Source organism: Diplotaxodon limnothrissa, linkage group LG17 (assembly GCF_057381915.1).
Source record: "Diplotaxodon limnothrissa isolate DT_005_m linkage group LG17, D_limnothrissa_male_GT1.1, whole genome shotgun sequence".
NCBI classification, from domain to species: Eukaryota; Metazoa; Chordata; class Actinopteri; order Cichliformes; family Cichlidae; genus Diplotaxodon; species Diplotaxodon limnothrissa.
In genome coordinates this window covers 38,978,483-39,050,571 of record NC_140612.1, presented here as the reverse complement: position 1 = coordinate 39,050,571, position 72,089 = coordinate 38,978,483, and the positions used below count along the sequence as shown (strand labels likewise).

Here is a 72,089-nt window from a genome sequence, read left to right as displayed (position 1 = left end):
CTTTTCAACTTTTGATTTGTACTGGCTAACCGGTGCATTTTTTCTTTTCTTTCCTGTTTGTTTTTTTTGTTTGTTTGTTTTTTGCTTCTGGTTTTCTTCTTTTTTTTTCTGTGCTTGAATGTTATTGTTTTTGAATCTTATGTCCTTTGTCTGGTGTGATTTTATGTAACGTCGAACTTAAAATCTTATAAATAAACAAAAAAAAAAATCAAATTAAAATTATTCATGTCTACAGACAAGTACATACAGTCACATGAAAAAGCTTTCACTTATAGGTTAACACGGTGATCGAGGAGAAGCAACTTACGCTGTCCGTCAATCTAGGAAGGGTTATACGGCCATTTCTAAACAATATGAAGTCCATAATTCGACATTGAGAAAGGTCATTCATAAGTAGAACTCATTCAAGAAAGCTGCCAATCTTCCCAGAAGCTGATGTCACAGCATGTCCACCCAAGTTTAGGTTGTCAGGTTCTGAGAAAAAAAACCCCCAAGAGTTACATCTCAGACTCTACAGGCCTCATTTAGGATGTTAAATATTAAAGTTGGTGACAGCACAATTAGAAAATGACTGAATAAGTACGGCTTGTTTGGAAGGGTTGCCAGTAGAAGATAAACATTGCACCAGAGCTTAAGCTTGCAAAGTTGCATCAGAAACTTTGCAGGCTTCAGTTGCATTTTTCTAAGACTTCTGGAACAATGTCCTTTGGACAGATGAGACAGAAGTGGTGATGTTTGGCTGTAAAGCCCAGCATCATGATTGGTGAGAACCAAACACAGCAGTTCCGCACAAAACCCTCATACCAACTGTTAGTTCAATAAGGAGAGTTTACTTGGAAAAACTGAACATATTTATTGAGAAATTAACATATTTGGCGATTAGACTCTGATGACCCATCACGGCAGAACACAATCCCAGTGGTGATAGGATTTAGTACAGGACCCCCCGGAGTCTGGAGGCTGGAGGTGGTGACGATGAAGACTGAGGCTTGAATGGAGCTCTGGCTGAGGTGTCTGGCTCAAAGAAGGTGGGCGACAAGATGATTGGACTAGAGTAATGATGTTAGTATTGAGATTGACAGTGTGGGAAAGTGGTAGACAAAGAGAAAAGCAGCCGAACACCCAGGAAAGCAAGCAGATGAGTCATTACAGATCTTCCTCATCGAACTCACGCTTAAGCTGCATCACGGCGGATGATTTGGGCTTGTTTTGCAGCCACAGGACCTGGGCACCTTCCATTTATTGAGTCAACCATGAACTTCTCTGTACACCAAAGTAGTTTAGAGTCAAATGTTAGGCCATCTGTCTGACAGATAAAGTCTGGCTCATAGAACAGGACAATGATCCCAAACACAGCAAATCTACAACAGAATGGCTGAAAAAGCAAAGAATCTATGTGTTTTGATGACCCAGTCAAAGTCTAGACTTCGATGTGACTCAAATGCTCTGGCAGGATCTTCAGAGAGCTGTGTAAAAAAATGCCTTCCAACCTTATAGAATCATAGCAACATTACAAAGCCGTACAGAAAATGGTTACTTCAAGTTGTTGTTGCTGTTACAAGCTATTGAATCACGGGGTGTACCCGTGGAAAAGAGTGAAAACACTCTTTTCCACGGGACATTTTCCAGAACAATTTCACTTGCTGAGAAAACAGCACTGTCACCATGGAAGGTCTATCAGAACAGTTAATCATAATTACTCGAAACCCTTTTAAAAATGTCAACACGACACAGATTCAGTGAATCCAATTACAGGCTGACGCCTTGCTGCTCAGTAGTGGCTAAAGGCACCTGTGTCAGCACTCAGTTATCAGTCTAACAGGCCACACCCTTGAGCATGCTTAAATCGAAGCATGATTGAGACAAAAAAATTCTGTAGAGTTGTCATGATCAAGAAAATTAGCTGTAGAGACTAAAACCATTTGTACCACGTTGTAAACATGTTTATTTCTTATAAAGTTGGGTGTATTAACAGAGGAGTCTACGGTGACTGATTCTCCCCTGAAGCAAGCCTCAAGAAACCATTAGAGAAACTACAGTTTACTGCACGTCCACGGTGGCTTTGTTTTACAGCCCTGGAGGTTGCGCATTTGGCCAAGGTCAAGAGACAGATTGATGGCAGACTAAACTGTAGGTGGTTTTCCTTGACAGTATTTTTTGTCTGCAGCTTCATACAGTATGTGTTGTGCTGTATTTTTACCGTGTAGCCATGATAATCAGCTTTGGTTAGATAAGATTCATAATCAGATGAGAGGAAGAATTTAAATGAGTTAAGATACTAGTCTTCACTGAGATTAGGGTCAAATTCTGCTCAACATGTGCATGTAAATACATAAATTTGGAGCGTATATGCCCACGTTATTGAACTTGCAGTCAGCTTGCATAAGACAGCAGTAAGAAAAAAAACTGCTGCTGTTGCTTTACCTAGTTGCTCCGATTCCTCGGGATAAATGAGTGATTAGCAGCAGCTGCAGTTTCTGTCAGTAAATTAGCTCAACGGCGTTTGACTTCATAAAAGTGCGAACTCAAACAAGTGAGAACATAAGAACGAAATTAATTACCCAGAGTGTTTGCACACTTTTGTGTTGAGGATAATATCTGGCTGCAACACTTGACTACAGTCCACGGATTAGAAAATCAGATCAGATAAATAAAGCAAAACTAATCAGCCAAGAGGGGAGTTTTAAAGGAAACTTGTTAGTGAAGTTTCTTCAGTATTTGTGCCACTTCTGTGTGAACGCTGATTTCCTGCTTTTCCTGCTTTTCATATTCTCATTCAACATGAGAAAGTCTTCAGCAGAAAAAGCCGATTCTTCACAGCAAACCAAAAACTAAAAATGATTTGTCTGTAATGCTTTGAGCCAGGTTTGTGTTTTCATGTCAGTGTTGTGTAATGGCACTCTCCCTCTGTATTGTATGTACAAAAATAACTAAGCACACTTTGACTTTTCCATTCTGGACACTAGGTGTGCGCAGACGTGAGAGCACAGCTGACCGACCACAAAACATTCGGCGTCCAGTAGAAACAGTCATCTCATCATATGCACGAGTAATGCTGTTAAACAGAAGCACTCGCTATATTTGCTGTGTATATTACAGTATCAATCCCCTGACACCCACACAAAGCAGATATTTTCAAGCAAAGTTTAAAATCGAATTGTATATGCTTTAAACACCTTGGGGGGAAATATACTCTACATAGGCAATATTGGTTTATTCCTTCTAATCTGTTTACTTAAAGTATCCTAGTTCTCTTTCTGTGTTTTAAGAAGTCTTGCATACAGTAATGAGAAGTTATTATTATAAATGGGGTGTAGCTGCAGGCTCAGAAGACACGGTTTTCTTCTCTAATAAAAGATCAAACTGCAATTTTGGTGTCTTTGCAGAGAAATTTGCATCACGTTTGTTGTTTTAAAAAGCCATTATGTTCTCCCAGAACAAGAAAATGCCTCTACGCCAAGTACAACATAAACACATAATCTCACTTTGTGCGTGAGTGCCAGAGCTCAGTAGGAGCAATATTCTCTTATACCCGGTGGAATTAAACACACACACACAAGGTCACTCAAAACAACATTTTGAGACCTGCATCAAAATGCCGGCCATGTTTCGATCAAGTCACACAGGTTTGATTTAAAATAAGACATCTAATAGGTGTTGTCTATTTTAGACCAAATAATCCACTAAAAAGAAATTATTACAAAATTAAGCCTTTAATGACCTTTAACCCTCTATTGCGTGACTTTTATTGTTGATACAGTTTGAAAAATCAAGTCAACACGGAAGTGACAAAAATAGTTCAAGTAATGACTTTAAGGTCTGCTTCAAAAGCAAGTTGGTTCTCCCAGAATGACGTTTCATTTAAATATTTAAAGCCAGGTGTGTTTACAGCAAAAACTGTACAATTTGATGTTACCCGTTTCGCTTTTGTTAAGACTGTTAATCCTCAGCTAATTAGTGTCACTGATCTAGTCTGTGTCTGCACATTATTAATGCAATTATCAGATAAAATATGACATGGTGTTGATTAATAATACTATTAATTGTATAATGAACAAATAGTTTTTTATCATCACTAGTACATGCTACAGTACTGGCTGGTATGTTCATGCTGTTGGGTAAAAGAGGGTGGTTGATATTTGTTGTTTATACTGCATATTAAATAGGTGTAATTTTAGCCTGTTGCTAGGTGGTAGCTAGGCATGTAGAAGCAACATGATGAAATCAAAGCAGCAGCTATAGATAAAAACCTTCAAGAGCCCTAAGACGTACCTGTGTGCCCATTTTTCCTGTAGGAGGAGTTTGTGGATGATCACAGTAAAGATGTTACTTAGCATCAATTAACAAGCTTCTGTTTCTGACTTGTGCAAACTTTCACTCTTCTGTCCAAGTATGTTCTCTTTTGGCTCCAATAAGCACAATATTGATGATCACCATAATAAACTCAAGGCTTCAAACTAAAGGTTGATGTCATGTTGGCTAAATCTCCTACATGCAAATGTATGGTGCAGCTATTGAGACAGTTACTGTAAACAAGCTATCCTGTAAGAGAAGATAAAATAGCAAAACAGTGTTCTTCGTCAATAAAGACGATAAGATCAACAAGAAGGATGTCTTAACATTCAAATATTTCAATCAATCACTTATTTTTTCTTTCCTATACTTTCAGGAGCTCTACAACATCTGCCTGAGAGTAGACATCCATATTTAGAGTGATGGCTACCTCGGACGCCCATGCGATCACTACTTTGTTGAACTTGGTTGATGATAAAATTATGTTTTTATGTTCAATGAACATGAATTTTCCTTACCCCAAGTACGTTTATGTAATTGACCCTGACAGTACCGCAATTTGTACAATAGGAAAAGAAAAGAAAACTCCCCATTATTGATTCACCAGCACAGGTAGCAAAACCGCAATCTCAAAATCTGTCACTAACATTCTGATTGGCTGGGAATGAAATACAGGGTGATGAACAGAGTTGGAATCAGAGGAACAAGCTGAATAAACTGGAAACAGGACAAACAATCTACCCAAACACAGAGTGGAAAAAAGGTGCGAGTGAAGAGATAGGAGCATATGGGTGTCTGAGCGAGGAGGACAAAGAACACTCCTAAGACCTTAATTCAACAAGAAAATATGGATAAGGCATATTGATTCATACGCGTCTTTTACCTGCAATCAGATACTGTACAAATTGTCTTTTGTCGATTTGTAATTATACAGGTGAATGAGTTCCTGGCAAAGCCCTGCTACTGATAAAATGTGCCTTTTTGCTGATGCCTGGGTTAGCCATGCAGAGAGAAACAGCAGGGGAGGCCTAAATCTAAATAACTGATGGAGTGGAGGGGCTTTCTTTCCATCTCACAAGTATTAATATCGTCTTCAGAACACATTTCAGCAGAGTTCATCAGGGCACTGTTACACTTGCTGCAAACAAATTTTCATCTCAGTCAACATGACCTGGGGCTTTGGACTGAGGAAGTGTGGGAATATAAAATAGATTTGTTGTGATAAAGGCATGGATTTCTGCATTTAGCAGAGAATGAATGTATTCATGGTTAGATTAAAAGAGCCGGCGAGAAACGGCAACAATACTAAATCATGAAAATGTCTTTGTGTTGTATGTTCATGTAAACCGAGGAACAGACTGATGAATTCTACGAGTGAAAAGGGAAAAATTGTCTTCCTCTCCCACTGTGGCTTCAGTGAAATCCCAGCACTGCCCCACTGTGGGCCTCTGTTCCCTGAATACATTTATGCTACAAGGCTATAATGACTGCATCGGCAGATGACGATGGAGGAGAGAAAGAAAAATGGCAAAGGCGATAGTTCCCGCCTTATCTGCTCTGCTTGCTGCCACCTCCATCTCAGGTGAATTGCATGAGATTTACCTATTGTCATGGCAACGATGAACTATTCCCGATTCAGTGTTCAAACACTGGAAGGCAGGTGGCATGCCACAAGTTTCTCTAGGAGCAACAAAAAAGTTCTGACTTGTTCCTCTCCAGATTTTTCTCTTTACATTGAAGAACATGACGAAAAATGTATCATTAGCAACAAATTGAAGGTCAACTAGTAACATTTCAAATTCAGTTATTAGTTTCTGAAATAACTACTCATGAAACAAAACAGAAATATGGGAGTTTGAAGCTCACAATTTATTTCCATACACTAAAATAAAATGGAAACGGGAGGCAAACTTTTTAGTTGTTTCTTTTTGAACAATGCTCCTAAAACAGCAGTCCCAAACCTTTTTTTCGCCATGGACCGGTTTATGTCTGACAATATTTTTACAGACCGGCCTTTAAGGTGTCGCAGAGAAATGCAACAAAATAAAACCAGTAATGGTAGCAAAAAAAAAAAAAAAAGATTTATTCATAACACACGGGAAAAGACCCAGGGAAAAAAAATAACGCTAAAAACCCTGAAAACCATCAATTTCACATCGGCGCCTCAACTCTCGCGGCCCGTTACCAAACGACTCACGGACCGGTACCGGTCTGTGGCCCACTGGTTGGGACCACTGTCCTAAATGACTTTCCTTGACATGGATTTGGTCTTGAGTTGACTAGTTATGGTGGGTTGGGGTTGGATCGAGAAGTCTTTTGTTCTGAGGCTTCAAGCCAAACGTCATCACTGTTGCATTTCAGATGCAAACAAATGGATTTGAATGTTGTAGAGTCTTTACCTTACAGTGTAAAGCGCCTTGAAGCAACTGTTGTTGTGATTTGGTACTACAAAGAGGGGCAGACTGTGAAATCGCCCACTCAAGTTTGACAACTTGTGATTGTGGTTTGAGAAGACAAATAATCCTCCATTATGAAACACGCTATGACCAAAGTTTGTATTTTTTTACTTTGGAAATTACCCAAAATAAACAGGCAACTGAGTGTGCATCCTAAATTAAAGTCACGTCAACTTTGAGTTGAGCAATCGAAGAAACTACCAATTATAATAAGGTGTTCAATACTTGAGTGGGTTACTTATGTAACCAAAACCAAGAAAGCCCATCAGTAACAGATTAGCTCATTGCTTTATGTGGACAGGGCTTATAGCTCAGTTAAATACGGGAAAACCCAAAACACCAGTCATGGTTTCTCTTCCCAACGCTGTCTCAAAAAACCCTAAAAGAAAACAAAAGAAAAAAAACCCCCACAGCCTATAAAAATACTAGGGGTGCAACGATACACAAAATTCACGGTTCGGTTCGGTTCGATACTTTGGTGTCACGGTTCGATATTTTTTCGATACAAAAAAAAAATGTTCATGCCTTTTTAATTTGTCATTTATTAAAATTATAAATATATATTTTAACACAAAAGTACAGTTTTTAAATTTAACCCTAACCCTTGTGCGTGTTGTTTTTTAGCTCGTCATATTGCAGCCACAGAAATTCTTTTGTCCATGAAACCATAAAGCTGCACTTTCTTTTTGCCTTATAGTCTGATTTGTCATAACTTCTCCGTTTTGTGGTAAGCTTTTCTTTGGCTGTCACTTCTTCACCCTGACCTGTCTTATTTGGCTCAGCAGAACTAAAATATATATCTGTCTGTGAAGGTTCTCAATCATCCAGGTCATCGTAGTGAAATATATATCCTGCCGCACTCACATAAGCTCAGCGATTCTCTGCGCGATCAACCTCTCACATGTTTAAGCTGCGGGAGATTTCACTTGTCATGTTTGCATAGTAAGCTAACAATTAATAAGACGATGTCAGAGGAATTGGTGCACAAATTATCATCACTCACAGATCAGTGCTGTCGCTCTCTATACACAGTTTGCGCGATTGCAAAGTGAAAGCAAAAAAACAAGCGCAAATTCAAACACGATTTCAATATGTCACATATTGACAGTGGCTCACCCAATGACATAATTACCCAGCTACATTTCTGAAAGAATGCAAAAGCATTGACATATATTTTTCCTTCCTACAATAGCCCGACAGGCAGGGCAGAGATAGCCCCGGGACGTCGGGCTAGCGATATTGCGAGCCCTGTATCTGATTGAGGAATCACTCATCTTTGGAAAAGAGAGTTTATTACAGAGAAATGTCTCTTTCCAAAATAAAAGCTATACTATCCGCTTCTTCTGGGCTATATTCTCAGCAGCATATTAAACATATCAGGTCTCCATAAGGAGAATCCTGTGCTAACAGCTGTCTAAATGACTCGGCTAAAGTTTGTAGCATGCATGCTTGTTGTTTTTGTCTTTGCACTAGGATGATGTCGGTGTAAATGTGCAGTCATATTCGTTGTGTTCCCACTAGTGCTTTCAGGTTAATCTCGTTGAAATAACCTTAACGCCGCAACACGGCAAATCTCCGTTAACGAGCTACCCTATACAGAGGGGCTAGACGGCCAACACGTTAACGAGCTAACTGCGCTAACACACTAGCTCCCACCCATGTAATTGAGCATTGCATGGCACATCCAACATACTGTTTTACTTTAGTCCATGACTCGCTTACCTTCAGGGTCATACGTCACATGAAAACCAAAATAATTCCAAACGCCAGATCTGAATGAGGGTGGGGAGGTCCACTTCTGTCTCGCTAGCTTGCCCTGCGCTCTTCCTTCTGACCATGCTGTCTGTGTTGAGTGCTCAGTGAATCTGCGTTCGACTACTCCGCTTAGGCTGCACTCTCGAGCCTAGGCGGAGTAGTCAAATGCAGATTCACTGAGCGCTCAACACAGACAGCATCGTCAGAAGGAAAGTTGATAAAATAAATTACAAATTTTGTATTGTTTTTTTTCTCCCCTTTGGTTTTCTTTCTTTCTCTCCCCCTCTTTCTTTCATTCTTTCCCCCTGTCCTATCCCACAGTCATGTCTGTCCCGTTTGCAACTGAAAATAAAATAAATTCATAATTATAATAAAGGTCAATCAAATGGACCAATATGATGATCCACTTAAAATAAATCCTCTTGGCATCTTTCTTGGCCTCAAGACAACAATTCTGATGGCTATAGAAAAAAAAAAAAAAAAAATTGAAAAAAAAAAAAATTGAAAAAAATTGTATTGTTCGATACATATGCGTACCGAACCGAAAGCACTGTATCGAACGGTTCAATATCGATACGAATATCGTTGCACCCCTAAAAAATACATATAGATTGAATCTTTATTATGTTTCAGGGACTTTTTTTCATTGGGGTTGACGGTGGGTATTCAATACGCATGACTCTACCTAGACTGCTCAACTTCTGAATCCCATCTGTCATTTTGACATCTGGCCCCTCAGATTATCCATCTACGTTTCCCTGAAGCCTCATCAGAAACTGTGTCAGTGGAAGGATGGCTGTCAAGAAACTAATCTTAAGGAAGGAAAACAGGGAGAAAAAGTTGAGGTATGCCAAATCACACAAGAACTGGACTGGAAATCAGTGCTACCAGATCTTGTGAAGGGATCAAATTATTGTAAATACATACAGAGGAGGCCATGAGAGCGATACAATATTAAGTGTCTACAGAAATCTGTAAAAAAAACAAAAAAACAAAAACCTAATTATTTGGTTCACAGTGATTTTGCCCGCTTTCCCAAATCTCAAAATGCACCAAATTGGAAGCAATCCAGCATACATCCCAACCAAGACTCTATACCTGCAAATTTAGACTTCAAATATTGTGATTGCATCATACAGTGCAGTTGCATCCATTACATTTGACTGTCACATATCCCAAAGAGAAAGTCAGCTAAAAAATAAAAAATAAGTGGAGTTGCCATCACTTCTTCTATCAGCCTTTGTCACTTTGTTCATGTCTCACTTGGCATACTGGTTTCTTCCTAGAATAGCAGTGAGCAGAATGGGTGAAGGTTTAAAGAGAGCAGCATCAGCTCCTAAAAGCCTTGTGCTAAGAGACGCCTGGCTCTCCCCCCTCATTGCCCCACTCCAGAGGTTTGACAGAAGCATGAGCACATTTTAAGAAGTCTGGATTTCCGGATGGGCAGCTTCATTCGTCTCTGTGTGAGAGGGAGACAGAGATATCGTCTACCTACCCCGCAGCCAGAAGAAAAACCCGGGGGGTTGCAAATCAAGACACTTTACATGCAAATTACTTCATGCTTTCAGGAGCACTTTGTAGTAAAATGAAAGAAAATATCAGAATTAAAAAATACATTTGAAATCTGGACTGCTTGATGATTTTGTGCACTGTTTACGGTTCCAAGTTTTGTGCTTCTAGCTGGTGAGACAAAGCCAGTGGTAAGACTGCAAGTTGGAACGGTGCAGTCTCACGTTCTCGAACTCCTGTGGGACCCACCCCCAGCTTCACCAGAGCACACACATCTTTAGATATTAAAAGATTATGCCGGTCAGAGGTTACAAAGGAACCACAAGTAACTGAGACATGAACCACAATCTGAGCGAGGATATATCTCATATTAGGTTCCCTCCACGTCCCTTTATCTCAGTCCTGTGGGAGAACATGTTTGTAAGCGTCAGTCAGGGTTCAGCAAGTCTATTTTCGTGGTGTGTTTTTGTTTTAGCAGCTCACACAGGCTGCGCACACAGCTTCTTTGCAGCGCTCACTGCTTTGCTGCAGTTCCCAGCGAACAGCAACAGAGAGAGACAGAAAATTAAAGTTTGGATTGTGTGGGCGTGATTCATTAAAGAATTGTGAGGCTTGAAAATCAGAGTTAGATCGTCCCAAAATGTAAGGAAATATAGAGAGGAGTGTTGAGACTTTTGTTTTTCACAGACTTTTGTTCTAAATTTGGCAATTTGGAAGTCTGAGTGAAATTTGTTTGCTTATTTCGTTTTAAAGAAACTGTTCACTATTTGAATCCCTGAGGACAGAATGTGTTAGAGTCTGGCGAGGTTGGCCAACAGGCAGTAGGATTGAGATAAGAGCAATAGATTTTTATTGGGCACGAACAAAAATACAACTTGTTCCTGCTTTGTTTTCTATCCTTTACCTTTATCCAACAGCCTAACCCTCAGCAAATGTTCCCAAGGGCAACTACTGTATATTGACTTGTTGGAACAGGTTTAAGGTCCTGCAGTCTAAGCAACAGCAAAGTTAGCAAATGGCTAGTGTGGCAGAAAGGACCTGAAGCACACAGTGTTTCAGACACATGAATGACTTTATTTACAATATATTTCCTGCCTCATTCCCAACAGCACACAGCTCTCCCGTCAGGTCCCAGCATCCTACTGAAGTAGGAAAGACATGACCAGGTGATGGTGAACAGCTGTGTGGGGGAGCCTTCCCTCGCACCACAACTTGAACCCATTGCTACACTACTCCCCCCACAACTGAGTCAAACCACAACTCGCCAGATGCCCCCCATTGCCCGACTTAGGCTGGGTAGCCATCCAGAATAGATCAGAATAGAGAGTAAACGGGAGGCCCGATAGCAAAGAGTCGATTGCCCATCAGATGGCCACTGTACTCTACCTGGCCTCCCAGTCCGACAGCTTTCTGCTGATTTATACAACTGGGCTGTCGACCTCCCTTACCTGCTGGTACAAAACTTCTCCCAGCCCTCTGGTCCATCCATCAATATTTACAATTTACAGGTTACTACAAAATTTACAAATTAACTTAGGAATTTACAGTAAAGAATGTGCAAATAGCAGAAGAGATTATAAAGATTATAAAGGAATTATAGGATTATAGGAAATGTGTGGTGGTGCGTGTCGTGATGTGATATGTGTGAGAGTCCAGTCTTATAGTGACATGTGTGGGAGAGTCTAGTCCTACACCTGGTTCAGGGCCCGAATAGCCTGGGGGAAGAAGCTCCTCCTCATTCTCTCTGTTTTGGCCTTAAGGGAGCGGAAGCGCTTCCCAGACCTCAACAGTGAGAAGAGTCCATTGTTGGGATGGGAGAGGTCCATCATAATCTTCCTAGCTTTGGACTTGCACCGCTTGGTGTAGATGGACAGCAGGTCAGGGAGCTCTGATTGAATGATGCGTTCGGCTGAGCGCACCACCCTTTGCAGATCTCGTCTGTCCTGCTTGGTGCTGTTCCCAAACCAGGTGCAGATGTTTGCCGTCAGGACGCTCTCGATGGTGCAGGAGTAGAAGTTCTTGAGCACCTTCAGTGGCAGATGGAAGTCTCTAAGTCTTCTGAGGAAGAAGAGACGCTGACGGGCTTTCTTAACCAGGGTGTTGATGTGGCAGGACCATGACAGGTCCTGAGTGATGTGGACACCCAGGTATCGGAAACTGTCCACTCTCTCCACTGGCGTGCCACTGATGATGAGGGGCTTGTAATTCCTCGCCTGCTTTGTAGTGAAGTCCACGATCAGCTCCTTAGTCTTGCTGATGTTTAGGAGGAGGTTATTCTCCTGGCACCAGGTCTCCAGGTTCCTAATCTCCTCCAGGTAGGCCGTCTCGATGTTGTCGGAGATCAGGCCCACAACAGCAGTGTCGTCAGCAAACTTGACAATGGAGGTGGTGTCTGATGTGGCTACACAGTCATAAGTGTACAGTGAGTACAGCAGGGGGCTTAAAACACAGCCCTGAGGCACTCCAGTGCTGAGTGAGATGGAGACTTGTTTTCCCACCCTCATTGTTGGGGTCTGTCTGTGAGGAAGTTGAGGATCCACTGACACAGTGATGAGCTGAGTCCTAGATCCGTCAACTTGGTGAAAAGCTTAGAGGGAATTATTGTGTTGAATGCTGAACTGTAGTCCACGAACAGCATCCTAACATAATTCCCTCTGCCAGTGTCCAGGTGACTCAGGGATGTGTGGAGCAGGTGAGATATGGCATCGTCTGTGGAACGATTAGTCCAGTAAGCAAACTGAAGTGAGTCGATGGTGGGAGGAAGTGAAGAAGTGATGTGATCTCTCATCAGTCTTTCAAAACACTTCATCACAATTGAAGTCAGTGCTACTGGACGGTAGTCATTGTGGCAAGCGGGCTGTTGTTTCTTTGGAACAGGGACAATAATGGACTGTTTGAAGCACGTGGGAACCACAGCTTGGGCCAGGGAGAGGTTGAAGATCTCCGTGAACACCGGTTCTAGCTGGTCAGCGCAGGCTCTCAGGACCCGGCCAGGGATTGCATCTGGTCCTGCTGCCTTCCTGGTGTTCACCCTCCTTCTTCCTGCTCCTTTTCATGCACGGTTGCAGTGTTATATCAAGGGAAAGCATGGTTTGTGTGTATGAAAGGATCAAACTGTTGAAACTGTTAAACCAAGTGTGAAATAAATGAAATGAGGACCATCTCTCACAGATTCAACCAATGGGTCGGGAGACCCAAAAATTCCAGACATTAACCATATTCATATAACAATGTATAAAAAAAACAAACATTTCTCTCAAATAGTCTTACTTTACGGAGGCCACCAGTTACTTAGCCTCAAGTAGCCTGAAAGATATATTATTACTTTAACTTTACAGTCAGTGAAATCTTTGAGGAAACATGCAGCTTGTTGTTGAACCGAGGACACATCAACAGCAAAAATGCAAACAGGAGTTAGAATTTTCAGGGATCCATGCTTTCAGACTAATAACTATATTAGGATGAATAAACAACACAAGAAAACCTATCAAATATACTAACTGGAATGGATCCATTAAAGTATAATTGGACATGTGGAATCTTGCAGAGTCATGCACTGCTCTGATTATCTGCTGCTGTGCAAATGAATTTTTGGCACAGAAAACAGCATTTGCATTTTTTAATTTGCTACAGATTCATCAATCCACGGTGCCCAGAGACATAACTGTGGTTAAGAGTCTTCACTCTGGAGGAACACAGAAGCCTTGGGCCATGCAGTTCAATTCGCAAGAGATGCTGCTGCACGAAATGAGTGGCTTTAAACAAGAAAATAAAAAAGTATTCAATTTGCTGATGCTTTATATGTCGGCGAATACTTCTGCTTTATAATGAAAGGAGGTGAACAGACTTAATCTGATAAAACAGACCAAAAGAAATAATTAAATGCAAAACTGAATGAAAAGAAATATCCGAGAAATGGCAGCTGCACTGACTTGCAGAGGAAATAACCGACTGTAATAAGGCCAAACAAAACACTGACATTGTGTAAATACCCGAAACTTCATAAAGGAGAGCAAACCTTGATTTGTCAAAGTTTACTTCTGAAGATATTTTCCAATTTGTGGCAGCACAGTTGCCAAAAATCTGCAGTACAAACCATGATTCAGAAATATCATCAGTGATTAATAAAAAACCCTCCTCATACTAAAATTACACAATATGCAAACTAATCTCAAGTTTATTTAATTAAAATGTGGGCCATCTGTGATTAAAACAGTCCAACAGACGAGTCGGAGTCAGTAGTTTTAGAGTCTTCCCTGGTTCATAACTGATCAGTGTCAAACTAAATGAAACACAGAGCAAAAACTTTTCTGGTTGTGCACTAAAGTAAATAAACAGCAGCTGTGATTGCACCCTCGCTGCGGCGATGGGTAAGGGCTCCGAGTGTGGCTCATCCTGCTCTGTGCAGTTCACATGGCAACAAGACCCTCCAACCTCGAGAGGTCGGCCACGTGGGGATTTCTGGGAAGCTGGGCTGTCAGATCCAGCAGCCACTCAGGCGTAGTGTATGAAGTAGCAGGGGCGAAGAGAAACACGCACACACCCACACAGGCACACACGTGCTCGTTTAAATTCCCTAAAATCCATCAGCTTTACTCTCCTCCCAGCATCACTGTTACACCACCCTGTGCTTCGCTGCAGAGCTCGCTGCCTCCTCCTCATCTTCCTTCACCCAGGTTAAACTGATACTCTCAGGGGGCCGGATGGGTGGCCAGGGCCCAAACTGGCAGGAGGGAGCCGCGTTTCCACCGAATGCAATTAGTCTCTATCAAAATTTCCCCTTTTAGCTGTGATTAAAAACGAGCTGGACCAAGAAGAGAGGAAGAGTATTCCAGCAGCAGGATTCCGGGTGAGCAGAGTACTGTGATGGGGGATAATTTGTCTCGCTAACGAGGATGTAATATTGATCAGAATGCAGACTGAGATCATGCAGGCCCTCAGTAACAGGCCTTAGTATTGATGTCAAATAGTCAACCAAGTCAGAAGACTCGAATAGCATCTGATTTAGAAGAGATTTTGTTTAAGTATTACGGAGCCAAAGGTCACCACTGACAAAAAATGTGATTTTATTGAAGCAATATTAATGACTGATTGTAAATAAGCAACTATTAAGTAAATCTATAAAGGATGTGACTTATGAACAGATTTGGTAATGGCATTGCAATCACATTGTAAAGTCTTCTCTATATACATCCATTGATGTGGAATTATGGAGTATTATTTATTATCCAAATGATCCCAAACACACCAACAAGTCCACCTTTAGAAAAAACAAGATGAAGACTTCAGAGTGGCCAAGACAAAGTCCTGACCTGAACCCAACTGAGATGCTGTAGCATGACCTTAAAAATGCTTGAAAACTCTGCCATGGCTGAATTCCAACAATTATGCAAAGATGAGTGGGACAAAATTATTCCACATCGCTGCGTAAAACACTCATTGCTAGTTATTGCAAATGCTTTGTTTTTAGCTGCCAACGTTGGAACAACCAGTTATTTTTCCACATAGGGCCATGAAGGTTTGGAGGGTTTTTTCCCCCCTTAATAACAAACACTTTCATTTAGAAACTGCAGTTTGTGTTTGCTTGTGTTATCTTTGTCTAATATTTACATTTGTTTGATGATCTGAAACAGATCTGAGTGTGACAAAGACACAATAAAGTATCAAATAAGGGAAAGAGCAAACACTTTTACACCAGTGTGTGTGTGTGTGTGTGTGTGTGTGTGTGTGTGTGTGTGTTTAGTATGGTGTTACTAGTCGCAATGGTAAATGGAAAGGTTATTCTAAGAAATTCTAATCATTTTGCTGTCCACTCATTTTTTCACCTGGCCTTATTAAAAATGTTAGCATCTCTAAAACTAAATTCAATAATTATAGTAATAAAAGCTTTTTTACGGCAACAGCCAAACTGAGACTCTAATGAATGCAAAGTCAATTACAGTTCAGTTTTCAATTAATTTAATTTGTTTTAGTATCGCACTTTTTTCTTTTTTAAATAGAGCCCTTTTCTAATCCCATTTTAGGAGGTGAATCACAGAAGGCAAGAATTTAATAACCAGCAGAATAAAGTATGTTCAGAGTGTGCCTGTGGGCTTAAACTGATGAGCTTTCAAAACATATCAGCATATGAGGAAGTTATGGTGTGAGATGGGAAACAAAACTATTTGAACCCAATTTAGGCTTCAAAGAAATAAAAGGTGCTGCTGTATGAAGCAGATAGTCCAATCAAAAATCCAATCTAAACAAGATGGAAAAAACAGACTCAAGAAAAAAAGGACTTGACAGGTGAAGGATCACCGGCCAACTGATAAAGACAGAAAGAAAGAGAGAGGACCATATTCAGCAGTGCAGGGCAGTCAGCGACAAAGGCAAGTGCACAAGATGAGGACACGAGGCACACATTAACACAAAGGGTAAAAAGAATAATTTAATGAAACAGGAAATAAATATCCCAAAGTCTTAACAAGGAGACATTCACAACTTTGTGAAACTGTGGCTGTAGCTCAGCAGTTTGTGTCTCAGCCTAAATACGCAAAGAATTTGGAGATTTGGAGAAATCTGTCCACACAAGAGACAAAATTAAAAGCCAATATTTAATGGCCATGATCTTCAGTCTCTGAGGAAGCACTGGATTAAATATAGACAGCATTCACTTCATGGGCTCACTTAAAAAACAGGTGCACAGAAAGTATTATTTTATATTTTTTACAATGTACATTTTAAGTTTTGTAGGAAGTGGACTCAAACACTAAATATGGAAGCAAAAACAAAATCCAGTCTAGACAAGGGTTACACAAAGACAATCAGCTGGGAAAGAGACAAAGGACAAGGACAAGCCCCCCCCCCCCCCCCCAACACACACACACACACACACACACACACACAAAAAACCCAGCCTCTCCAAAATTGCTTTTGCTATCATTTGTGTCATCACTCAGCCCACCAAAGCCTAACTGAGATGTTAAAATAAAACAGGAAGTGGTGAATACAGCAAAGGTAAACTAAGGGTGCAGCACACAGTTGCCAAGGCTGGAAACTATAATGAAATGAACTCAATATGAAAGTTTTCTATGAATATGTATTTAATACTCGCCTCGGTCACTGCGCCCCAGGGCAGCTGTGGCTACAATGTAGCTGCCATCACCAGTGTGTGAATGTGTGTGTGACTGGATGTAGTGTAAAGCGCTTTGGGGTCCATAGGGACTAAGTAAAGCGCTATACAAATACAGTCTATTTACCATTTAATTTAAGGGGGATTCTGTTGTTACACTACATTATTTACAAAAATCATATAGAGACTACAGATATTTTAACAATCACACAATCTCTGAATCTTGAAGTTTTATGCAACTTACAATTCAAGGCTTTAGAAAAATGTAATATTACTTTATTAAAAAAAACTTTCATTTTTTCCTCTCAACCGTTAGTTAGCTTGTGTTGGGTGTGGCATCAAGGTTAGCTTGACACAATTATAACTCATTAAATTCCACATGTTAAATATAGCAAAACTGGCCAATTAGCAAATGTACTGCTGTGTCAGTTAACCAGCTAGCTAGATAGCATGTGAAGTTTTGGTAAGCTAAATAAAAGGACGGCAAAATGATTGTAAGTATCCAATTGTTTAAATTAGCCATTTAAAAAAAAAACCAACTGTTATTTGTAGCGACCAAACCACTTGGCAGAGTATATTTGTTAACTGATAAAGAATTTGCTTTTTCAGGAGAGTCAACAACGGACAGAAGGAGAATTCTGTGAATTTTGACAACAGTGCTTTCATGAAATTAAAACAAAACGTGTTATAATGAAAAATATAGCTTTGAATAAAACTTTACCTAATAACATGTTGTAAGACCAGTGAAACAACATTTCAGAAAATCATGTTGAGTTCAATCAAGTCCAACAGTATTTGGAAAATATCGCTACATTATAACCTCTCACCTACTTGTGCTCTACTTTATTGCTTTCGCTATCATTTTTGGCACATGTTATTTTGTGCTTATTTCCTAGTAGTCCTTTTCTTCATGCTGAATACTATCACTCTTGCCGCTGCAGCAGCCCAGTCCCCCCACAGGGATCAATACATTTTTATAGGATCTCATGTTGTGTTTGGATATTTGATTCAAAACCAAACACAGAGCAGAACCAGAGAGTAGAAGCTGGGGTTTCCATCACTTTGAATTCAGCAGCCTCTCCTGTGATAAAGACCGTTGATCCTTCTGAGCCGAACCTTCCCCGTCAACTCACACCGAAGTTGTGCCATCAGTGCTTGGCTTTGATCACTTCGTCGGCAGATATATGCCTCGCTTGCAAAAGGCAAATGTGGGAAGGCTGAGAGACAGAAGGATCCGAAACCAGCATTTTCAGCAATTAGTAGAGTGTTCTGCATCATTAGCCTGGGTGAGTCTTAATAAAAGGGGATGTTATGAGTGGGCCAGGAGAGGTTATTTAAATGCAAAAGAGCACTCCACCTCATAAATCTGAGTTTGGAATAAATGTTTGATTCATAATCTTCTAGTAATGACTTTTCCATCGAAATAGGTGTCCTCGTCAGATTTCATCGAAATCGTGTTCACATAACGCTGCAAGGTCTTTAAGAAGAGTGACTTTAGACTTTAAGTAATTTTTTTAGAACCTGTCAAATGTAGATGGATATTCTGGTAATTTCAGCTTTTTCTCTGTGTTTTAACCTTCTGACCAATGTCCAACTCCTAGAGACGGGGCATCCGTCTAAATATTGATAGTACCTATATCAGTCCTTGAACTGGTATCAGATTAATAGTAGCACGATAGCATCGATACTTTGTTTCCATCCTCTGTACGCGAGTTCAGTATGTGGCTTACACTCAAAATAATGATGCTTCACTTTTTATAAACATGAAGCAATAATTTTAAAATACAACTGAAATATATAATATATAAGTTTCATTTAGGTAGTCTTAAGTCAGTGTTGCCCAGGCTCAGCCATATTTATGTTTTTAGCCACAAAACATCCATTTCACGCTGTACACTGGTCATAGTTCTTTAAAAATAAATCACCCTCATGTGCATCAAGTTATCTCGAGTCATTCTTGACCCAGGACTTCTATCTTTGGCACGGAGAAATGTGATTTTATGGCTTAATCTGCCTCACATACAGCAAGTTTCACTTAAATTGACATTAGACTGACGAGGCCATACTACCATATATGATGAGGTTTAAATATCCCCAGACCATGCAGGCTGTGCTTTCCTGGAGTCACAATGTACCATTAACCCCCCTGAAGAATTTTAAAATGAGATGCTACACCTTTGTGGTTTCACAAGCACACGACCAGGAACACATGTGCACATTTCCCATCAGTTCTTCTTTTGCATCTTTCTACAGCTGGGATTCAAGCATCTGGGCTGCCAGCCTGCTAAGTCACCACAGCTACATAGTCACAATTAACACAGCGGAAATTCTCACATCGTCACGTCAGAGAACGTCAGTGTTACCCAGCTGAGGACGCCTGCTGATGGAGTGCCTCTAATTACAAAGGAACCTTCCCTCACATGATGCACAAGATATGATGATCAATACCAAGATGAAAGATAAGCGAACACCTCTGCCATACTGAAAAATCTAATGAAAGAATGGTAGCTTCTAAGACTGGAAAGTCCTAAATTATGTATGTCACATATAGTCCTGCAAACTCCATAATCCCCATTTTTAGATGGAACTGTAGAGGTGTTCATTTGCAGTAAAAAAAGAAAAAAAAAGGAAGATTTATAGCTACTCTTACTGTGACAATAGTGTTATAACATTTTACGAGGATTTGCAGGTGCTGTAAACCCCAGCAAAGTTTGGTGGTGCAGAAAGACAGCGCGGTGAAATGTACCACCGCTGACTGATTTGAATTGATGCAGAAAGCTAAAATGACATCCCACAGTGATGTTTTCGGAGCTTTAAAACAGTGCACAATTTTCAGTGCAGGCGGTATAAAGTTACTGATGTCATTAGCTCCCACATTCATATTCTGAATGCCTCACAGCCGGGCAATTACAGCGAAGCTTGACAAGAAGAAAGAGGAGAGGAGAAACACTAACTGCTGCTCATGGATTTATTTGCCAAAAAATAATAATAATAAAAAAAAAAAAAAAATATATATATATATATATATATATATATATATATATTCAAAGTGAAAATAAATAAATAAAAACCACCCATCTGATCTCTATCTACTCCGCAGTATGAGGCTCTGTCTGAAGCGCCAGCCTGGTGCGGCTCTATCCAGTGCAGGTGATATGGAGATCAAATGGCCTGCCAGCCAGCCAAGGCGACCTGTGGCAGCCAGCGCCACCCCCAGCCGCCTCTTGAAAGGAGACACAATCCCGATAAATGTATTCCTGTCAACATTGCTGCGATGCCTTTTTAATACAGCCCCTGGAGGATTCAGGGGAAGAACAGCCTGAGTCAAACTCCATTTCTCTGGGCTATAAGAGAGATGTGACAAGAGCCACATACAGGTCAGGGACAGTCAGTGACTGTATGGCAGCACTGTGGAGAACGGATAAAGGCTGGTAGAGCTTTTTGTTTTTCTGTGTGTGTGTGTGTGTGTGTGTGTGTGTGTGTTCTTTTTTAACCCCGGCTGTGTAAACCCAAACCGAGGCGAACTGAGGCGAGCTGCAGAATTCATCGGTTATTACAGCTTTTGAAAACAAGAATAAACTGGGCCAGCAGGGTGCATGAATGTGGAAAGAGCAATTTAGGGTGCAACCACACTTGGATCACAGTTGGGTAAATTCAGCGTGAGCAGGAGTAACTTTGTTGCATTCTGACGTGGTGTGCAAATGTCACACGCATATCGGCAATCCAGGTTCAGCCCAGGGACTCATTGCAAGCGCAGCAGCGTGACAGCTGTGCTGACCTTTCAGCTGGTTAAAGATTCAAACTATTTTATTTTGCTCACTGCAGTTCTAATGGAGTAACCGCGTCTTCCTCCTACTGTTTTATAGAGTTCTCTCCTGCGGCTGCTTTGGAAAACCATACATTCACAGCTGATATGCACCACAGGCCGCAATTCAAAGTGTCGACCGTCGTTGACTCACATTTAAAAAACATACAGTCTTGGTACACGGCTAGGTGGTGTGGTGAGAAAATAGGGGAAAACTATGACACAAACAGAATATACACTTATAAAACACACCATAACTGCTTAAACATGATGCAAACAACAAGCTGAATAATGCAAGTGATTCAAGAAAATGAGAAGGCACATGATTTACTCTAAAAATGTAGCAACAACAGCTTTATTCTTACATTTGACTTATGCAGTCGTATAATAATTAATGTTATCGCCAGTCCTTGGCACAAAATTCAATATACACAATGCATCTGGATTATAGACCATATTAAATGTGAACTAAGCTAAAGGTTAAAGATTTAATTTATTTTCACAAAATAAATTGGGTAGAATTCCACATTTGAACCTTAAATTGTGTTATTTGCACGTTTTTTGCTGTTTTACACATTCGCAAAAACGTTAATTTGAAGTCAGTCGTGTTGGTTTTGGACCGTACAGTTTGATGCCACAGTGTTGACGTCATGACGGACCACAAGCTTGCGTACTCCTAATGCTGGTCCCAAGCCTTTATAAATGGGGAGGGTTGAGTCATGAAGGGCATTTACCATAGAATTCTTGCTAAATTGAACATGAGGATCATTAATAAAATTTTCATCTCAGAACAAACATGGCCCGGGTAAACGATGACCACCACGGATGCTACAGGTTGCAAGTGGAAGCTGTGTTGCTTATTGGGTGAAGACAGAGGAAGGAGAGAGGGAGATGGCATGTTGGAAAGCAGTGAGCGAGAAGGAAAGATACATGTTCAGAGTTAGGAATAGTGGATATTTGGACGTACTGAAGGAGGACATGCAGACAGTTGGTGTTACACAAGAGGATGAAAAAGATGTGGCTCAGGAGTGGAACAAGAAGAATTATGAACCCTTGGTGGGTTAGAAGTTACCACACTGGAAGCAGGAGGTGGAGGGCAACGGTAAGCTAATGCCACAAAGCTTTGTTAATAAACTACATCCATGAACTGACCAAAAATAAAGCCCAGCTCAGTGACTCAGAGTGAGGCATAGTAGATGTCAATCAGCTGCCATGGTTATAGCGGACAAGCCCCAAATCCAGTGTCAAGCCTTCCTGTCATGTTCGGGTCAAATCTGGCTGATTTACAACTTAAAGCACTCATAAATATTGTGTTTTACATCTGATTGCCTCAAGGCCTTATGATATCATCCACACTATGCACCTGAACATATTCAATTCAATTCAATTTCTTTATTGTCCCACAAGGGGAAATTAGTTTAGCAGCAGGAGGATAAGAACAAACAGAACAATACTATAAAACAATAATAACAATAATAATGATAGAAAATTCAAGGACAGTTATTTGCCATTAAGGAGACAAGACGCAGTAGGGATAAAAGAGACCTGGAGTCTTTTAGTCCTCCTCGGAGGTACTCTAAAACGGCGGCCGGAAGGCAACAACTCAAACTCACTGTGAAGTGGATGGTTCACACAATTAATAATAGAATGAGCCTTTCTAAGCACATTTTTATTGTAAATGGCCAAAAGTCCATCTTGCCAGCGCCCTGAAATTTTGCTAGCAGTTTTTACCAGAAGTCCCAACCGATTCTTATTCTTCACCGTCAGGTTACCAAACCAGGCAGCGATACAAAAAGACATCACAGATTCGATAAAACTTCTATAAAACTAAGACAACATCTCAGATGAGACGTTAAAAGATCTCATTTTCCTTAAAAAGAACAGTCTTTGTTGAACTTTTTTAGTAGTGGCATCAGCATGAGATTCAAAACACAGTTTATGGTCAAGTACCACACCTAGATATTTATAACTCTCAACGATCCCAATATCGGCAGTTTTAATGATAGTGGGTGATGAGCTATAAGAGGACTTCCTAAAATCAATAATCATGTCTTTAGTTTTTGACACGTTAAGTGAAAGGAAGGACTCATCACACCAATTCACAAAATCATCTACAACCTGTCCATGGCCTGACTCGTCCCCCACTAGAAGACTGACGATCACTGTGTCATCAGCAAACGTCAGGATGTGTCTGTTTGTGAAATTGCTGCGACACTCATTTGTGTACAGAATGAACAGAAGGGGAGAGAGGCAGCAACCCTGGGGTGATCCAGTACAGGAGGAGAGCACATCAGAAAAGACATGATTTACCCTCACACATTGTGACCTATTAGTCAGAAAGTCTGTCACCCAGCCGACCAGACTAGTGTCAAGCTTGAAATGATTGTAAAGCCTGTCAGCAAGTAAGAGGGGTTGAATTGTATTAAATGCAGATGAAAAGTCAGCAAATAATAATCTTGCATGGGTGTGGGGGGCCTCAAGATGCTTATACAAGAGATGCAGGAGTGTGACAGCAGCATCCTCCACACCTCTCCCTGCTCTATAGGCAAACTGGAAGGGGTCAAGATGGTGTTCAACATGCATTAAAATCTCCTTCTTAATTATCTTCTCAAATGTCTTCATCACTAAAGAAGTCAGAGCCACAGGCCTAAAATCATTCAGTGCCTTAGGAGAACTGCCCTTAGCAACAGGAACAATGACAGCATGTTTCCAAATTTTAGGTACAGTCTGTAGCTCTAAAGAACGTGAGAAGATATAGTGAAAAATCCCACTCAGCTGATCAGCACAAGTTCTCAGTACCTGTCCACAGATGTTGTCAGGTCCAGGACTCTTGCTTTTGGTATGTCCAGGACTCTGGACAGTGATGATCACCTCTGTCATTGAATTTTGAGTGTTTTAATCAACCTTGTTACATCTGTGGTGTTCCTGCCCCCCACTGAATGAAAAACCCCCTGAATGGCCCACAGAACGACCACTGAACTGATCTGGTGGTGAAAAATGTTTGTTGTGCTAATTTAGGAGCTGGGGGGGGGGGGGGGGTTGTTCGTTTCTTAAATTTCTTTTTTTTGCACCAGGCTGCTTTTGGTTGTTATAAAGTTTGATATTTTAAACATAGGAGCTGTTGATTGAGCCATATGTGGAGAGAACCTCAAGTAGCCACAAGAGGAGCTTCCATGTTGGCTCCATCTTTCAGCCTGTGACAAACTAGTTAGGCTTGAACTTACCACTTGTCCTTTAAACATATTTACAATTTATCACATGTTATTTCACAATTGGCCATAATACTTTAGTTTAGACATTGCTGGTGTAACTTTGCTCTACATACTATCCTGGGTTTGTTTGTGGTCGCATCCTGTTACAGTTTACATCCATGCATATGCTTTTAAAGACAACACTACTGAACCATGAGGTGATTTGAGTTAACAGGTAAATTTCTGCTAAATTATATTAACTTATGTTGCTTTGGTCATTCTTACCTTTGGTTGTCACTTTGTTCAAGTCCTATATCCAAAACAGGTGTGTGGGAGGGGCCGACCCAGCACTTCCTGTTTATATAGAGTCATGAGGTCATTGACGGCATCACTGGGTACAACCAAAGAAGGGTTTTTCCTTTTGTATAGCATATTTTATTTTCTTTAAAGTATCCTTTTGAGTTGTACTGTACTTTTCAAACCATTTAACTGTAACGAGTCTGTCAGTTGGATGAATTCCTGTCTCTTTGTTTACATCGCAGTTTTTGGGCTAACCTATTTCTTAATTGTAGAGACTAATGAGGTTCAGGTGTGTGTAAAACTTTTTAAAAGGTGAGTTTTTGACAACCAGGGTTGTTTTAAGAAATATAGTAATAAAGTACACTTAGAAGAAATGTGACCAGTCTGCTGATGCTGTCGACTTATCACTTTCTTTACCACTTGCTCTACACTCCCTCAAACAGCCCAAAAGTTTACTGCTTGATGTGAACTTAAATAAAACCACAAGAGCTTCTTATAACAATAAAACTGTCAGTTGCTTTAAGCTTCGTGTAAAAAAGTAGCCTGTGGGGATTTTCTGCTTTTTAGCAGTATTTTTGAGCTTTATTCATTCTTACTTATTATCTTATCTCAGCTGGAGTAATATATAACCACTGAAATGTGTACTTTATGGAATTAGTCAATTCCATTTTATTATACTCACCATTTCACTGGTTGTAGCATAGTCTTCATTACAGCTTAAGTATAGCAATATTTTTCTCTATGCTTACAAAAGATGAAAATGTATCCTGTTGCGTGGTGTTCAAAGTTCACCACGACCCCTCTTTATAGAGATAAAAAATGAAATCAATGTTTGGTCCTTTGCTACCACAGTCCACACCTTTTGATGCTCTCTGATACTTTTAGAACGTTAATTGTTTTAATTGAAAAACACCTCCATCGTTCAACAGCCCCTCTGAAGGTCCTTCACTTAGTGGCCGATAATCAAACGTTCTCAGTGTCGTGCCCTGATATTACAGTAGCGCAGCTTTCATGATGAGCCGCGCATCGATTTTACGTCCGGGAGGAAACAATAAGGAATTGATTAGAAAAGCCTCTTGGACCTTTTTTAAGTTCAGATAATCGCGCAGGCTGCGTAACGGGGTCACGAGCTGGTTTGCAGGCTCTGGCTGGTTGCTGCATGTGAAGCATTTGTGAGGTTAGGTAACAGTGCAGATACTGACAGGGCAAAAGGTCATTCTTAACTTTTGGGGCAAGTACAGGTCAGATGCTCTCTCAGTTTCTCCTCTTCTCTGTCCCGGTCTGACTATGTTACACAACCTCAACATTTATCGACATCTGAAAGGTTATGTTTGAGAGCTGAATATTGAGCCTTCCAAACGGAGAAAAAAAGCAAGACAACGATGGAGGGAGAAACGTTGCACTTATGCTCAGTTCAGCCGCTCAGAAAATATACAGTAGTCAATGTGTGTATCAAAGTGTTAGCTAGACCTAAATGCTCTAATAATGATAATAATAATAATAATAATAATAAGTTTATTTGTATAACTCTTTTCAAAAAAAGAGTTACAGAGTGTTTCACAGTTTGAATAAAAGCCACAAATTACAGAAAACGATACATTTTCCAAACCTACAGACATAAATAGACACAAAAATGTGGTTTTAAAATAATTTGATTCAGGTGACCCCATAGGTTGAGGAAGGCTGCTCCAAAGTTTAGGCACCACAAAAGCACAGTGGCCCCTGGTTTGAAAGTCAGTTAGGAGGATCTGCTGAGAAGATCAGAAAAGTCCGTCACAGTTATGAGGTCTCAGAAGCTCCGATATACAAGCAGAGGGCCTGTCACTGGTCAAACATGACACCAAGCTACTTAGCAGATGATTTGATTGATGCTTTACTGTGGAGAGAGATGTGTCTCAAAAGTATTACAAATGCGTATAGTCAAACCTAAATAAACACTGATTAAGCACAAATTTTTTTAAGTCCAGCTTCATGAATAGGATATTTTTCAAAAACTGTTTGGTGCATAAAAATGTATAAAAATACAGGAGCGAAAAAAAATGTAACTTTAGCTTCCTGCTTGAAAATGAAATGCCCAAAATAAATGGAGTATTTCTCGCAATTACAAACTCTGTGTGTACAGTCTTGGTATCAAAATAAAGCTAACACTTTTCAGATTTCATCAGAGGTGTAAGCAGCACTGCAGATGTTACTATGTCAAAGTTACTGTGACTCAAACATAGAAAAATTTGGGTTTTTTTGTTTCCCTCGCCTAATTTTTAAAAGTATTTTATAGCATAGAACAGCTTTGGTTCACATTTAACTCCAGAAAAATCACGTAACTGCTCTTTTAACTGTTTGGTGGCTGTAAAATGGTTTATATGAAATTTTAGCTGAGATTCAGAGGTTTCTGTGGATACTACCCATGTCAGGATTTATATTTCTGACCCGTGTTATAACCGATTAAACGCGATGTCCTCCCATCTTTCGGTGCGTGGGTGTTTAAGAGGTTAAGGGACGGGGAGTCATCTAGGGGAACCTGTTAGGGATGAGGGGAAGGACAAGAGAAAAGCAATCCTTAGAGAAACTGTCAGAACAAAACACTCAAACCTTAGTTTTACTAGACTTGAGATGCAGGGAAATTTAATACATGAAATTAGTAGTAGCAGAGAAGCATTCACCGAGGCAGGAGAGGTTAGTAGGGTTAACAGAGACGTAGAGCTGTGAATCATCTGCATAGAACTGGTAGGCGATTCCTTGAAATCCACTCAGTACGTGAGTCTGTCTTTAAAAAGGTCTTTTTCAATTAATTATTAATTTCAGGGCAATTAAAGGTTTAGAGGCCAGGTCGTTAATTCAACAAACCATTGGTGAATTTGAGTATCAGTTTTATTTCTGTTAATTAATGAATTCATTTATTTTCTAGTCATACTCTGAGTGATTATTTTCCATTGGTATTCCTTCAATAAACACTTCTTTTCTCCCCATTGGTCACTACTGCTGTGTTGGGTCAGACCCTTATTATAGCCTGCGATGATTACACCACATCAGGCTGACGATACGTCTGAAAAGGCTTTAAAACGCTTATTAGGCAGTCAAACACACAAGCATAAATGCACTTATGCAAACACACACACACATCTGCAGTGTCTGCCTGACCTGCTCTCTGGAGTCTTTGCTCTGTCTGAAATCAAAGTGGGCTGTTGGTGCAGCATCAGAGTCAGTAGAGATTAAAGTGGAATGCCAGGTTTGGTTCGCTGCCAGGGGGCTACTTTGGAGCAGCTAAGCAGTAGCAGTTTGTTGTTAGAGGCCTCTTCTTCATGGTGAATCACTGACAGTCTGTATCACTGGCTGCACCCAAAGATTTCTGGAAAGAACTTTGATTATTCTGTGTGGACAGCCTTCAGCAGACATATGCGGCAGCCAGAGGACCAATGGGAGTTACAAAAAGCTAAACATTTCCTTCATGTCACTTGATAATGTCATTTTTGTGGCAAAAAGGAACCACTAACCTTACTTGTTACTGTTTATACTCATCTATCAGGTTGGTCAAAGGCCTCTTAACTCCAAAGTTAGAGCACATGCTCACACTGGAGGACAGCTAAAGTAAGAACATCATCCTATGTCAGTTTTGCTTCTGAGATTTTCTTTATTTATTCAGCCTTACAAACATGAACACACACCCCGCACCTCAACTCACCAAACAAACACCCACCAGGGAAAAATAAATGTCTTTTTGTGGGGGCTTTTTAGCCCTTACTGACACAGGACAGCGGAGAGAAGATGGTAAAGCTGGGTGAGAGAGCAGAGGGAAGACATGCAGTAAATAGTCTTGGGGCAGATTTGAAATCAGGTCTCTGCAACAGCCTCGCAGCATATGAGCTGCCTGCTTAGCCCAGTGAGTTATACCGGCACCCAAAAATCCATTTCTAATGACACTCGTAGGCCATATACCACATCAGCTGTGTAGCTGCAGCACATGGACATATGTGCAGTTCTGCTGTGGCTTTTAACCATCAGTCACACTAACAACACGCGCTCCACCCATGAAATTCAGGCTTCTGTACAAGTTGGATGACTCCATCTGTTGTTCTCTCACTCAGCAATTCATACACTAGTCTGTTAGTACAATTAACCACGCAGCAGGCCGTATTATTAGTGGAAAACACATTAGAGAAGACCAGCTCCGTGACTGGAATCAGCTGAGGCACAGCCTAGTGCACAGCTAGTGGCCACAGAGGCTTCTCACATCAGGTTCCTCGTACGTTAAAGCATTTACATTGCTTTGGATGCTGATGCAGTTTTGAGACCTTCACTGCTTGTCACTGGTTTTTGACAGTAGTCTGGAGCCAGGAAATGAATGTGACCAGTATGTAAAAGATGTCTGTTTGCACAACGAGTTTGAGGGATGCTTAGCTTGTATTGATTGTTATTTACCGTATTTTCCGGACTATGATGCACACCGGATTAGAAGGCGCACTGTCGATGAACGGGTCTGTTTTCATACATACATACACTTTTGACTATTGACATAAGACCCTGAGTCATGGACAGGTGGAACCTGCAGAGACCACAGAATTACAGTCCTCGGTCTCCTTTTTAAAAGCAGGTTTGCTGTCCTTGAAATCTTCCACAAAATTTAAAGAGAGACATTTACTGAATTCATTTGTTCCCTGCATACTGATGCTGTTGTTATATATTTTATTATAGTTCAGGTACAGTTACAGTTTCCTTATAGCATATCTGGTCACAAAACAAGATGAGAGAAACTCTTTTTTTACTCTTCCAATTACCTGAATAGTTTTTCTATTCCTGGTGTTGCATGTTGTCAATGAGAGGGCTGCTTATGCATTCAGTCTGTGGTTGTGAGCCGAGCAGCTCCACTCACCTGCACCCCAGACTATATATTTGCAAGGCGACCCCGGTAAGAAGACAAGCTAAAGAAGCAGCTCGTTTAAGACAAAAGATGAAGTGAGAGGCTGAGCAAAGGTCCAGTTTATGAAAGAAGGTGATTATATTGAACTGTGACACATGCAAAGTTAGCATCATAGGCCCACTGATCACCACTGCTTTATTTACTACAGGGATTCTTTAATCATGGAGGTAGAATATCAGTAATTTCACATCCACTGTTTTTCTTCCAACTATCAAATTCAGGGTCAAGGGGAGCTGGAGCCTATCCTTAATAAAGACAAAAGCAACCATTCACATTCCCACCTGTGGCAGACAACCCACTATGACCAAGCACCTGGCAACAGCGAGAAGGAAAAACTCCTGTTGAACAGGAAGAAACCTCCAATGGAAGCAGGCTCAGGGAGGAGCAGCCATCTGCTGCGAACAGTTGGGGGGTGAGAGGAGGGCGACAGGACGAAAGACACATCTGTGGGTTGTGGGAGGAAGTCGGAAACCCAGCGAGAGCACAGGGAGACACGCGAGCTCCACACGTGGATCTTCTTGCTGTGAGGCAACGATGCTAACCGCTACACCACTGTGCCACAATGTTATGAATATAATTAACAATTTGACAAAAACAGTCAGCAAACACAGCATCAGGCCATCAGCCACGATGTTTTAGAGAGAGCAAAAAACGATTCTAGCTTTAGTGTGGGCGTGTGAATGACAATATAGCTGCACATTTCCCTCAGTTGCTTTTTTATCTTTTATTGCGCTGCTTCAGATTTGACAGCCTTTTTGTTTTGTTTGTTTGTTTGTTTGTTTGTTTGCTTGTTTGTTTGTTTGTTTGTTTGTTTGTTTGTTTGAGTTCTGCAGTGTCGCTGTCTGTGAGAAATCCTTGATAGCGTACAGCAACAGGCCTGCCACAAGTTATATTTCAGATAACATAATCAGTCTCATTGGGCTCTTTAGGTTTCAAAGCAGGAATAATGACGTACAGAAATTGCTTAATTAGGCGTATGATTGAGTATAAAACTGTAAATAAATTTTTATTTCTCCCCCTTAACACCGGAAGATAATTGGTTACCATTTTGTACAAATGAGTGTTCATTTAGGTAATGAGTTCTATGTCTAGGGAAGCTTTTACATTTGTCGTCGCTGAATAAAGCCCTCTCCTACTCTCACATTCAAGGCATTTTTCTGTTTCTCTGCCTGCCCCCAACAGGTTAACGCTGTGACTATAAACTATAAACATGAACTCATTTTATTTCAAGTCAAGGCAACAAAATCGTCTTTTTATTCCACCGAAAATCTTAAAGAAATTGGACTTATTCTCTGGAGTTCAACTATCTGAGCTGTAATCAACATCCCTTCAAACCAAACATCCCACATCTCATTTCAACAAACGATGCGCTAACAAATAATACACAGGGTGCAAATGCATTTACATATAAATTAAAGCCTAGACCCTGCGTTATGCTGCGTTATGAGTCAATAATTTAGACTAATGACTGCAATAATAGCAGTGTTACTGTAAAACAATGTAAGTGGATGTCATTTGCATCTAGCATGTGTTCCTGACATCCCTGACAGACACCAGCATTAGTCTTTTGCTTTTTGTTTTTAACAGCTCGCAGAATCACGTTCAACAGACGAGATGAGAGCTCATCTCATTTTTCGAGCTTATTATTGATCCCATATTTGAAAGTGTTATGTGGGGGGCTTGATTTTCCTTTATTTTTATCCCGTCGGTGTTAGAAATGTTAGAAATGTGGTCGAGCTGCTTCTGATGTTCACACATCCCCCAAAATAAAATTGAAATAAGCTTGATTAGCCCAGAGTCACAGCTTTAAAAGTGTTTATTGCTTATACTGGTACACTTACTATTTATAGGGACTGATGGTAATAACTTTGCATTTCTAAATCACCCAACATTTATATGCAAATAATAGGTAATAGGTTATAAGCTTTAGATAAAACCCAAACCCTTAAATCCATCAGATGGAGTGCTGAGTTTTTAGCTAAACCTAGCAAGCCTTTTAAACCAGTTACCAACAGCCTAATAAATGCCTGTTATCAGGCTGTTGTAATAGGTCGATTGTACTAACAGGGACTAGAAAGAGAAACTATCCTTCTCTTCATTGGCTCTTTAAATTACAAAGTGCTGAATGATCAGGCTCCATCATACCGTAGAGATGTCGCAGCATCATACCGTCCCAGCACAGCACTGCTGTCTCAGTCTGCTTGCTTGTGGTTCCTAAAATTTCCAAAAGTAGAATCGGAGGCAAAGCCTTCAGCTATCAAACTCCTCTTCTGTGGAACCAGCTCCCAGTTTGGATTTGAGAGACAGTCACCATCTCTGCTCTTCAGACTTTTTGTTTAGATGAAGCTCATAGTTATTGTTTAATCAAGTAACCCTGAATCATCCCTTAATTATGATGCTGAGGCTGCTGTGGCACTGAGCATTGTTCTTTTCATTCTTCGTGTTTATTAACTTTGGTCTTCACTCTCTCTTAATCCTATGTATTTTTCTCTCTGTGTGCTTCTTTTTTTTGTCTTTTCTTCCTTTTTCCTCTTCACCCTCCCTGAGCCTGGTTCTGCCGAGAAGGGAGTTTTTCCTCCCCACTGTCACCAAGTGCTTTCAGATGATTGTTGGGGTTTTCTCTTCGATATTGTAAAGTATTTACTTTATAATATAAAGCGCTTTGAGGCAACTCTAGGAATTGGTTCTATATAATTCTAAATATACACATTTATTTATTTATTTTTCTTTTAAGCACGCTTCATCTGTTCACTCCAGGGGAGCCGTTCCTTTTTTCTTTTTTTTTTTGGCCTTTAACTTGAGTTTTCGGTTCCCACTTGGGTTTTAAATAGCTTCTGTCAGCTGCATATAAAATTTGACAAGGTATAATTTTCTCACTGTTAAAATAATAAACTGTGCTTGTTTGTTTAAGCATTAGCTATTCCCTTGTTGTTTTTTTTACGATCATCTTGATTAAATGCATGTGTCAAAGTGTAATTTTCTGCTCAGTTTAAAGCTATACTTCTGAGTTTACAGCTCAAATTTGTGATGTTTATTTTGTTTAGTTCTTTTAAAGCTTTTACAATGAATATACTTACATTAAGAATCATTCAGATTTTATTTATAAGGCCGTTACACATGCGTTCAGCAATATGGTGTGCATATAGCTGGCATCGTTACAACACAGGGAAAATAAGTGACTGATACCAGAGTGGCCAAAGTATGTTTTGTCAGCTAAACAGGAGATACATTAGTGGTGTGAAATTCACAGTCTGTGTCACTCTTTTTTCCTTTTTGCTGCTCCTCTAATGAAACTGTAAGCTGAACTCTTGGGATCGCATGCCAAGTCAATTGATTGCAATTTTACTTCCCCAGCAGGCTAGTGTAGGTTTCTCCCACTGTGGGCAGGCTTGTGCATGATTAGGTTCGCTGTGATGTGGGGAAAAAAAGAAAAAAAGCCACAGATTCTGCTGGAGTCATATCAGAGGTGGCCTGCAGATGCCACACTGCAAATCTGAATGCACCTCTACTGCATCTGCTCTGCCCTCACAGCGCTTCAGTTCCCTCCTAATCTACGAAAAGGTTAATGTGTTTTCCGAAAGCAGCTGCGCGCTGCAATATTTTTCAAACTTTCTACACTGAGTTAAACCGGCTGACAGCAAATCAGATCCTGATCCCTACGAACCATATGCTGCAGCATATGTTTCGTCGGCTTCATGATAACGCCAATACATTGTGCTTTGTTTTGATGCTGTCATCTTATCAGCCAGCCTTTTATATTCCCAGCACATGAGTTATCCTTGACAAGTGTTTCTCTTACCGGTAACTTGTTTAGCAAATTCAGTCCTCTTACTGGACAAATAAACATCATGAACTTTGAGACGGTTTCTTTTCCAGGAATGCATTTTTCCAGTTTCAGATGTGGTCATGTGACTATCATGTGAGAAAATGTGAGATCTGTGAGGTCTGAGAAAGACACAACACCTGTAAAACACGGTGTAGGTCCTGTCATGGTTTAGGCTGCTTTTCAGCCACTGCTGCTGAAGATTTTGTCAAAATTAAAAAGTACAGCACACAAATGTACTGTAAGATTTTTAATCAACCATGCAGTGCCATCAGGAAAGCATCTGATTGTCAGCAGATTCCTCCATCAGCACGACAGTGATCTTAAATGCCAATGCAGTATAGCATACATGGATCGAAAAATACGTTATCGAAGACTGTCAGTCAGTGGGTTAGTCTCCCCAGAGTCCGGACTACATTATTGAAACTGTGTTGGGATAATCTCGACATAGAAGGGAGCCGACATCTAATGAAGCCTGGAGACTACTTAAAAAAATGTCCAGGCCGTACTGAAGAACAAATGTTGTCATACCAAAAACGGACTTACTACACTTATACAAAGTGTGTTTTTACCTTATATGCTGTCTTTCCATGTATGTTTACCTACCTACCTGCTCCTATTTCCCATATTCTTAGCAAAATATAAAGAAATGAAAAGAATTTGGCAGAGTATTTTAAATGTATACAAAAAAGTAGTGATTCATTCACCAATAGGACTATTTATTGTATAAAGTTCATATAAAGTACATATGCCTAAATTTGTTGCTATTTTTTATGTTTTTATTATTAAATTAATATTGTAGGGTCTTTTTCTTACAATATAAAGCACATTAAGTGCTTGTGCTTTGGCACTATATAAATAATATAATACAAAAAATACACAAATTGTAGTTGTTATATAGTTATTTTGAAATAAGAAGTTGCTGTTAGCTAGTATCGATTTGCTATCTAATGTTGCCAGTTGTCAGTTGTTAGGATGCAAAAACAATATGTTTTTGTGTTGGATAGAATTTAAATCTGTAAAAGTTTTTACTTTTTATCATTTTTCTTGAACTTCTTGAAATCGTGCATTAACACAAAGTTCAAGTGACGTCTTCGTGTGGCACAAATACATTTAAAGGCAATATCAGGACACAGATTGATGCAAATACAGACCTATCTGTATTCATATAGCCTAAAATATTTCAACATGGGCAAAAAGGTCTTTTTGACTCTGTGAAAAAGTCCTTGGTTTCTTCTATAAAGTGTGGTTATGAGGGCGGCAGATCGATCCAAATATGGATAGTATCAATACCAATGCAGGTATCAATATACTTGACAATACACCATCAGATCAATGGGGTATTGTTGTGACCCTGCCGGGCAGGTTAGAGGTCAGAGTCCTGGTGAATACGATAGCTTGAGAACAAGAGGACGTAGGATTCTGAAGATTCATAGGTGCATCTACTAGGAGGCTAAGAGGAGGCCCCAAGTATTTATTTATTACTATTTTGTCATGTCAGTCACTGCGACTAAATAACTTTCAGCCTTGATAAAGTTTAAAATGAGGATTTCATAAATCTCACTCCCCACAGGTGTTATGAACACATTATTTAGCTGTTTAACTGTGTGGTGTACTGGGCTGTAGATATGCTCGTTTCTCCACTAACGTTGGGCAGTTAGACGCTCTTTGGGTTGACTCAGGTGGTCACGGCAAGAACTGCAATTTTTTTTAGTTCTTTATGGGGTATTTTTTCTAGCTTAAATTTATTTTAACATCAAAAGAAACTTCAAAAGAAACAAAGCTTGACGGAGCATTTCATCACATGATAAACCATTTTCCAACAAATTCCTTACGAGACATCCTTTAATCCACTTACTATCAACCCACTCCTCTCAGGTTGCCGTACTACCTACTGTATCAGATGGATTTCTCTTTTTTCTTTTTTTGGGGAAGAAAGATGCTACTTCAGGAAATCATTTGTTTCCTCTTTGCAATCCAGCCCTCCATGGGACCTTCACATGCCCAGCAAAGGCAATCGTTAAGAGCCTCTTTTTTCTGCTGCCATTAAGGTCTAATATATCACTTGTGCAGTCAATTGTACTTGACAGGCAGCTTCTTGAACTTGAACTGGGTCATCTGGTGACAGATAACATAGCCTGTTTGTTCAATTTCCTCCTTTGCAACAGCATCGCACTGAAGTGAGTTATTATAAATCACTGTGGATGCGTTCATCATGTATCTTGTCAGTGCTGGGGAGAGTGTCGCTGTGTGTGTGTGTGTGTGTGTGTGTGTGTGTGTGTGTGTGTGTGTGTGTGTGTGTGTGTGTGTGTGTGTGTTTGAAAAAGAGAGAGTGATAGCACGTGGAAAGGAGAAATGAGAGAGGACAAATAGGACAGGTAGCAACTTGAGGATGTGTTCAGTTTATGTCAGTTTGGGTTTGCACACGTTGGTGTTTATGTGAATATTTCAAGAACTCATCCCTGTGTAGCTGTAACCTGTGCATGTGAGGGGGCTCATGGCTGAATGTATATCTTGTGTTTTTTAGTGCATTCAGGCCTCTAGGTGTTCTTTTATCTGCAGCAGGTTTGGAATAGCTGGACTGGCTTTGGTGTATGAGCTTTAATGTGACACAGAGGCAATAAAGACGTGACCTGCCCTCCCTCCCCCTTTCACCCCCACTCGAAAAGAGAGAGGTAATCGTCTGATGTGCACAGCCGGTGCAGGGGGAGGATGGCAGAGTACTTGGCAACGCTGTCCTCACTGTTCAGCTACACCGCGGGGGACACTGTTCTCCAAGTAAAATCAAAGCAACAATGTGCACGACTTTAATCCAGAACTAATAATCACTGGCGTTTTCTTGTCAATAACTATGGCTCTTCTCTACGAAGGGTTGTAGCACACCACACATTTTTACTGTGGAATTTAACAGAGGTGGCAAGAATACAGACATTCATTACCTAAATAGAAGAACAGATACGTGTGTGAAAAAATGTGCTGGTAAAAGCCAAAGCACTGAAGTACATTTTTACCTTAGTAAAAGTGAAAAAAGTAGAAACTCGGAATAAGAAGTAAAAGTAACCTTTTAGATGATACTTCCTTCTGTTTCTGTGCAAAGCTAACTGAACCTTGTGCTATATTAATGTAAACTGATAATTAACATACATAAATATATTCTTTTTATTTTATTTGTTTGTTAATTATTTAATTATTTTATCATTACATATATAACATCATCATAATAGTAAATATTATTATTATTGGAACACAAATGTCATGTCAAATCCAGTCCATTTGAAATTACCGGCCACATCACATCCTTTGCTGCTCTTCAGTAGAACTTTATTTACTGTCATTGTCCAGTTGCCTGCACAGTGAAATTAGCTAGCAAGAACACAAAGGTGCAAGAAGGTGACAAGTTTCAAAACAACAATATAAGAAACACTACATACACAATGTATAAGTTACAAGAAACATTAGGGGGGGGGGGATGTATAAAAGGGCATCATAATATAATAAGTATGGGTAGAAGGGCTTTGGTCGTAAGTATATATGGTGGTAATGGTAATATAACAATTTAAAGACATAATTTTAATTGTTTGCTTTTAAATTTGTACTGTAAATTCACTTTTAGCATCAGTGGAATTTCATGTTCATGATGAAGAGAAGCAGACAATTGTATCCTGGATGTTTCATCCATCGTCTGATTATTTATTAGAATAAAGGTGAATGTTACGGTCAACTTTAACCACAGCATATCGTTTGTGCCTGTCCACTTTGGTTTTCCAGCCCTGATTCCTTCTGTTTCATAATCATGGGATGGACAGATTGATTCTTTTGGAATGACAGCATGTATCACATGATTCTGCACAGACTTCAATGATTCTTGGCCCTCATTAACTTGAAGCAGTAATTAACATATATGCAGTCAATTATTTATGCAGGTTATTAAAGCTTGGATACATATGCTTGGTATAAAGGGAATATTTACCAATCAACTTGATTCCATCAAATTCAATGTTCCACATTGTACATATGTTGCACAATTACATGGAAAACTTACAGGTTATCAAATTATTACATTTTGCATGTGGTTACCTGAGTTTTGAAATGTTTCAAAACGATGATGCACAATTACAGGCTAATGGTGAACCAACATTAGGAGCATTTGTCAGGTAAGCTGTCAATTACTGCCTTGGACACAAGACAGATGCCAACTGTCCATGTGCTTCGTGGTAAAACTGAAACGGTCACACTGGAGAGTTTCCTTCGAGGCCAAAGAGAAGGATGAATGATGGCATCGAGGTGGAAGTTCTGAAACGTTCTGAAAAAGCCACACAATACTTCGATTATTTTATGCCATGTACTGATTGTGAAGTGGGTTAAGAATAAGGAACTTTACACACAGCTGCGTTCATTGACTGGGACATGCCGATATGTTGACTATTAATAATAACTACATGTATTAAATAATAATAGTATATCGTCGATTAACACTTGAAGTGAATATGTGTTCTTATTCCTCCAAGGTACCGTTCAGATTTCCATTCAGTGTGTTTACCAAACTTTGGCATCAGAGCAAAGTTGATCAAAGGTTTTTCCTTTTTTTTAGCCTTTTTCTTTGAATTATTAACTCCACCATCACAGAAAGTGTTTTCAGAGAAACAACAAGCAATAAATGGTGCTAGATATTTTTTTAAATCAGGAGGCCAACTAACACATCACATCAGCATTTCAAAAGAGATGGCAAACCAAGCCACAACATGATCTCTAAAAAAAACATAAACTAGGGAGACAAAAACAAACCGGCTGTTCAGGAAATCAAAGCGGCCTTCATTTCTTTTCAGCTTCTCAGGTTCCTGCTACAAAGCTACCTGTACATCACAGTGATTGCACCGGTCCAATGACGAACCAGACAGAAATGAGTCTTGACACTTTAAGTTGCGACTTGATCGGATTACGGCAGTTGGTACCATTAACGGATGGGCTGAGTGTCTGTCTTTCTACACTCAAGGCCTGTCCAGATTTAGTTGCCAGTGTCCATCATACAGAGACATATCGATAGGATCGCTGATGCCTCACTGAAATCTGCAGTATAAAGAATTACTCTCATCCTGTTTTTTGCGTTCAGCCTTTGGGTTTTTTCATTTTTAACACTTTTGGTTCGCTTCAGCTGGATTTTGGCAGATTTACCACTCAGTTGTAGGTCTATAAAATGCTTAAAAATTGAATTTATGAACACTGATCACCATTAGGCTTGAATTATTAAGAAACAGTTCAAAGTAAAATAACATATTCGGGGTTCCACGGCATTCGGACTCGTATTAAAGTAAGATAAGGTAACTTCTTTATCTTTTTATTGCTGGGCGGTTTGACAGTAGTGGGTAAGACTAAAATATGCATTTACTCTGTTACTGCCAGCTGTCCCTTCACTTCAGTGGTTCAGCTGCCCTGTGACAGTGCTGCCCCCAGTGCCCTGTTCCAGTTGTGAGGAAATCTGTTGCCTGAAGCTTGTCAAGGGCATAACTGCTCCCTGACATGCAGCTCCACAAACCTCTTTTTAACTTAGGTTGTTAAACATGTCAGAGGTAGAAATAGTAGGTGCAGCTTCAACAAAAAGTTCTTTTTAAATGCAGTGGAAGCAAAATTAACTACGACCACAGGGAAGAAATGCCTTCCATCAGGTAAAAGTTTATTACAAACCCACAGCACTAATTATGAGGACATGAAAAAGTCACCTTATTTATCTGATTGCTATGTTGGCTCTTCACTAAAGTCCATTTGCATGCTTTAAATTGGATCCCTTAATGAAGAGAGGTTCTTTCTGTGTTTCAGCGCCCGTTAAACCATGCTGATTGATGTCTGGTTTGGCGAGCTGCTGTAAATACCACAGAGGTGCTGCCACAGTGAAAAGTATCCATCCATCCATTTCTTAATAGCTTATCCATCCAGGATCAAGCCTCATAGTGGATTATGTTTTTCCTCATTTTATGTCTTATGTGTATACTGTTACAATACTGCATGGCCAAAAGCTCAGATTCTTACTGTTCTAAATGTTCAAATACATAGCTCTGTCTGCCAGCACTGAAGCCCCACCCACTTGCTGGTCAAACCTTCCATTTGCCAGTGGCAGCCAATAAGGGTAAAGTTGGCTTAAATGAAAGGCAGAGGGAGCTAAGTGTATGAACTCAAGGGCTACAGTCATACTTGTGGAACATACTGTACAGTACATGGACAACAGCACTCAGCCACACCTCTGAATCTCCATGCAGTCTTATTTGTGCAAGAATTGATTGTTCTCACTGTATTTTAGCGCAAAGTGCTGAGCTGTGGCACATCATGGGTAAAAGTCACAACCGCTGTGCCAACTCAATAACTGCAGACGTCTAAACCTCCTCTGGCATCAACATCAGCACCAAAACTGTGCACTGGGAACTTCATGGCTTTGGTTTCCATGGCCGAGCAGCTGCTGAAGGTGGCCCAGTACTTTTGTCCACAGAGTGTATAAGGACTATTTTTGAGGTGTGAATCACATCTCAGACACACCACAGCTCTAGCTGTCAGCACAGCAGCCCCCACCAAGCTGTTTTTCTACAGTAATAAGGATGTTTCTCAAAAACAGGGGAAAAAAGCTTTGTTTTGGTTGTATAAGACTTTACATTTACTTTCCTAAAGAAGAATTTTTGTTTCAGAATGTGGATGAAGGGTGGTATTATTGTTAACATTATAATGTAAAGATACTATAGAAGAGTTCAAGAATGGAAATATCTATGTGAAGAGCTTAATATATTAGGATGCTGTCATTTTTTCTGGAAGTTGTTCGTGTATCATATATTTTCAAGCCGTATTATTATAACCGGCTTCAGCCTTGTGAGCAAGAGTTTCTAGTGATAAATGACAAGCAACATTAGGTGTGCCCTCAATCTCTCTGTTCTATGTTTTAATAATGTAGTAGCTAATCTGGCTTTGAACCAGGATATTCATTCAAGCTTCAGATCTTCAAATATATAAAGAATATCCTTCCTGAATACGGTTTTATCATAACCAACAGAACTGATGGCCAGACCGAGTTATTAGTCAGTGTGTGGATTCACAGTCCGCATCGCACTTTTTTTGGTTTTTAAACAAGGGTGGCTGTAGCTCAGGTGGCAGAGCAGGTCAGCCACTAATCAGAAGGTCAGTGGTTCGATCCCAGGCTGCCTCCTGGCTGCATGCCAAATATCCTTGGGCAAGATACTAACCCCATGTTTGCCTACTGGTGGTGGTCAGAGGGCCCGGTGGCGCCAGTGTCCGGCAGCCTCGCCTCTGTCAGTGCGCCCCAGGGCAGCTGTGGGTACAATGTAGCTTGCCATCGCCAGTGTGTGAATGTGTGTGTGAATGGGTGAATGACTGAATGTAGTGTGAAGCGCTTTGGGGTCCTTAGGGACTAGAAAAGCGCTATACAAATTACCATTTACCATTAAACAGATGACAACAGCAAAAACACTAATTTTGAGAATTCAAAACACGACTTGAAAAACCGGTGGATGACTGCATCCATCTTTTACACTGTCAGACTCAGAATAAATGATATTCATCATTTAATTGTGATATTTATCATTAGCATATTTTTCAACAGGTAGGTTTTCTCTTGCTAATTGTTAGAGCAGAAGGTGAAGAAAGTACAGAAGTAAGAAAAGGCTTCACAGACAAGTTATATATATATATATATATATATATATATATATATTAAAAAAAAAACACCCAGCACGCCCCTGTGGGCGGTTTATCCTTCAAGCTCGGGTCCTCTACCAGAGGCCTGGGAGCTTGAGGGTCCTGCGCAGTATCTTAGCTGTTCCCAGGACTGCGCTCTTCTGGACAGAGATCTCCGATGTTATTCCCGGGATCTGCTGGAGCCACTCGCCTAGCTTGGGAGTCACCGCACCTAGTGCTCCGATTACCACGGGGACCACCGTTACCTTCACCCTCCACATCCTCTCGAGCTCTTCTCTGAGCCCTTGGTATTTCGCCGTCATTGTGGATGTTGGGTATCGGAAAACAGAAAAACGTCTGAATGATTCTTCCATCAGCAGTTATTGTCATTTAATAGTGAATATTTTGATGATTCCTAAAGAAGTATGCAGCAATGTGCAGGACCGGGACTATCGGCATATTTAATTGGAATTTTTTGAGATCAGAACAAAAACACATGAGAATAATATAACGGTTCTGAAAGTTTAATTAAAGCATTTATTAATATTTATTTACATATGTGCACAAGACATCACTAGTTGATGTATTAAAAGAGTTCTTGGTGAAAAGCTTTTATGAAAAGCACGACAAAGAGACATTAAAACCGACTGGTTTGTGGATTAAAGTAACCCATGCATCAGACTTTAAGAAGTGCGGACGCGTGTTAACACAAATCTCGCTCAAACAACACCAGCATAATATTAGCATGAATCAACTCCTGAAGATGATTTATTGCCCAGATGCACAGCTACAGTCGTGTGTTGGAAACAAAGCACAGTTGCCCTTAAATTATTCATGAGATATAATAAGAGGACAGAGAGTTTGTCGATGAGCACGGGACTTAGTGAAAAGGGAGATGAGGAGATGGAACTCTATTACAAAGTGAGCATCTTTTAGTAAGATGGAAATTGGCAGCTAAAGAGTAAGGAAAGTATGTATCCATGCTGTCACAGAGGTAAAGCCTTTCAGAGTGGAGAAACATTTTCGGAGGAAGAGTGAGACCTCAGCTTTGGCTCGCTTTGAGGAAACAGTTTGTAGTGTAATGTTATTCGGGCCTGCGGACACGTCGAGTTCTGCCACAACAAAAAAAGACTTGTGTGAGAGGAGGAGAGAGGCGGCTTTCAAACAGCATATATTAAATGTCTTCTTTTGCTGCTTTCACCTCCTGTGTTTGCTGTCCTTTGAGTTTTTTTCACATCCCCAGGCTACGGCACTAACAAGGCTCACCGCTGTGGTCTTTGGTCACACTGTATTTACTTCACTGTCACATATTGCAAATAGACTGGAACCAACAGCAGCAGCGTCCTTACCTGAGCTTGAATCTGTTGAATCACACTTTTTTACTTGTTTCCAGTGTATGGTGCAGCACATGTGTCTAACAGTGCAGCTTAAAGACATAAATGGATGAGAAAGAAAAAAAAAAAGCAAATAATGAAAATAATTTGCGTGAGTCTGGTGTAATCATATACATATGCTAACTGGGTGTTAGCTACTGTGTCCAACACATTCACATAGGTTGCACTCCAGATGTCTATAATCCATCTATAATAGTCTGTGGCTCTGCTGGAGATTTTTACCAGAAAATCTATTTGTTTGTGAAAAAGGGCTTCTTCCTGTTCCTTCCTTTCACAATAAAATTCCTTGAAGTTGAACACACGAAAGGCACAAACCCAACCTCAGGTGGTCACAAGCTTGTGTACTCCTGCTGATGGTCCCAAGCCTGGATAAATGGAAAGTAAGTTAGTATAATTAGTACATGTCAGTAGTAGCTATTTTTGTAATGCTAGGATATATATAAATATATATAGTAATTACCATTATAATTGTTTTTGTTTCTGTTATGTAATTGTTTCTTTAATGCAATGCAATGTCAAAAATTCTAATTTTTTTGATTAAGGTGCCAAATGAAAAATAATTTACTTGGATTCCTAAAAAGTGTTTTAGTGGTTGAAATTGATCCTCTATTCATTTTTTAAGAGAGCATATTGCCAAGATTGTGCCAGATCAACTTTCTAAAACAGGGGTCCCCAATCCCAGTCGACGAGGGCCGGTGTCCCTGCAGGTTTTAGATGTGTCCTTGATCCATCACAGCTGATTTAAATGGAAAAAATAGCTCCTCAACATGTCTTGAAGTTCTCCAGAGGCCTGGTAATGAACTAATCGTGTGATTCAGGTGTGTTGACCCAGGGTGAGATCTAAAACCTGCAGGGACACCGGCCCTCGTGGACTGGGATTGGAGACCCCTGTTCTAAAATATTAGAGCTGTCTTGTTTTTATGACAGGTGGTCTTTATTAAACACTTTATGGTATTCAGAATCCAAATAATGGTGGATTGTGTGATGTATTTGTCAGTATTTTACCCTTTGAATGAGCTCTTACACTGCCTTCACGTTTAACAGACTGTGGGTGAAGTTTTCCCACCAGCACCAAACGCTCCACAGCTGGCCTCTCTGAGCCAAGTAGAGTGTGAACCAGTCTGTAGGGAGGCCATGTCAGATCCATGAAAGGCAGAAAGGTTCAAGCAAAGATTGGTGCTCCTCTCAGAGTGTAAACTTGAGAGAAGAAAGTCATTGATGCCATCTGACCTCGTGAAGCAGCACCGCGGCGACTCTGCCATTAGAACCTGCTGTAGGCTGTGGAAGATGGAAAGTGCTGCGAGGTAATTTGGAGAGCACAGTGAAAGTGATTTATTTTTACACACTATTGTTCTCTATATAACGAGCAGAGAGGTGTTCATTACAGAGAAATGGCTTCTACTTTTGCCAATTAGGGCTATATGATTAGCAAAGAGATGCACTTAAACTGCAAATTCAATTCTTGTTGAGACGGGAAGTGTATTGATGGTGCTCCTCGCGAGTACGAGTCCCGTGCCAACATTTGTCCTTGAAGTCGTTTTTTTCCCCACAGACTGAGCTTACCTTAAGCTTTAGCTTTGATGTTATTCCTCCTCTCAGGACTACTTGCTGGACACCAGCCCAGTAATTATGCTCGTGATTTAGATGCAGTAACTACTTTCAGTGCTGCTGCAAGAAGTAATGCTCACTCTATGCAAAGAGACAAGAAAGAGCATTTTTATAAGATGAAAAAAGACGAGGTGTGTTTAAATTAACAATCACAGAATCTCTCTGGCAAAGACTCCACTCTGATTTTGAACTTTTAGCTGTATTTTCTTAAGTTTAGCAGCTCTTCTTATTGAAAAAGAAGCCTTCATTCATACTGCACAAAATTAATTAAGTTGTAGGTAAACAATTAAATGACAGAAAGTTCCTGTTTTTCTAATAAATAATTGAACAGTGAGTTTAGAGAAGAAAAGGACAATTTCTTTGAATTAACAACACCTTTATATTTTGTAATTACGGGACAGTTTGGTCAATGAACTAACAAAGCTTTTTCTGTACCTTTACACATTTATCATGTAGTTTCAATGATCTTGCATTTTTTGACAAAAATTAAACATTTTTTGACAAAAATGTTTAATTTTTGTCAAAAAATGCAAGATCAACTTGAAAATTGGAAATGTTCTGTGATTGTCTGGTTTCCTTTTGTAATCATATCTTAAAGCACAAATGTACTGAAGCACATTAGTCACACTTACTCACTGCTTCAGAGTCACTTTGTACATTGAAAATATATTTTAGCAAGAAGTGACCACATTTGAATGCTAGCCTGCGTGGTGGGGGGACCATGGATCAAGGTGTTTATTGGTCCTCCTTCCAGTCTTGATGTACAATAAAAACCACGTGGTCTTTATTGGACATCAAGACTCAAGTACAGACAAAATCTGAACAGCAATAGCAGTTTTGAGTTCTCCATGTAGCTCAAAGGGAAAGCAGGGCTGAACTTCTTCACTTGAGTGAAGAGAGTTGTCTTGGTTATGGCCGGGAGACGGATCCACTAGGAGAGACGAGAGTGGGTTTAGTGAAACTAAGCTGGTCAAATTGTGTCCGCAGTTAGAATATGAGCTGACTGAGAGACTTCCTCGGAGAGTGGTCCTTAGTGGAGGAGAGTGGCTGGTCCACTCGTTTTTGGACTAGATGGATTCCAGGAGGGCAGGCAGGCTGGTGGGTAGGTTTACCAGAAGAGAGGAATCAGAGTCATAGAAGGAGGTAAATTTGAGTAATTCAATAGGAAGACACCGAAAATAGGGGGAGTCAGAAACAGGAGACTGTTGACTCTGATGGGAAACAGCTGATCTGAACGGTAAAGCGGGAACCCAAACTCAAACCAACCGACCAACCAGCCAGCATGGACCATAACAACAGCTCACTACCAGTGATGGCCAATTGAAGAACTGCAACTTTTTCCATCTCATGCATCCATCATGCATCTCTGAGTCTGTGATTTAAGTTACAAAGCAATCGTTTTATAATATCACAAAATCTTTTCAACTAAAGAAAATTTGCACATGGAACTGTGTGTTGTCAGTGTCATCTTTTTGTGTTTGTTAATAATCTTCAGATACAGTCTGATAAGCTTCTCTCATCTTTCTGAAAGTTTTGCCTTTAGAGTTTCTTCCTCTTTGCCAGTTAAATCTGCTTACTTCACCCTCGTAGCATCTTTACGCTCCAGCAGGTGTGAAATACTAAATTGGTTGTTGAATCTGCAAAAGGGTGAAATTTGAAATCAACCTATTACTAGTTGATGAAAGTTGAAGACAAGAATAAAAAGATTTCTGGCCTTTTATTAAATACTTACTGCAACTGATTGAAGTCAAAAGGATTTTTTAAAATAAACAACTACAGCTGCTTTACTCAGGAATGAAAATAAAACAGGCGTGTGATAAATCACAAGCATCCAGTGCTGCTTCACTTCATGAAACTAGAAAGAGCCTGTGTGTGTGCGTGTGTGTTCATCCGCAGTCTGACCAGGTGCCCAGACAGGTGACCTTTTTACCTCACGTCATGGCATGAAAGATACACCCTGCTGCTGCATGAATTCTGGGTAACCTTGCCCCCGTAGACAGGATATGCCCAAGTATAGCAGCCCACAGAGCTATAGGTCAGAACGAGGCCTGCTCCTCAGAAAGAAAATCACAACTCTGTGATTAAAGTGTATCATCATCTCCTGCTCAAACCTCTGTTTGCATACCATCAGTATAAAAGAACATTTTGAATTCATGCAAAAAGCGTCCGGTCAGGAAACCCCACGATGATGCGAAGTGACGTTAAGTGAAGCCGGATGGGTTTTAGCAAGCTGAGAGGTGCAGAGGAGCGATGGGGAAAGGGCAGGAGACGTGCTGGCACCTGAGCCTGAAGTGAACTCTTCCCGTAGTTTCAAATATCCCGTCGTGACGTCCCCTCAGAGCACACCGCTCTAATTATATGACAGGCAGCTCAGAGCTTCATGTTCTTCAGTGTTTGTACAGAGGCTCCCAATTAAGATCGAGATGTTCTGCTAGCATTGCGAAGAACAATAATTGGAGTTAAGGTTTTGTTAGGTCAGGGTGTCTTTTCAAGGTCACGTTGAGAAATGAATTAAAGTTAGAATCAGGCATCAGAGAAACTGCTGCGACTTACAGTATAATATTTTGAACATCAGCAGTTTGATTGTAATTAAATACAGAAACTGGTGGCCTACTTCTGCCCAACTCTGGCAAATAATCTCAGCACAGCACAGCTGAGCTGAAGGATGTGATTAATGATATCCCAGCGTGAAGCGAAGACAAAAGTCTATGTCATCTATTGTTTCTGTTTGTTGACTTTTCTTTTCTTATTTACGCCTCCTTCTTCCTTCTATGTGTGTCAGGACGTTTTTGTTTTTTTTCCAAAAAACACAGTCACTGTCTCCACTGTGATTTATTCCCAGCTGTGTGTCTTTATCACTATAGTCTAAAATAAAATGATATATTATTTTTTTTAAAATCCACCGGTCAGCCTCTGAGGTCCGTGGATCAGGTGGTAAAATACTGAAAACAAAACTATCAACCCCCGTTTGCTCCAACACCTGTGATTGATTGTTACGGCGCTAAAAAGAGGTTTGATGGAGTTTTGAAGAAGTCTTGTGAGCTGCAGAGTCAGTGCATTTGAAAAAAAAAAGAATTTCCGCTGCCAAAACCTGTCGAGATTGTTCTGTTTCCCCCGTCGCTTCAGCGTCAGCAGATAGTTTATGCTTAATCGGGTGCTCATGGTGTCCTTGTTGTTTCTGGTCTTATTTGTTATGCTGTTTGCTCGCTACACTTCCTGGTGTGTGTCCCGCCAGCTTCTGCGTGTCCTACTTTACCATCTCTTTCAATATTAACATTAATTTTATTATACTGTCAGCAAGTGTTGCTGGGCTGTCTTCCTGATTTTGTTCCAGTTTTCAGATCATTTCTGTTTCTAAGTTTTGATTTGAATCGTTTTGATTTTCTTTCCTTACGTTTTTCTTTTTGTGGCTTCCAGTGCAGCCAGTGAACATCCAGGTAATCCAGCCAAGACTCCCTGTTCTGTCCACCAGTCACTCACTACAAGAACAGAAAAAATGTAATATGGTTACATATTTATTTTATTACACAATTCTGAGTTACTCGGATTCAGATGCGGAGAGATTTTTTCACCCCCATCACATTCAAGAGGTATTGAAGAGGAAGCTGTTCAAATATATTGCATGTAAAGTCTTAGGTGGTAAAGGAGCTATTAGCTCTGTAGACAGTATAAAAGATAGATGTAGCTACCATGATGTCACCCATTGATTTGTGAAGTGTTAGGAAGCCTTGAGATGATCATCTTGATGCTTTGATAATGGCTGTGACAAGAGAAGGGTGAATCTGGCTGTGAATCCATATGCTCATTGCTAACAACATGTCACTAGTTATTAGCCAACAAGCTAAGTCTCAGCAAAGAATAATCTTCAGATTCCTCAGATTAAAAATAATACACAGCAAAATCTCCAGTGTTAAATTAACACTAGAGAGTGTCTATATGGGTCCACGCCTCTGAGTGTTAAATACACACTGGAAAAAATGGCCCTCCAAAAACAAGAAAAAAAAACTTAATACAAGTTATTTTTTGCTTGAAATAAGTGAAAAAATCTGCCAATGGAACAAGTGAAAATTCTCTTGACAAGATTTCTTGAAATAAGACAGTGAATCAAGCCTTACGAGATCTTGAAATTAGCTGGAAAAACTCATTCTTAGCTATATTTTACTAGTGTTGTGAAGTTTTTGTGTCTCATAATAAGTTTGTGGTGCTCAAAAGTAGTATTTTCGCCTCAAAAAAAGCATTTTTTCTATAAACCTCCCAACATCATCCTCATTGTTTTCAGTGTATATAACTTGTTTTCAGTTCTAAAAATGTGACACCCATCTAGATTTAAGTCCAACACCTTACTTGAAATAAGATTAGAAATTGGCATTTCGAGACAAAATGTACTAAAGTTAGCATTCTTTTACTAGTATTAGGCAATCTTTTTTGTAATAATTCTCTATTTCTAGTGCATTTACCCCATATTCAAGACTTTTACCTACTGCTTATAAGACAAAAAAAAAAAAAAAAAAGAGAACTATAGACTTCAAAAGCAACAACTTTATTGATAAAACCCCATAAACAGAGGGGACTACATAAAAGAAAGCCATTTTGCAGTGACTTTTTCCCCTGCCCAATCTAACACTAAACACACCTGTAACATATGTGCATTGCACAGGCAAAGTACAGACAAACACTGCTAGGCTAAAACTCCTCAACCTGTAACGTTTATTATTACAAAGTGCTTTTAACATGAACATTTGACCACATTCTTCAAACAATACCATAACATTATCATTAAGGATGCACAGTATTTGATTTTTCAGCTATATCTAATATTTTACAGTTGTACTAGCCAATACACAATAAAGCATCTCACTAACTTTATGTAACTGAAGGTTTCATTTTTCAAAAATTGTGTCTCTGTGAGTTTGCATGTTGACTGTGTTCTCATATGAATTTTGTAATTAAGGATTTTCCTTTGTTTTTTCCTCTTCCACAGAGAGCTGTTAACCACATCGTGAGTGGAATCCAGCAATATCAGGCCGTATTATTGGAGCACCTAAAACAACAAATGAGTGACATGATTGAGAGACATTCTGGGGACCTGGATCAACTAAAGAGTGATGGAGTGGGGGTATTTGACCAGTTTGTTGACCCTTTCACTTACATTGCTTCCACCCATTTGCAGGACAAGACCATCAAAGAACTGTTAAAACCAGTTGAACCAGAGATTATTGTCACAAAACAAACAGTCTGTTATTCGAAGCGTGGAGACTCCAGAGTTCTTGCCATTAAAGACCATTGTTTTCATTACATACCGTTGGTGAAAAGTTTGGAGCAGCTGCTATCACATCCAAGAATGCTTGCAATGATTGATGAGAGGCCAAAGCCATGCAAGGATGGCTTTCTTCATGATTTCATTGATGGAGACATTTTTAAGTGGCACCCACTGTTTATTAAAGTCCCTACAGCATTACAGTTGATTTTATATACAGATGAAATTGAACTATGCAATCCTCTTGGATCTCGGGCAAACAAGAACAAGCTGTTATTGATTTATTACACCTTAGGTAACATCAGCCCTAAGTACAGATCAAGACTTCCTGCTATTCGTCTGCTTGCCATGGTAAAATCAAAAGATCTTTCCCGTTGTGGTATAGATGAGATATTTGAGAGGATTAACCGTGACTTAATTGAGCTGTGTGATGGTGTCCAAGTTGTCACTGCAAGTGGTGAGAGGACAATTCATGGGGCACTCATATCTGTGTGTGGAGACACTCTAGCTCAGCATGAAGTGGCTGGATTTAAGGAAGGAGTGGGTTTTGCCTACAGTAAATGCAGGCACTGCGAATGCCACTTTGAAGACATGCAGGAAAAATTTAATGAAGATTTTTTTGTTAAAAGGACCATGGCCAGTCATAACAGGCAATGTAATGACATTGAGAAGGCAAGTACGGACTTTCTGAAAGACAAACTAAAAATAACGTATGGTATAAACAGGAGAAGCAAGTTAACAGAATCTCCTCACGTTGATATAATCAATCAAACCCCACAAGACATCATGCATGTTATTCTTGAAGGCGTTGCCCCATATGAAATCAAATGTGTTTTAAAGAATCTTGTGCTTTCAGGGCAAATGAACTTAGATTCATTCAATAGTGCAATTTTCTGTTTCCCTTATTCTCCTGTTGATGTGAGGGATAAGCCTTGCCCCATATCTGTCAGTACGCTGTCATCAAATGACAATAAATTGAAACAGTCAGCTGGGCAGATGCTGGTTTTGTTGAAGATCCTTCCATTTCTTATGGACAAAATTGGAGAAAATCATTACACACAAATGCTACGTAACATGTTAGAGATCATAAAAATTCTGTTTTCACCTATTATTGCTGTCTCAACTCTCTCCAGATTGAAGCTTTTAATAGAGCAGCATTTAAAACATTTCAAACAACTGTTTCCAGATGAAAATATTATACCTAAACAGCATTATTTACTGCATCTTCCTTCTCAGATTAAGGCTCTTGGTCCTACAGTGAGGCATATGTGTATGCGTTTTGAGTCAAAACATTGTTTCTTCAAGCAGTGGGCTCTGAAAAGTAGTTTTAAGAATATTTGTAAATCTCTTGTGAAGCACAACCAACTTTATGAATGTAGTCAGAACGTGCATGAGAAACATCCCATTTTTTCAAGTGAAGTCGACATGGGTCCAGCCAAAGAGGTGAAAAATGTTCATTATGTAGAAGGCAAGATTAAAGACTTCATTGAGCAAGTTGAACATGTAGTTTCTGTACAGTGGATTATGCTACATGGAAATATACATTCATGTGAAAAATCTTTGGTTATTTCTGATGTCATAAATGATGCTCCAGAGTTTGCACTTGTTAAAAACATCTATATTGTAAATGCATCTGTGTATTGTTTTGAATGCCAGCCTCTCTCTACAGTTGGGTGGAATGATCAATATTTAGCTTATGAGGTAGAAGTTCCCTGTCTAGCTCAGGCAAATATTTTTGTGGATGCTGGAAATCTTGTTGATTATACAGCATACCACTATGTAAACTTTAATAACAGCAAGTACATTCCAGTGAAGTATGATCTAACTGACATCATCAAACATTATTCTTGAGTCTTTTGTGAATATGTGGGCTGAAATAAGGTTTTTAAAGACTGGCAAAAAAATTGTTCTATTTACTTTTTATTTTACTTTTGGCGCAATCTGTTCAGTGAGGGAAACAATTTCAGTGTTTTGCCTCTTTTTCAATGTCACATTGATATGGTTTGACTGGTATGTAAGAAAAATAAATACACTGTGCTTAAGATACTAAGACTCATAATAATGCAATGTTGGGCATGATATTAACCTGCAGTTCTCAATAAAGTAGATTTGATGTCCTGATTCAAGTTAGGTCTATTTCTTGAAACAAGATGATACATCTTTTACAAATAACACAGCAGCTTAAAACGTTTATGAAATTCCAAAAAAGCTTGTTTCGTGTGAGATATGACTCAAAACAATATGTTTTCTAGAGTTTTTCACTTAACAAGATATCCAAGATGCACTGTCTAAAAACAAGTTCCTATATCTCACTGAAACGTTACTCTTTAGCTGATTATGGCTTATTTTAAGTGTGATTAGATATTTTGACTTGAAATAAGACAAATATACTTGGTAAGATTTTGAGTTTTTGCAGTGCAACACTGTTGAGTGTTAAATGAACATTTTTAAACGTAATCTAGTCAGTTTTGAAGATTAACAATGACTAACACTGAGCAGTGCTGATTTTCTAACACTGGAAAATAACTCAAAATGCTAGAAATGTTCCAGTGTTGGGTTACTTTTTACTTTTAAAAATATAACACTGTCAAAAGTGTTCATTTAACACTCAAAAGTGTTATATTTAACCTCCTAGGACCTGCCGTCCACGTATGTGAACATCACATTTTGGGTTATTTAGACCAATATACTAAATTTTGCTCTACAAGGGCCTGATATCCACTTATGAGGACATACTGCCTCTGTTTTATGAAAATTTAAAACGAATATCATCATATGTGGCTCTCATTTCTCTTAGAAACAAGAATCGGGTAAAAAAAAAAAAAAATCTTGTGATTCTTTGTTTGTACATTCATCAGGTCCCAATCAGCGCAAATATCAACGAGAAATTTAAAATGCTGCTGTGGAAGAGTTCAGATCTTAGGAGGTTAACACTCAGAGGAGTGGACCCATATAGACACTCTCTGGTGTTAATTTAACACTGGAGATATTGCTTCTGTATGAGACTTAAAATGGCCAAAACGTTCAACATGGACTCATTTTATGTGATATGACTCGGAGCTAGCACCAGGCCTATAACCTCCATGAAAGTCACTAAGATGGTGGCTGAAAGGTCTGGAAATGTTTTTGCACCCACAGACCAGGTGTGGTTGGACTGGTTTTCCTCCACTCTCTGCGGCAGAGTGTGGATTCCTGCTCCACAGCCGCTCTGACCCGTTTCCCATCAGGACTCATCAGAACTCATCAGCTGTATTTAAGGACCTGCATGGGCCCCTGAGTCTTCACCAGACACTCAGCTCTATCAGAATAGTAAATGAGCTCTCCAATGTTTCTCCTGCAATCTTCTTGCACATGTGTTCTAATGCTTCTCTCCTCCTGGTCCTAGCAACTCCATTCCAAGCACATACCTGCCTTTAACCCAACAAACCAGCCACCTACTTCCACGCAGGAGTCACCTATGTTTCTGTCATAAAAAAAGAAAAAATCTGCATCCATAACTTGAAATTTCAAGTTATATATATATATCAAAATATTTTGTTAATATGCCAAAGTTTCTGTTTATCTTCTCAGTTAGTAAGTTAGCTAACTTAGCAATGTTAGCTCTGCCAATCATTAGGGTCTGTGAAATACATCATTTCCTTGTTATCTGGATGTAGATGGCAGGATCAGTGAGCCACCAATGTATAGCAAACTTGAGCAAACTTGTCAGGATCTGACGGTGCCCTGACCGGTCGACCTGCCGGTGTGTGTATGTGTATTTCTGTGTGCGTGTGTATGTGTCTCTCCTGTCGCTCTGTCTTCCCCTCCGGCTCCGCTGTGATGTGTTGGGGGGTAGCCTAGCAACGGGCTACCTTCAACCCGGAGGTGCTGTCGCCCGGACCTGCCACACCTACAGTCAAGCCACCAGCTGCTGCCAATCAACTTCCATCTTCAGCAGGACTACTTAATGGTGTGGCTGAGCGACAGACAGCGCTGGAGTATTGCACTAAGCCTGGTAGTGTCGTTGAGTCGCTAAATGTTATTGTAGTGCTGTCCGATCGTCATACTCATTCTGCTGTCGTGTGTGTGTGTTCACCCAGGGATTGACGGAGGATTCACGGACACAAGGGAAGCACCTGGAGGAGAGACGGGCACTCATTACTACGCACGGGCTTACACGGAAGGAGGGACGCACTATCTCCACTGTCGCACATTTGAACTGTTGTCACCTTGCTGCACTGTAAATAAATGCACTGTCATTATTTTTGAGCTCCGCGCCTGAGTCTACTCTCTAACCACCGTGACAAAACTAGTGTTAGGTTCTTCAGCTTTGGATGCCTTCTAGCAAGTAATAACTGTATAAAAAGAAAGAAAAGAATATGTTCGTGTCAAACTGACAGCTGATGCCTTCGGGCTTCTGGTTCTGGGTAACAAGGAAGTGACGTCGTTTCACAGAGTTTCCTGGTTTATAGAGCTAATTCGAAATGTAGAGCCTCGCACTTTTAGCCCAGGTGAAAAGTTGTCTAGTTCAGCATTATTAACTCCGCTCTCCTCTCTTATAGTGGACCTATCTCCAGACCGTGGCCTTAACAGTTCCCTTCACCCCAGTGAATGAATAATGTCTTGTCTTCCTTTTAAGTTAAATAAAGACATTTCTATTGCTATTTGGCCAGGAAGCCTGGAAAGAACTCAACTGGACTTCTTTAAGTTTCATAACTACATATTGTTGTTGTTTGGGTTTTGTCTGCACTTCCATTCAGCTTGGGTGGAAAGGACTGTCTGTGTTCAAGACAATGTGTGTCTCTAAAATGGAAACAAAAACAGTTTAAATAAAGAAGGGACAGTTAGTTAAAAATTGTACAAACGTATAATATTGGGGGAGTGCATCTTGTTCTATGGCACAAGATAAACACAAAGATAAAACTTTGTACTGGAATATATACGTATATTATGCACTGAAAAAAAACCTTTATCTGGGAAAAAAGAAAAGTTTGTTTCTATATAAACAACAAACTCCAGCATAATCTTTCTTTCTCCCAGCCCACGGCACTAATAACTTTATAACAAATGTGTCATACTTTGTTGTATGCTCTGCTTGTTCGTTATTAAAGTTCAAAATCTCCTTGTGAAGCTGAGAGACGGCGCACACCGAGGACGAAACAAGGACTTGCTGCCAAGGGAAGGCACATTTCTGAGAGAGAAATTTTGGCGATATTCAGGGAGAAGCTGCCAGACCTTGTGCTGGTTTGTGATTCTGTGGTGGTGCCGAAAATAGGAACATTAGTTGATTTGATAAAGATCATACTGTAATTAGTGACTGAAAAATACTGCTCATAAAGCCCAACTGTGGTAGATTCATGACAGTTCATTTACTTTTTGCTTTTTTGAGAGCCTCTACGCCCCCATCTGAATTCATAGTCAGGCTGTCAGTCCTGCAGCACAGAATCTGCCCATAAACCAGAAAATTCATCCTCAGCGCTGACAAGAGTCCACAATTTTGGTCTCCCACTCACTGTCAATAAAGCCAAAGAAAGCATGTGCGTGATGACAGCACATTTTGGAGTCTCTTCATCTTAACTGAACTGTCCAACAGCAAATCAGCTTGGACTTCCACTGCCTGGGCTTTCGCTGCAATGGGACACATTTCACAACTTATGGAGCCATCAAAAATTAGCAATGCATGATTTCAATTTGCTAAATTACACAGATTAGGAAATGTGGTGGCAGTCTGTAAAGTTGAAGACAAAAGACATCAAGCCGTCCTTTCTCCCTAACACAAAAGCAAAATCACCTCAATAAAAACTTGCTCTCTCTTCCTTTGAAGCCAGCCTCTATAAATAACTTCCCAGTGGTATTGCATAGAGGGGCTGCAGAGAAAACCGAGCTAAGAGTGCCCTCTATGTGCAGGCTGAAGCTTTATGACTACAAATGTGTCATACAGTCATGCAGAGCTGCTGCAAAATATACAGTGACTATAAGGAATAAGGCTCGTCTCCCAGATATTGAGCTTTATTTGCTGCACAATGACTTGGCTCAAATATTGATGTATATTAATGCTTTCCTTTCTACCGGACTCTTAAGCAGCTGAGACACTGCACCTTTTTTTCCATGTGGGCTCAATATTAAGCGCACCTGAGGTAAAAGTCAGAGGGAAATCTTCACATTCACTGTGCCCTCTCTAAGTGCAGTGTCATCACAAGTTAAGTGGAAGGCAGGCCAGATCAAAGAGGCGAGGCAGATCTTCACTGTCTGAGTTTATCTCTGCTAAAGCCCAAGAAACCCTGTCACAACCTCAGATGCTCAAAAAACGATTTTACTTCCGGACTAATTATTCCCTCCAGCACCAGATGATGGTACACACACTAGTCACGCTTGTGTAACTCAAATCAGTGCTCCGTTTGAAGAACGCTTAATAAGTCAATTACAAGGCCAGAAAAACTGCAATTAGACAGAAAATCTGGACTCGTGTCAAAATCCCAGCTGATTCCTTCCAGCCAGATGAAGACAGGGTTTGTCAACCGCAGACAAACCGTTTCAATTAAGAGCCGCATGAAAAGAAGCTATAAATATCAAGGAAACAGGTGCACTACCAAAAAAAATCATAAGATGTGCCTTTTCAAGAGCAAATTTAAGAGAGTAAGCTGTCTGTTTAAGTGTAGATTCAATTAAGAAGGGTATAGAGTGGTTATAGCATAGCTGTAGCTTCACTAGATAAATTAATTGTGTTGATATAAAAATGTAAAAAAAGACTGTGAGAAAGCGCTCTAACCACAAAAATGTGAATGAAATGCACCAAAAAGTAATGATTGATAACAGAAGGAGGCTAAAGGATTTCACAGTCAGTAAGCATCCTGTTTACTTCATTTCAACACTGAAATGAATCAAATATGAACAGAGATTAAAATTTTCTTTACCTTTGTTTTACATGGATACGTTTCTCTATTCACAGTCATGATAATTATTATATTCATTCATTTCACACTCAACGTTTCAATCATATGTAAAGGCTGATATGTCACACTATCACACATTTATACCACATTTAACTTTAATTTTGCTGCATTTGTTGGAGTTACATAGTAATAATTAGTGTATTTGGCAGTATAATATATGTATGTACAACTTCTTTATTATGAGGTACGATGTCTTCTGCACATGTATCCAGATCTCTTGTTCAGGAATGGCTCTCCATTACTAGATGAGTGCAGTTGGGCAGGGAAGTGTCACGATATGCTCCTGATCCAGAAAGTCCTGCACTACTGCTTATCTAGTACTAAATCTGACAATAACAAGTGGTGGCTTTAGCAATAGTAGCAATTAAACTAACCGTAAATTAACTGCATTATTGGCTAATTATATAAATCACAACTCTATCAAAGTATCAAAAATAAAACTATTTGTTCTGCAGAAAAAAATCTTCCCTGTCAGTTTTATGTGGATCAATATTATTGCTGTGGATGTTTAAGGTTAAGGTTTTTACCTAGAAACAGCTAATGACATCAGACTTAAAGAGCGGGTAGTAAGTCTTCTGCTTCATCTTGTTCTGCTGTATTTGTGACTAAGTTGCTGTTTAAACCACATTTTCACATAACAGTGTTTAACTCTCAGTGAAGCTGCAGCGTTTGTTTGACTTTGGGACCTGAAACAGAGTTTGGACATGGAAATGGATAATGATGTGAGACTTGAAGACCGGATTTTGACGTCTATTGAACTTCTAGTGTTGACGTAAGTAGGAGCTCAGTGGGCGGGCTATTTATTGTCCAGATGTGGTTGCTGTGAATATCTTTTCATTGTCAAACTCAGACTCATTTTTAAAATGCTTCTACATGTATATGCTCTGTAGAAACAGTTATGTGTGAAGGAATGCAGACTGATCAGCGGACATCTCCAAGTGAGCAGATGCACGGTGGACGTCTCCAGCTTCTCATAGGCAGTCTGCAAAATGTGTGCATCGATAAAGACTGTCGAGCAGATAGTCCAGTTCATGCATACGCACAACTACCGATCACAACCACATTGACTTCCTCTTCACAATAAAACAGGATACAAACCTCACTAAAATAAAAACGAGCCATATTTAATGTAAATGTTCTTTTAAACTATGTTGTAGTCCTCTTAAAGGTTTACTAAATACTTTAACCATTATTAGTTTACATTTTAACATGGATTTCAACGGTTTTAATATTTCAACACATTTTAATAAATGACAGTCTTAACCTGGTTACAAACAAATAAGTTGATTAATTAAAAATAAATGAACCAGGTATAGAAAAACAGGAAAATGTAAAATGACAAAAACAAAAAACCTCACATGTACTGAATAAATCAATAGAAATCTTGTTTGTTTGCTTGTTAGTAAATAAGTGATATCTATCATTTTGATAACAACATTAATCTGGGACTCTCCTCAGCTCTTACTGGGACAGTGGCGCAGCTGCCCCTCTGTTGGTCTTCCTTGGTCTCTTGTGTTCTGGGGGCCTCTGGATGTCTGGAGTTTTGATCTCCTCCATACCTGCTTCATGCCCTGGAGGACGGGGCTGTGGCCCCCCACACCCTCTAGCAGATCGTTACATGAAGGAACCTTTTAAAAAACAAAAAACAAGCGCGTCCATGCTCACAGGTGTACACACGGGTGCTCACACCCACAAACTACACCCTTTTTGGCTCCTACCTCAAAGCACACTGTGTTCTGTTGATCTTATGTGCTGCACAATAATGTTTAATATTTAGTATTTACTGTCATATTCCCATATATCATTGTGATGTTGTTTATTCTATTACTCTTGTTCTCTTCTGCTTGTTTTCTTTTTTCTTTCTCAGCAGGTGACCCAGGTGATTGATATATGCATTTTTTTTCTTTTTTTCTTCTTTTTTTTTCTTTTTCTGCTCATTCTGTTGGTTTTTGGTTTTTGCCCTTCTCCCCCGTTTCTCTTTCCCTCTTTCTTTCTCCCCCTCTTTCCCCCAGTCAAGTCTGTCCCATGTTCAGTAAGTGAAAATAAAATAAACAATAAAAGGTGAATCAAATGGGAAAATAAATAAATAAATAAATAAATAAATAAATAAATAAATAAATGAACCAGGTATAGAAAAACAGGAAAATGTAAAATGACAAAAACAAAAAACCTCACATGTACTGAATAAATCAATAGAAATCTTGTTTGTTTGCTTGTTAGTAAATAAGTGATATCTATCATTTTGATAACAACATTAATATTTGTAAATAAAAAATATTTTTCCTCCAAAGACATGCAGTTAGTGGGGACAGGTTAATTGGAAACACTTAATTGCCCACTGGTGTGAAAGTGGAGATGACTGTGAGTGCGATGGTTGTCTCTGTCCATGTGTCAGCCCTGCGACAGACTGGTGACCTGTCCACGGTGTACCCTGCCTCTCGCCCTAAGACAGCTGGGATAGGTCCAGGCAGAAGCGAGTGGATGCACAGTGATGGTGCTAAATTTATATTGGTTTGTCACCATTACTCTTATCTCTATGTGCTATTATGTATCTGGTGCGCCGGTCTGTCCTGGCTGAACAAAAGAGGACGTGAGGGTGGAGCTGACATGACAGAGGGAAGGAGGGTTCTTTGTGCCTGGTTTACTTATTCGCGCTGTGGTGTAATCACTTTGTGTTTACAGTGGTTTGCTCTGCTACATAGGCTGAGTTCTTGCTTTGGTTTGGTCAGTTTAAGTTCACGGTCTGTTTAAAGCAGCGTTCTGGTTATTTTACCTGCAGTTGTTTGGTATTCTTCAAATAAAATCCACTTTTTGAACAATGCACCTGTACCTGTGTGTTCTGCTCAGTTCCTGAATATAAAAATCAAATATTATTTGTGATTATCTGTTTGTCTTTAAAGATGTGGTTGGACCATACTATGTGTCCTTTGGAACTGTACAACCAGCCACAGACCAAGTCACACAGCTGTGTGCTGGCTGAATAAAATCAAATGGTCTGAACATGCAGTCATTTATTGGCTGTACTAAAGCCAAGTTAAAGACTGGCGCTACAGGCAATTATATTATTGCCATTTTTGTAGAAATAGTGTTCCTCTCCCTTCGTCCCCCACGACTGGATCATACTCTATACAAATACTATATAATTGCCTACATAATGTATTTTATGTGAGTGCATGGTTGTATGGGCTACTAGCCCCATGCTAATGAGACAATCACAAGAAAAAACAGACATTTGTGAGGTAATAAAAAAAATGTGTGAAATTTTAAATGCCTTCAAAATGAACAGAAACCATTTTATTAAAATTATTATTATTACTATAAATTATCAAAGTATTTGGAGTTAAATGTTTCATTTTATTATTTATTTACTTGTTAACCTTTATTTAACCAGGAAGATCCCATTGAGATTAAAAACCTGGCCAAGATAGGCAGCAAGTGTCTCACAGTTACAGAAATTACTCAATTAAGCACAGGCAGCAACAACACACATGCGAAAAAATAAAAAATAAAATTCAATAAAATTCAATAAAGTTCAAATAAAAAATCAGTTAAAATCAATCGAATTGAAACAGTTGCATGTTATGGACTTGGCCTCAAGGATTCGTAGTTTAGATTTAAAAGCACTTCATGAAATGAATTCAGTCATTTTTGTTCTGCAGTTTGTTCCAAGCCGACGGTGCTAAATGGACAAAAGCTCTTTTACCAAATTCAGTTCAGGCAAATGACCTTTGTCAAACTGACAGATACTGGCACAGTACAAGTGTCCTCATGCAGAAAACAACACAGACATAAGTAAATACATATATAATGTTTGTCTAGTATTACTGACCACACAAAGTGCTTTGGCTAAAAGTGTCTTGTTCTCATACTTTGTAAAATGCTTCATTCTTTACACTTGAAGCACTTTATTTACCTTTCAGTGCTGGACAATTTTGAATCACCAGTTAACCTCACAGGCATGCCTTTGGACTGCAGGAGGAAGCTGGAAAACTGAATAAACCTGCAAAGGCACAGAGCATGCAGAATCAAGAGTTGGAGTTCAAACCAGGAACCTTTCTCCTGTGAGATGACAGTGCTAAACACTTCACCACTGTGCCATCTATGCATGGACCGCAGGTTTGTTAACCCAAAATAAAAATACATACTGGAAAATTGCTGAATTAGAGCTGATTTGATAAGTGTACCTAATAAAGTGGTTACTGATATTGTCAAGCTAAAGGATTAATAGTACCTTCGTGCTCTAAAACTTGTGTCAGTTTCCCAAAATATATGAAAATGGGGGAAGTGAATTTTCTTCTTCTTCTTTTAAAGCTCCACCTGTCAGTAATTATGTTATCTAATGACTGTGTGTAACGGAAAACAGCTCTTTATCCGGTTGTTCAGTGATGCCGCGACGAATCCTACTTCCGGGTCTAAAGTAGTCTGCGTTTAATATGGCTTTTGTGTTGTTAACATGTTTAATGTTATGTATTTTCTTCTATTTGATCTCAAAAAGCTCCTAAAACAGTCAGTGATCACTGTTGACCTCCCTCGGCTTTTATTACCACTAATCATTTATTTAAGCTCAGTTTTTAAAACCTTAGGATGTAACTACAGCCCAGCCCATGCAGCAGTATATGAATGACTAACCTCGTATTGTGGATGGATTATCTCAGTTGTTCTCCTGGCTGAAGTTTGGTCCTTTTACAGCATCCTGCCATGCGATTACATTTGTTCCTGACCACCGAGAACACTCACGGTAACTTTTATCGAGTGGAAAAACAGTTAGCTTGTTTATATTATGATAACATAGCTGTGTCGCTAGCGGTCACGTAGCACATCATTATATAGCAGCTAGCCCAACTTCAGTAACCCTACAAACGTCACTGCTGTTTAGTTTTCTGTCTTCATTTATGCTGGAAGTGATAGCAGAGCTGTACGTTTTAATTTGTTTCCAAAACCCCGCAGTCAGGACATGCTATATTGTATTTAGATAGAAGCTAGCGAGCTAACTCCCTGCTAACTTCTAACTCCGTTAAATGTCATAAATTCCGTTTTCATGGATGCCTGGGTGTTAAACTCAATTGTTACACCTGGTAGAGCAGAACGCTGATCATTTTATTAAAGATGAAAGACTTTAGACAGTTTTTCAACTCTCAGTAATGCCATAGTGATCGTTTGATATATGGACCTGCAGCGGAGTTTAGACCCAGACACGGCTAGTGACGTCAGACTGAACAACCGGATTGCAATAAGCCTTCAGAAAATTACAACCGCACTCTGCAGTTTTAAAAAAGCATTTGATTGTCTTTCGTTGTTTGTAGCCTTTTAGTCTTTCTTTTTAGATAAAGTTGCTAAATACAACAATTTGTACTAACCCCAAAAGTCACTGACTAACTGTTCAACACTCAGTGAGCAACAGTTAAATATTTTACCCTTGGAAATCGGTGGAGACCAAAACAGAGTTAAAATGAGAGTGACTTTTGACCTTGATTAAAAACACAGTGTCAAATGTGCTAATGTTGCTCCTTCTGTGGGCGACTCTAGAGTCGTGTCCCCCAAGCAGACAAGTCAGAAAAGGTTTTCTTTTTAAAAATATGTTTCAAACTAAAATAGACCACTGGAAGAAATGCCAGCTTTAGTTCATATTCGCCTGGCTTCATGCTGTCTGAATAAGCCCTAGAAAATTCTGACTCCTTGGTAGTGTAAGATCAGGATTATGCCTTTTTAAAGTGTCTTTCTGACACTGAGCTAAAGAGGGATCTAGCCAGAAAATGACAGACCACTTGTGGAAGAACGAACAGCCAGTTCCTCACTCCCCAACCTGGCACTGCAGCAGACAGATGTGCTGATATGCCATCTATAGCCGCAGGCCTTTTCTGACTTCTAAAGGCTTCCGCTGTCAAAATGGGGCGCCTGGGAGCGCATGACACAAAAGTTAAATGAAGGTTAAATGGAAGCACTTCAAAGTGGGAGATCTCCACAGAAAAATAACGGAGGAAAGGTTAATGTGTGTCTTGTTGAGACACCAGAGCAGCTTGTAGCTTTTGGCCATATCAGTTTGAGGTCCAGTTTGGGTCAGAACGCCTCCGGGCCATCTTTTTATTGGTTTGGTTCGCTCCGTAGCTGATGCTTTGAGAGACATTTTCCTCTGATATAGCATCAATGCATAGACTGTGATATGAGGGGCAGACAATATTGGCTTTATATGCATTAGATATCAGGCAGCTGCTATCAACCACATCTAATACAATGTGAGTCCCTCAGGGATCGCTGACACAAAGAAACTGATTGGAAACGCTGCAGTAAAGCTTCTGTTTTTAAAAGAGGGGTTTCTAGTTCTGCTTTACATGATAAGTAAGGATTTATTTGGTGGTATGTAGGTTTAAGTATGACAAATCAGGAAATGTGTTTCCCATTTCTGAATAGAGTACGCCACTGCTTCTGGGCAAACAGCTAGCTTCCATTATGCTAAGCTAACAGCATCTGGTTAAAGCCTTACATTTAATGGATGTGCATGTGAATGGTATCAAGGTTCATTTTATACTAAATTTTATGTGGTATTTCAGTGTGTGCATGATCCAGTGGACTTTGTGAAATACTGATATTTTTGATTAAACAAGGACTTGTTGTTCTAGTAGTTATGAAGGATAAACTGTTCATATCTTTTCTAAACAGTCCCTCTCACATCTGCACACCGTGCTAGTTGTTCAGTGCTGTTGGATTCTCTGTTTCATGGACAGAAGGCTACCTCATCTTTAACAATGAATATGTTTTCCTACAACCTAAACAAACATTTGAATGAGGCGAGTAAAGACGAGAGGAGGGAGCAGGAATGAACACAGTTGGATGCTTTTGTCTTACTAAGAACTACAGCGCTGTAAAAAACCAAGTACACTATCGTTCAGTAGCTTGTAGCCTTTAGCAGCAGTAATGTGAACTAATCTTTTTTTGTGTGACTTTATCAGTTTATCACAAAGTTTTGAGATTTCGGTCGGGCTGTTCGATATGACGAAATATATTCGATGACAAAATTAAAAGATCTATTGTTTCATATTATAGGCTATCGTTTGTCACAAAATACACTGTTTACGGAAATATTTTTTCATCGTTTGGATGGTCACCACGTGGATGCAGGCACAGAGAATACCAGCATGGCCAGTAAAGATGAGGCAGAACCAGTTAGGTCCAAACAGAAGGACCAGTCCAAATACATTGAGGACCTTATTCCTAAACGTGGGGCTACCTCTGCAGCATGGACATGGTTTGGTTATGAAAAGTATGACACGGACCAGAAAACTGTACTATGCAAATTATGCTGCAAACCAGCCCCCACCACAGTGTGGATTTTATACCAGTTTTTAAATTGTGTTGATCGGTTATGATAAAATTATATGCAATGTTTGTTTTTCTTCCTGAATACTATCGTTTATATTTACTGCGGGAAGAAACTAAAAACTGTGTTTTATAAGGAAAACGCTCCAAAGCTCCGCTGTGAGCAAAAACAACACCAAAAAAACCCCACCCTTTCCTATTGGTCGAAAAATGTACCATGTCAACCAATCAAAAAAATGATATGGCAACATGGCATTTAGTTGTTTAGGGAGGGGGAAGTTTTAGGAGTGACACCGTGTTTTGACGTGAGAGATTTGCGACGTTTAGCACAGATCTTGTGTAGTTAGTGTTCAAGGTTCAAGGTTCTTTATTTGTCACATGCATAGTTATACAAGTATAACACACAGTGAAATGTAGCCTGACACGCTCCTCGACATGTGCAAAAATTGGGGGGGGGGGGGGTGTAGAGGAAGAACATTATATATATACATATAGTATATACACTGGGTGAATGTGCAGTAGTAGCAGCAAGCAGGTGAATTCTGTACATTAATATGAATAGACATCTGACTATTTTACAGGATAGACAATATAAACATATTTAAAATTAAAGGAATTGAAATGTACATTGTTCCTTGGTTTAGTGTCTGGAAGAGTCCTGTCTCAGTCAATTATAGATGATGTGAGAGGGCGGGTGTGTGTGTTTAGGGCACGGATGGCTTGGGGATAGAAGCTCCTCTTGAGTCTCTCTGTCCTTGCCTGGAAGATGCGGAACCTTCTACCAGATTGCAGAAGTTGGAACAGTTTGTTGCCTGGACGGGACGGGTCCTTCAGTATCTGCGCTGCTCTAGTCCGGCATCTCCTGGTGTAGGTGTCCTGAAGCGGGGGGAGAGCAATCCTGCAGCAGCGTTCTGCTGTACGGATCACTCTCTGGAGAGCTTTTTGGTCCTTCACACAGCTGTTCCCAAACCACGATGTCATGTTCTGTGTGAGGATGCTCTCCACAGCACCTGTATAGAAAATCCTGAGGATCTTTGGAGAGACCCTGAACTTCCTCAGTTGTCGTAGGTGATACAGGCGCTGCCTAGCCTTTTTGGTCTGGACCTGAATGTGGGCAGCCCATGTCAGGTCTGAGGAGATGTGGACACCAAGATACTTGAAGGACTGCACCCTCTCCACTGGAGCTCCATTGATGATGATGGGCTTGTAGTCTCTGTGCTGACCCCTTCTGAAGTCCACCACCAGCTCCTTGGTCTTGCTGACGTTCAGCTGGAGGTGGTTGTCCTGGCACCACGATGCCAGATTCTTCACTTCATCCATGTAGGCCGCCTCATCGTTGTTGGAGATGGCACCCAACACCACTGTGTCGTCAGCAAACTTCACAATGGTGTTGGAGCCGTGGGTGGCCACACAGTCTGAAGTGTAGAGGGAGTAGAGCAGTGGCGAGAGGACACATCCCTGAGGTGCTCCTGTGTTGATGGTGATGCTGTTGGAGAAGCACCTGCCCACCTGTGTGTAGTGTAGTCAATAGTTTTGTTGTGTGTGTCAGAACAATGAGGCCACTGCTGAATGTTACAGGTGTTACAGGAGTGATATGTCTCCTGCCGTCAGGCCTGCAGGTATCAGGCTGTTGTTCTCCTTTATCTCATAGTGGACAGAAATTATTTTTTGGAGTGCCACAAATAATTTGTGTGGCATCAGATTTGATGCAGAACAGCTGATTGTTCTGTAAATAGTTTGAAATGTTTATTTAAAAACGCCTTGGCTGCATTTTTAGGTAAACAGCTGCAAAAAACTTTGTTGTTTGCATAACTCAGTTACTTTTTTGAAGAAGTAACTATATAATTAATTGTCCAACATTGGTCATTATTTACTGTATTTTGCAGACAGAGAGTTACAGACTCTCTCCCAGACCACAGACTCACTACACAGGTCAATTTTTTTTTTCATTGTAAGTGGGCTAAAGCAGTTAATTAAAAGTAGCCTAACATAAATGTAAATAATAAACCATGTAATTTGGATGGATTCGATGCTGGTGTCACCACAGTGCAGACGTCTGATGTTGCTCACTGTGGTCCATGTGTCCGCTCAGGGAGTTTGTGTGTTCGCTCAGACACATGAAAAATTAGAGGGAACATTGCTCGTGAGCACAATCGCTGTGTGTGTCGCATACTTTACAGTTGCGTTTGTTTTTAGTGCACCTTTTTTAAACGAACAATTCCTTGATCGACAAATGTGTCAGATCAGTTCGGTGTATCAAATTAGGGCTGTCTGAGAGTAAATTCCCACTGCAGCAGTCCACACTTGAATATGCAAGTACGACTGGATGTCAGAGTTAAGCCGGTAGCCACACAGCTGTGAACGAGCCAGTGATTGCAACGCATGAATGGAACAGCTGATGCCAATCAGCTAATAAAAGCACAACGTTTGCACTCTGCTTCAAGCACTGTTCCACTATTTTACTTCGCTAAAATGTCTTTAGCGTAAAAAGATACTTAAAAATACGGTTATAGAGCACATTTTTATACAGTACCAAGCATACAGTTCCTGATGAGCATTTAAATAGGTGTTTTCATGCATAAAGCATGAAAAACATTCAGAGTCATGAATAATATATAAAACCAGTGAATGCTTTATACATCTTTAACTTTTCCCCATTTTTCCATAAATATTTGGCTGCTGCTCGCATTCGAGGCATATTTTACATTTGCTGCATAAAATCTACCTTTCATAAGGTTATAAAAAAAGTGGTTGGAGTGTGTTTATAGAGTCCTGTTAAAAGGCGAGAGACAAGAGAAGCGTAGGAATAAAAAAAGGATTGGAAGCAGCTGGATGTGCTGCGGTTACAGCCTCAATGCAACATCAAAGAATGGCTACATATCCGCTGGGCCGCCCGTGTCCCTTCAGTGTTTAACCTAATATCACAACATTGTTAGTGAAGTGCGCTTAGCCTGAGCACTAGTATGACAGCTAATTGCCAACCGGCAGCACTCAAAGGAGGCTGACCTGAAACTCTGCAGCTTTACAGGGAATATGGTTTGACACTGTTTTGAAGGTCAGCTTCTTCTGCATTCAAACCCCAACAGGTCCTTCCCCCTGGGGTGCCCCATCCTGCTGAAAAGGCGATCACAGGAAACTGGAGAGGCGTATTGTTCTCTCTTTGCTTGGTGACCCTCACCGCCCCATTAAAATCTAGCCTGAAACTCTGCCTGAGGGTCTTCAGCCATCATCGGCACGCATAGCCTCGCTGATGCATTGCATACTAATGAGACAGCGGGGAGCGGGCCATGTGGAGTGGGCGACAGGATGGGGTGGGGGCATCTTTGAAGTGTGAGTTTTCATTGGTCACCATTAACCAGAATTAATATGAGAATGATGCGTGATTATTAGTGAGTTAATTATTGAGTTTGATGCAGGAGGAGCTGCACTGTGAGTGCAGTGAGAGTTGTTGGTCCCATCCAGGTGATTTTGTGTGCTGACTGTTAATGGAAAGACACACTGAGATATTATTCATTCTGCTGACTTGCTGAAGCATTATTGCCTCCACCTTGGAGGTTCTGTTTTCATTTGGCGGTTTGTTTTTGTGCCTCTGTGTCAGCAGGAAATTTGATATTTGAAAAACTTTTACAATTTATAAGCTGGGCATCAGACTAATGAGACCACTGATCATTTTTTTGATGGGATCAAACTAATATAGCAAAGAGAGTCTGGTGGATTATAACTTAGAATCAATATATAATTATACTTGTAATTAAAATTAGGAATATTAATGTCTTGATGCATGTTCAGTCATCCAGGTAAGTAAATCCCCAAAAGTTGATTCTGTTCATCTCATTTTCGGCGTTCTCTCAATGAGCTTCACGAGGTCATCACCTGAAATGGTTTTCCAAAAGTCTTGAAGGAGAGATGCTGAACACTTGTTGGCACCTTTGCCGTTAGTCTACGGTTCATTGTCATAGGTTAGGTGACTGCAAGCCAGGCCATCTGACGCATCACTCTCCTTGGTCACATAGCCCTTACACAGCCTGGAGTGTGTTTGGGTTCATTGTCCTGTTGGAAAAGAAATGATGGTCCAACTAAATGCAGGATGCTGTGGTAGCCATGCTGGTTCAGTGGGCCTTCAATTTTGAATAAATTCCCAACAGTGTCACCAGCAAAGCACCTCCACACCATCACTCCTCCTCCTCCATGCTTCACGGTGGGAACCATGCATGTAGGGACCATCCGTTCACTTTTTCTGCGTCGCACAAAGACACAGCAGATGGAAGCAAATTTGGAGTCATCAGACCAAAGCACAGATATCCACTGGTCTAATGTGCATTCCTTGTGTTTCTTGGTCCAAACAAATCTCTTTTGCTTCTTGCTTTTCCTTAGTCGTGGTTTCTTAGCAGCTATTTGACCATAAAGGTCTGATTCAGGTCTGACACAGTCTCCTCTGAACAGCTGATGTAGAAATGTGTATGCTACTGGAACTCTGTGACATTTATCTGGGCTCTAATCTGAGGTGCCTTTAACTTGGGATTTCTGAGGCTGGTGACTCAGATGTATCCTCAGCAGCAGAGGTGACTCTTGGTCTTCCTTTCCTGGGGCGTCCTCATGTGTGCCAGTTTCCTCGTAGCATTTGATGGTTTTTGCGACTGCACTTGGAGACACATTCAAAGTTTTAGCAATTTTCCAGACTGACTGACCTTCAGCTTTTAAAGTAATAATGGAATTTGGTTCTTGCCATAATATGAATTCTAACAGTTGTCAAACAGGGCTGTCAGCTGTGAAACAACCTGACTTCTGCACAACACAACTGATGGTCCCAACCCCATTAAGAAGGCAAGAAATTTCACAATTGACCCCTGACAAGGTGCTCCTGTCAAGTGAAACCATTTCAAGTGATAACATCATGAAGCTCATTGAGAGAAGGCCAAGGGTTTGCAGCGCTGTCAACAAAGGGTGGCACTTTGTGCAAATCTAAAATATAAGACATATGTAGAGTTATTTATGAATTTATTCTTTGCTACATAATTCCATATATCTTGCATGATATATTTGATGTCTCCAGTTTGTATCTACAATATAGAAAGTAGTAAAAATAAAGAAAAAACAATACCTGAGAAAGTGTGTCCAAACCTTTGACTGGTAGTGCACATCTGTGTTATTGTCAAAGAAAACCACAGCCAACATTATCATAAACATATAAGTAACACTTAATAAATTAAAGATGCACTAATTGATATTTTGATATAATTATCAGTATGTTCATGTGTCCAGAGTCACTCTGTTAAGCTCTGAGCTTTTTAACATTTTCCAGTTTATTATTTTTGCAACCACCAGCTGCAACGGATATTCATGCCATGTTCTGTACGTGCTGGACAGTGTTTAAAGTTTTATTTAACAGAAAGTAATGAATTACATCCTTCCACAAGTCACGAGAATCATTAGTCCTCCTGCAGTATTGGAAGGAACTTAATTAAATGTGCATATAATGAATGATTGCCTAATATGTCTTCACCCAAACTGTAAAGACCACATGTGGTCTTTACAGTTTGGGTGAAACTGGTTTGGATCATGAGGCAGATGTACTACTATGTCACTGACATGCTGATTTAAAAAGTTCTGGGTTATGTTACTTATTTGCTTCCTACAGACCACAGGTGGCTTTTCCTCCTTCTTTGGAATGTTTTTCACCAACTTTTATGTTTACTTTGTTACACTTAAGGATTGTGTGTGGCCTGATTAGGGTAGGAATTATTAATGATTGGGACTGTAACTATATTATACTGTTAATTTTTGAATTATGTGATTTTGTATCTCAGGTCATTTTGCGGGGTAACATAAAAGTAATGTAACGAGTAGTTTAATGAATTAGTGTCTATAGCAGGGCCGGTATCCTTAAACTTTTCCATGTGTCTCTGCTGCAGCACACCTGAATAAAATTAGTAGGTGATTAGCAAGACTCTATAGAACTTGACTGCAGGTGGCAATTCAGCCATTTGATTCATGTTACAGCAGCTCATGAATGAATATGGTTCAATAAAACTAGTTTTAGAAGTGCTTTTTAAAAAAAAACAAAAAAAAACTTAAGTACATTTAAATAAAAGTGTAAGTAAGGTTAGGTGTTGCCACCTCAGCATGCAGTCAAGTCTTGCTAATCACCTACAAATCTTATTCAGGTGTGTTGCAGCACGGACACGTGGAAAAGTTTCAGGATATCGGCCCTGCTATAGACACTAAGGCTACATCCACATGTACCCGGGTATTTTTGCAAACGCAGATTTTTCTATGCGTTTGCACCTTTCGTCCACACGTAAACGGCGTTTTCGGTCACTGAAAACGGAGATTTCTAAAAACACCTGCCAGGGTGGAGATTTTCTTAAACTCCGTTTTTGCATTTACGTCTGGACGAGAAAAACGGAGAAAACGCAGCGTCAAAGGTGTGCGCCTTTTTTGACGTCACACTGTGCGCCACGTTATTGTTTCGGTGAAATTAATTTCTACAATACTGTTACTTGTACTCTCTGCAGTGTTTAAATGCTCACATATACACACACAGTTACTGTCCCTCCACACATACGACTCGGTTCTGCTTCTATGCCCCATCTTTGTTTACTATTTCCCACCGAGGCTTCTAGACTTCTGATTGGCCAACATTTCTACACGGTTAGGAATATATCGCCACCTGTTGCTTTGGCATGTTCATAGCAGCATTTTCCTTCATTTCTGCGTTTACGTGCGGATGGGATTATTTTTTAAAACGAAAACGGAAAATCTCCGTTTTCAAAAATACCCGTGTACGTGTGGACGTAGCCTAATTCATTAAACTACTCATTACATTACTTTTATGTCACCCTGCAAAATGACCTGAGATACAAAATCGCATAATTCAAAAATGAACAGTATAATATAGTTACAGTCCCAATCACTGATAATTCCTACCCTAATCAGGCCACACACAATCCTTAAGTGTAACAAAGTAAACATAAAAGTTGGTGAAAAACATTCCAAAGAAGGAGGAAAAGCAACTCTTGTATCAACAGAATCAGACAGAAATGGAGTCTATAATGCTACATGTAGCATTATAGCTACATGTAGCATTATAGCTACATGACTGCTCATTCCTGCTTTTGTCACCTGTTGAATTCAGCTGCTCGGCTGGCGTCAGCATTCACTCCCTTTAACATCACTCGGCACTTGCCAGACTTCATATATCTACAGATCTATAGCTTTGTGATAAAATGATGTCTTTGCATTTGCTTACAGAAGAGCTAATTTAAGTCACGTGGAAAGGTAACTATGTTCTAGATCAACTAGCCTTCTTTCTGACAATAGAGGAGTCGCCTCCTGTTGGCCATTAGAGAGAGTGCAGGTAAAATACTGCTAAAAACCTCACAGGTGGAGGCTACATTATGTCCATCTTTATATCCAGTCTGTGGCTTGGTTTAACTTTCATTAGCTATCAGTCAAAACGTAAAATCATAAACAAAGTCAGGGACAATCGTTCATTTGAATACATACATAGTTTATTTAGCTAATGTGATTTGTGATATCTTTATATTAGTTACAAAAACATAATTTAATTTTCTATACCCGTGTGGTTCTGTTCCCCACTCTGACATGACAGTTGCAGAGGTAGTGGAAATAAGTGACGCAATCTGAAAAAGGATCATGTTGTACAGGATAGTTGCCCTGATTGAAAGCGCATATTACATCTGGTACTCGAAGGATGAAAGACACTGAGATTACTGCTGAGACAAACTACAGTATGAAGGTCCAAACACACCACACGCACAAAAAAACGTACATGTGTACATACACAGAAATATCTGGATGTGTGACTATGTGTACAAAGCTCCATAAACACAATACATAGTGAGTTCTGTCAGACAAATGACAAAAAATACTTTTCCAGATTCAGTGCATACACATTCTCACATCATCAGCGTACTTGTTCATATGTGGTTTAAATATGGAGTGAATTTCTTTTTCCTTTCCTTTACACAAGTTGATCGTTTAGAGTAAAAAGAAGGACTGCAGTGATGTGTAAACATACACACAACATAAGCAAGGGGAGAAGTTGCACTATTGTCCATGTTTATATCTGTCAGTTTAAAACAATAAGGCACAGTTAGCTTACATTTCCTCCTCCTCCCAGAAGCAAATGACCTTCTATACAATCAGCAGCAACACATACTGATATCCACATCAACATAAAGCAGTGTGATACACGTGTGGGAAGATTCCACCTGCAAGCTGGAATTTTGTTTGCTTGTGTTTTTTAAAGGTAATTTGAAATGCACAAAAAGACAAATTTAACTGAGAATAAACCTCTAATTCCCCAAATTCTCATACAAAAAGAAAATAATTTTATTGAAATGTAATACACATTATTCAAAGAAAAATAGATCATTATAGTTAACAGTTCACGATTTGTTTTATATTATTTAGTATATGAATGAAAAGCTCCAATCTGCTGTCATTTCAACAAGCTAAGGGTGTTAGCTGCAAAGTGCTGTCCAGTGTCCAACAACGTTAGCATCTGCATATATCTTACAGCGAAGTGACACCTCCTCCACACACCAGGATAATAAATTAAGCTGCTTAATAGTTAACTGTGTTTAAAAAAATAATGCCACAGGGGGAGGAGTCATTATTATTCGCTTAAATGTCATCGCTCTGCTAAAATTGGTTTTAAGCAAACTTCAAAATAAATGTCTTCTTTCTAAATATACACACATAAAAAGAAAATAAACACAATCTTTGAGAT

At 39.9% G+C, this 72,089-nt stretch overlaps 1 protein-coding gene across 1 annotated transcript; it reads left to right on the top strand.

Annotated features, from left to right (window-relative positions):
* Window positions 1–21,754: 21,754 nt before the first annotated feature.
* On the top strand, window positions 21,755–58,085 carry LOC146615427 (uncharacterized). The gene is made up of 3 exons (XM_085375561.1): window positions 21,755–21,985; window positions 48,813–49,902; window positions 57,976–58,085. Exons 1-3 carry the CDS (start codon window positions 21,755–21,757, stop codon window positions 58,083–58,085), a joined length of 1,431 nt encoding a protein of 476 aa, XP_085231687.1.
* Window positions 58,086–72,089: the final 14,004 nt, after the last annotated feature.

What these genes read in the sequence shown, in the direction of transcription:
- LOC146615427 (XM_085375561.1), top strand. Translation starts at nt 21,755, where the DNA reads ATGCTACAGGTTGCAAGTGGAAGCTGTGTTGCTTATTGGGTGAAGACA. An exon ending in AGAAGAATTATGAACCCTTG is followed by an intron (nt 21,986 to 48,812) that starts GTGGGTTAGAAG and finishes CCTCTTCCACAG; the next exon opens with AGAGCTGTTAACCACATCGT. An exon ending in TATTCTTGAAGGCGTTGCCC is followed by an intron (nt 49,903 to 57,975) that starts CATATGAAATCA and finishes TGGTTTTTGGTT; the next exon opens with TTTGCCCTTCTCCCCCGTTT.